The sequence below is a fragment of the Plecotus auritus genome (assembly GCF_963455305.1).
Source record: "Plecotus auritus genome assembly, chromosome: 6".
Taxonomy (NCBI): Eukaryota; Metazoa; Chordata; class Mammalia; order Chiroptera; family Vespertilionidae; genus Plecotus; species Plecotus auritus.
In genome coordinates, this window is record NC_137773.1 from 176,125,398 (window position 1) to 176,184,070 (window position 58,673).

Genomic DNA, 58,673 nt, shown 5'->3' on the forward strand with positions numbered 1-58,673 from the left:
CCGTGTGTGAGCGGAGCCCGTGTGTGAGCAGAGCCCGTGTGTGAGCAGAGCCCGTGTGTGAGCAGGGCCCATGTGTGTGCAGGGCCCGTGTGTGAGCAGAGCCCGTGTGTGAGCAGAGCCTTGTGTGTGTGCAGAGCCCGTGTGTGAGCGGAGCCCGTGTGTGAGCGGGGCCCGTGTGTGTGCAGGGCCCGTGTGTGTGCAGGGCCCGTGTGTGAGCAGAGCCTGTGTGTGAGCAGAGCCCGTGTATATGCAGAGCCCGTGTGTGAGTAGAGCCTTGTGTGTGTGCAGAGCCCGTGTGTGTGCAGAGCCTTGTGTGTGTGCAGGGCCCGTGTGTGAGTAGAGCCCGTGTATATGCAGAGCCCGTGTGTGTGCAGAGCCCGTGTGTGTGCAGGGCCCGTGTGTGAGTAGAGCCCGTGTATATGCAGAGCCCGTGTGTAAGCAGAGCCCGTGTGTGAGCAGAGCCCGTGTATATGCAGAGCCCGTGTGTGAGTAGAGCCTTGTGTGTGTGCAGAGCCCGTGTGTGTGCAGGGCCCGTGTGTGAGCAGAGCCCGTGTGTGAGTAGAGCCTTGTGTGTGTGCAGAGCCCGTGTGTGAGCAGGGCCCGTGTATATGCAGAGCCCGTGTGTGAGCAGAGCCCGTGTGTGTGCAGAGCCCGTGTGTGAGCAGGGCCCGTGTGTGAGCGGGGCCCGTGTGTGTGCAGGGCCCGTGTGTGAGCAGAGCCCGTGTGCGTGCAGGGCCCGTGTGTGAGCAGAGCCCGTGTGTGAGCAGAGCCCGTGTGTGTGCAGGGCCCGTGTGTGAGCAGAACCCATGTATATGCAGAGCCCGTGTGTGTGCAGAGCCCGTGTGTGAGCAGGGCCCGTGTGTGAGCAGAGCCCGTGTGTGAGCAGAGCCCGTGTGTGAGCAGAGCCCGTGTGTGAGCAGAACCCATGTATATGCAGAGCCCGTGTGTGTGCAGAGCCCGTGTGTGAGCAGAACCCATGTATATGCAGAGCCCGTGTGTGAGCAGAGCCCGTGTGTGAGCAGAGCCCGTGTGTGAGCAGGGCCCGTGTGTGAGCAGGACCCGTGTGTGAGCAGAGCCTTGTGTATGTGCAGATCCCGTGTGTGTGCAGAGCCCGTGTGTGTGCAGAGCCTTGTGTATGTGCAGATCCCGTGTGTGAGCAGAGCCCGTGTGTGAGCAGGGCCCGTGTGTGAGCAGGGCCCATGTGTGAGCAGGGTTCGTGTGTGAGCAGAGCCCGTGTATATGCAGAGCCCGTGTGTGAGCAGAGCCCGTGTGTGTGCAGAGTCCGTGTGTGAGCGGAGCCCGTGTGTGAGCAGAGCCCGTGTGTGAGCAGAGCCTTGTGTGTGTGCAGAGCCTTGTGTGTGTGCAGAGCCCATGTGTGTGCAGGGCCCGTGTGTGAGCAGAGCCTTGTGTGTGTGCAGAGCCCATGTGTGTGCAGGGCCCGTGTGTGAGCAGAGCCTTGTGTGTGTGCAGAGCCCATGTGTGTGCAGGGCCCGTGTGTGAGCAGAGCCTTGTGTGTGTGCAGAGCCCGTGTGTGAGCAGAGCCTTGTGTGTGTGCAGAGCCCATGTGTGTGCAGGGCCCGTGCGTGAGCAGAGCCCGTGTGTGAGCAGAGCCCGTGTGTGTGCAGAGCCCGTGTGTGAGCAGAGCCCGTGTGTGTGCAGAGCCCGTGTGTGAGCAGAGCCCGTGTGTGAGCAGAGCCCGTGTGTGTGCAGAGCCCGTGTGTGAGCAGAGCCTTGTGTGTGTGCAGAGCCCGTGTGTGTGCAGGGCCCGTGCGTGAGCAGAGCCCGTGTGTGAGCAGAGCCCGTGTATATGTAGAGCCCTTGTGTGAGCAGAGCCTTGTGTGTGTGCAGAGCCCATGTGTGTGCAGAGCCCGTGTGTGAGCAGAGCCCGTGTGTGTGCAGAGCCTGTGTGTGTGCGGAGCCCGTGTGTGTGCAGAGCCCGTGTGTGAGCGGAGCCCGTGTGTGTGCAGAGCCCGTGTGTGAGCAGAGCCCGCGTGTGTGCAGAGCCCGCGTGTGAGCAGAGCCCGCGTGTGTGCAGAGCCCGTGTGTGAGCAGAGCCCGCGTGTGTGCAGAGCCCGTGTGTGAGCAGAGCCCGTGTGTGTGCAGAGCCTGTGTGTGTGCGGAGCCCGTGTGTGTGCAGAGCCCGTGTGTGAGCGGAGCCCGTGTGTGTGCAGAGCCTGTGTGTGTGCAGAGCCCGTGTGTGAGCAGAGCCCGTGTGTGTGCAGAGCCCGTGTGTGAGCAGAGCCCGTGTGTGAGCAGAGCCCGTGTATATGCAGAGCCCGTGTGTGAGCAGAGCCCGCGTGTGTGCAGAGCCCGTGTGTGTGCAGAGCCCTAGAGCGGGTGGGGTGGTCGAGTTGTGCCTGAAGGTGCAGGGCAGCCGGGGTTGAGCCAGCTTGGCCACCTGCGGCTGTGTGACCTGGGGCACTGCTGACCCCACGAAGCCCCAGACTCCTCTTTGGGGACATGGGGAAGTCCCAGCAGGGCCTCAGAGGTGAGGAGGGCAGGACAGGGCCGACACAGTAAACCCTCCCGTTTGGTGTGGCTTTGCCTTCTGCAACCTGCACCAAACGATTTGTGTGCTTCGTCTCATCGCATCTGCACAGAAACCCCGTGAGGCATCACTCTGCCCATCCTACAGGCAAGACACTGCGGCTCCCCAAGGCTGAGACACACGGCTCTCTGGAGGAGTGACGGCAGTGGGAGTGGGAGGGGCTGCTGTCCTGCGGGGCAGGACCGAGGGGGGGCGGGGGCCTGCCCGGGCTGTGGGAACAGGAGAAAGGGAGCCCACACTGCTGGGAAGGGAGGAGGTGCAGACAGGAGCTGAGGCCCCAGGTCTGGTCTTAGCCGGCGCCTCTCCTAAGTCCCCCACGTGTCCGGAGGTCACGCTCAGAGCAGCCCAGGGTCCCCTGCCTTTGGCCTCTGTTCTCCTGTGCGTGACTGACGTCCGCTCTGGCCCCTCGGCCAGCCGCAGTCTGGAGCCCCACCAGGCCTGGTGCCAGGTCCCTGAGAGGCCGGCACGCCCAGGGCAGAACATGGTCCTGGGACAGTCCAGGCCTGTTAAGGAGTGAGGAGTCAGAGGCCAGCACGATTAGGGAAGGGAGGGGAAGCAGGAGGGATACTCGGCCTGGAGGGCTGAGGGGGTCACGCCTGGGGCTGAGGCTGGGGCTTTGGGGTTGCCACTAGGACAGTGAGGTAGCGGGACTCATCGCCAGTCCTCAGTGCACTCCCTGCACGCATCAGGCCAAGAGCAGGCTGTGGGGAGGGGTCCCCGGGAGGCATGAGAGTGGGGAGCGCATTCCGGGCCCCCAGTGACCCCATGAAGGACCTGCTGTCACAGGCGCCCTGGGCCAGCGCCTGCCCTCTGCGCGTGTGCATGTGGTGCGTTGGTAATACTGACGCTGGGCCGGGGTTCCACCCCTCTGGGCATTGGCTGCTGGTCTGTAAAAGGGATGAACAGTGTGGAAACCTCATAGGGTCATGAGAATCGAAGGGAAAGCAGCCGGAGGCTGCGCTCAGCCAGTCCGGGCATGAGAGCTCACTCGGGTTTCTTTCCTTGTGGATTTTCTGTCATATGTCCCCGAGGGGCTGGGCCAGCTTAGCGTGGGGTCCTGCCGCCAGCAACCTCCGGGGCCACTTCCTAAGGGTGGGGTTTTTCTGGAGGCAGCTGCCCAGGGCTGGCGCTGGTCCAGGAGGCAACCAGGCGCTCATCGCCTCAGGGTGAGAGGCCTGTGACCCCCTTGGGTCGACATGAGACCAGGTTATCGGCGTCAGGGGGTTAAAACCTCTCATACCCGAGGTTCCAATGAGTGCAGCCTGGGCAGGTGCCCGCAGCCAGATTCAAGGAAGGGCACCCCCCACCCCCGGGGTGGGGGAGTCCCGGGGGCCTGGATGTCCCGGGGGTGGGGACAGGAGCCCTCCTGTGCCCCGTGCCCTCCGAGTGACCCCGGGTTATCTCCTGCAGACAGCTCCTTCCGCCTGCTCTGCCTCCGGCCACTGCTTATCTCCTGATAAATGGCCGCTGTCCTGGCAGAGGAAGAGCTGTCTGTCCCTCTGTGTCCTTCAGAGCCCTCCCTGCTGGCAGGGCACAGCGCTGAGGACTTGGGCCTGGTCACGTCAGCCAGGCTGCTGACCCAAGAGCCTCGCCGGGTGGGGATGGGGCGCTGGGCCCAGGGAGGCCGCTGCCTCCAGCCAGTCATCCTCCCGGTTGAGGTCCTGGGGGCTGTCTGAAGCGGGAGATGAGGTCGTGTCTCGGGGTCCTGGGGGGAAGGCGGGGACTTGTTCTCCCAGAGCCCCAACCAGCTTACCCCCAACCCGGACACGCATGCACGCCAGGACACTGAACCTTGGCCTGCACATGACCCGAGGTGACCCTGGACAGACGCTGGCTGGGGGCTGGATGTCTCATACAGGCTTTGGAGTGGCGCCCCAGGAGAGGGTGGGCGCGAGTAGAGCAGGTGGCGAGCCTGTCCCCACCTCCAACAGCGGCTTGGACACTGGCCGCAGAGCCAGAGCACCTGGCCCAGCCCCAGCAGGAGCCTCCGGGGCCCAGGCTGGCCCGGGTCTGCAGGGCCTCGAAGGACAGGGCTCTGGGCTCTGCGGAGCACAGCTGTGCCCAGGGCCACCCCACAGCGGAGTGTCTGCCCTTCCCTTTCGTCCAAGGCCATGGTCAGTCTGATGACCCTGCCTTCCTTCTGGTCTCAGCCTGACGCCCATCCGGGCACAGACGGTCCATCTGTCCTGACACCCATCCGGGCACAGGTGGTCCGTCTGTCCTGACGCCCATCCAGGCACAGGCGGTCTGTCTGTCCTCACACCCATCCGGGCACAGGCGATCCGTCTGTCCTCACACCCATCCGGGCACAGGCGGTCCGTCTGTCCTGACACCCATCCAGGCACAGGCAGTCCGTCTGTCCTGACATCCATCCGGGCACAGGCGGTCCGTCTGTCCTCACACCCATCCGGGCACAGGCGGTCCGTCTGTCCTCACACCCATACGGGCACAGGCGGTCTGTCTGTCCTCACACCCATATGGGCACAGGCGGTCTGTCTGTCCTTACACCCATACGGACACAGGCAGTCCAGTCTGTCTGTCCTCACACCCATCCAGGCACAGGCGGTCCGTCTGTCCTCACACCCATACAGACACAGGCAGCCCGTCTGTCTGCCCACAGCCAGTTCCTTGGTGCTCAGCCGCCCGGGCACGCAGTGGGCACTAGAGAAGCCTCTTGATGAGTGAATTTGGCTCCCGGGCATCTTTGATCCAAACATGTGTCCCTGCAAACGTTCCTGCTCTTACTTGGTGCCGAGGGGGCTCCCAACACCGTGTCACTGCTGTTGCTGTCGCCTGAGGCACCGCGTTGGGGCTCCAGGGACGGAGCGGAGGCCGTCAAGGTCTCAGGCCGGGAACGCTGAGGAGGAGTCAGCGAGTGAGAAGAGTGAGGCCATTTCGAGGCAGAGGCTCGGGCTGGAGAGACCATGACCCCTGCGTATGTGGGCAGAGGAAGGGGCCAGGCCCCAGGGAGAGGCCGGAGGGGCGGCGGGACCCGCGATGGGGAGCCGTGGGGTCAAGTCCCAGGAGCGGGGACCACGGTGACCTCGAGAGGCCCCTCCGCGGCTGCGGGGGGGAAGGCGGGTGACCAGGACACAGGATTTTGCTCCCAAGTCTGGAGCTGAGCCCCCTGGGATGGCCCAGGGTGCAGGGCCATTGGTCTCTGTTGCCTTCCCCGCGCCTGTCCAGGCCACGGGCTCCCGGGTCCGGGGGCAGGTCTGTGTCTAACGCATTCCAAGGGCCCAGCGGCCAGCATGGGGCCAGACACGTGGCAGGGGCCACACGGAAACCTGCTGAGCGAAGGCGCACCCTGATCTGGAGCCCCCATCTGTCCATCGGCGCCCCCAGTCTGTCGGGCCCTGCCTACTGGCTCCTGTCCTCAGCCAGGCCGGGCCCCTCGGGACAAGCTGGACAGCAGGCCTGGCATCCAGGAAGCGGACGTGGGCCTTTCCTCACTTGCACCAGCTGCGGAGTCTGCCCCTCCAGCCATCGGGACGGAGTTGCAGGTACCACCCGCCTGGGAGACCAGATCCAGGGCCCTGCAGTCCGCAGAAGCCCAGGGCCCTGCTGGGGAGCCCGCCCGGCCCCAGCCTCACCTCAGGCGGAGCAGGCGAGACACCAGGTCAAGGGTCAAGGACAGGGTAGAGATTATGTTGCAGAGAGCCCTGCATGGAGCTGGGAGGGTGGGGGCAGCCCCTCCTCCTACTCAGGAAGGGCTGCCCAACTGCTGCCACAGAGCAAGTTCACCACCGACAGGCGGGAAGCCGTGAGCTCTCCATCCCCGGAGGCGTGCAAGCAGACCAGAGCTAGCTGGAGGCATCCCAGCTCCTCCCCTCCACCCAGCTGCAAACACGCTGCACCCAGCACCCCCTGTGCCCCGAAAGCCCCCCTCTTGCTCCTGGGCGCTGCTCCCTCTGCCCGGAGCCCCTGCTGCCTCTGTGAGGGGGTGGGCGAGCTCAGGGAGGCGCTTTCCTTCCACTCTGCGCTCAGCACCACACAATAATTGCGTTTATTCTCAACACCTATAATCATTTTCTTCTAAAACAAAACGACAGAAAGTCCCAAACCCATTAGCAAACACCGAGGAAGTCACCTTGATTTCAGGACACGAAGGGACGCAGTCACGTTCCCCTGTTTTCCTTGCGGTGAACGGGGTGATTTCTCCAAAGGCCCGAGGCTGCCGGGAGGGGCCCTCCTCTGCCCCACACCCCATACTCCTCACTTCTCCAGAGCCCTGGGTGGGGCTCGGTGGGGCTCCGGGCCCAGCTCTGCCTCTGCACACGCAGCCCATCCTCCTCCCTGCCCTGCTCACAGACCTCCCCTCCCCTGCACTCCTGATGAAACCCAGTCCCCTCCCCTCGCTCTCTGCTCCTGGCCTTCGCACTTGACCTTCTTTCCTCCGGGAACTGCCTTCTCCTCTTCCCCGGCTGAGGGCACAGTCAACCTCTGGGACTCAGCGTCGAGGCCCCTTCCTCCAGGAAGCTCACCCTGACCTCACCGCCCCTTATGCACAAGCCTGCCACAAGCCTGTTCACTCTGTCCTGCACTGTCCCTGCCTGGTCTCGTGTCTGTCAACTCCATTGCTCCTCAGGGCCTCGGGGCCCCGCACAATGCCTGGCACAGGTAATGTGCCCAGAAAGTGTTTGCTGAATGAGTGACCCCCATGATGCCCTTGGCCCCTGAGCTGGCCTGGACTAGACATCCTGGTTCCAAGCTCATTGTCAGACCCCAGGAGGGCACAGCTGGAGCCTTGAGCCTGGATGCTGGTCTGGGGCCTGGGACCAGGGGATCCCCGCACCCCAAAGCGGAAGGGTGTTTGTGCCCAGAGTTCTTTCCTAACGTGGTCCTGTTGCTTGGCGATGCTCCCTTCCTCTGACCTCCGACCCCCAGGGTGGAGGCCGGGCAGCCATAGTCCGGAGGTTCCCTGGGTCTGGGGTGCCGGGGAGCTCTCTGTGCTGAGTGATGCCAGACTCTCTCCAGGGAGGACATGTCCCCTCCCTGGGGACCTGAGGACTTGGCTGCTGTCGGTCTCGGCCACATTGCCCCAGGGTAGCCCGGGGCCTGGGCTGAGCCCCCTGGAGACCTGGGCGGCCAGCCCCCTGCCAGGGGAGAGGGAGGGAGGGATAAGCCTGGGGCACAGCCTCCCTGCTCTGACTGCCCAGTCAGGGGTTACCTTGGGGCAGTGGGCCCCAGACATCAAAAAGAACCAGTGGAGGGTCCCCAAGGGCCAGGGCACATGGTGAACAGTTCCCCAGGGTGCCCGGGCCGGCCAGCCCCACCCTCTCAGCTGCTCAGGAGAAACCCCGGGGAATGAGCACTGCCGTGACCCCCCCCCCCGCCCTGAGAAGCTTCACTCCCAGCAGCCCCACCCCAACGCCTGCTGCTCCCCGCGCCCCCCCAGAGTCCCTTACTACCCCTCCCAGCATGACAGCCACGTGCCCTTTGCCGCCTTTAGCACCTCCCACCTCCTCCCCCGTGAAGCCCTCCGTGACCACCAGGCTGGGTCAGAGCTACTTCTGGGTCCCTGGTCTCTGTGCCTCCTGCTTTGTGGCACCAGGCGTTCTCCCTACAGGGCTGGTGGCCACCCCATCAGGATACGGGCTCAGCAGGCATGGGGCTGGGCATGGTCACCTCGGCGGCCCAGTGCCCTGCCCGGGGCTGGCTCAGCATGGCCGCTGTGATCCGATGGGCAGAGAGGCTGCGCTCCCTGCTGGCAGCCTTGGGCCCCGGGCTGCTGGGCTGCAGTCCCCCGACAGAGCTTTGGTGTTTGAGCAGGTGGCTGACGATGCGAGAGGTTGGACCAGATGGTCGCCAACGCCCTGGCCACCCCAGCCCTCTGCCGGGTCTCCCTCAGCCGAGCTGCAAGGCTGGCTGCCCAGGGACGAGGCAGGGGGGACTGGCACGGGCCCTGGGGTGACGGGACAGGCCCGGGGGACAGTTGGAGCAGGCAGGAGATGCAGGGAGGCGAGGCGCTGAGACCTTGACAAGCGGACGGGTGGCAGAACCTTGGGGGAGGGCATGAAGACTTCAGCGTGACAGAACCCCACCCCGAACTCACCCCCACTCCCAGCAGCTTCTCCCCAAACTTCTGCTCGGCTCGAACCGTCTGTCGCTGCGGCTGGTGATTCACACGCTCGCTCCTTTCCTCTTCCCGACTAATTATAGCTCCTGCGTGTTCCCCCCCGGAAAACTGTCCTTTAAAAAAAAAATACATCCCTAAGCCAGCCATGATTCGCAGCGTGCAGCTCAGCCGACTCGGAGACAGGAAGGTCCCAGGTGTGGGGCACCTTCCCGCCTACAGAGGAAGGGACAGCTGGACGCAGGGGGGACGCGGGACACCCAGCAGCAGGGGCTCAGGCCAGTCATGGGGCCTCTATGGAGCGCTACTATATGCTGGGCACGGTGCCAAGGGCCAGCAAGTTGGAGGCTCTGGCATTGCAGCCTCGACCCCCGCCGAAGCAGACCCCGCTGGCCCACTGACCGCCAGGACACTGGAGTTCAGAGCTTGTGGGACTCAGGCCACACAGCCACCAGCCACAGGGATGGGTGGGGCATGAAGCCGCAGTGCTGGGACTCGGGAGTCTGGCTGGGGACCCAGGGCCAGGGGCCTGGGCAGAGGGAGGGCCCAGGGCCATTAGATCGTCCAGGAGACGGGCAAGCACGCGGCCTGGGCCTGTCTGTCCACCCGCTGCCTTCGGGAGTCACAGCAGCTCCCCTGGAACTGGGCCAGAGTGGAGACCACAGGTGCTGTCTGAGTGCTTGGCAGGGCCCATGAGTGGACGTCGGGGCAGGTGTCTGAGCAGGAGGCGGACCGCGGGGAGAGAAGACTGTGCCAGGCCAGGGCCCCAGAGTGACAGCGCCAGAGAGGCTGGACAGAGAGCGGGGGGGCAGAGAGGAGGACTGGACAGGAGAGAGCCAGACCAGGGAGGGAGGTGGCAGAGAGGGAGAGAGAAAGGGAGAGAGAAAGGGAGAGGGAGAGGGAGAGGGAGAGGGAGAGGGAGAGGGAGAGGGAGAAAGAGAGGGAGAGGGAGAGGGAGAGGGAGAGGGAGAGGGAGAGGGAGAAAGAGAGGGAGAGGGAGAGGGAGAGGGAGAGGGAGAGGGAGAGGGAGAGGGAGAGGGAGAGGGAGAGGGAGAGGGAGAGGGAGAAGGAGAGGGAGAGGGAGATGGGGGGCAGAGAAAGAGGGGGCAGAGAGGGAGAGAGAAAGGGAGAGAGAAAGGGAGAGGGAGAGGGAGAGGGAGAGGGAGAGGGAGAGGGAGAGGGAGAGGGAGAGGGAGAGGGAGAGGGAGAGGGAGAGGGAGATGGGGGGCAGAGAAAGAGGGGGCAGAGAGGGAGAGAGAAAGGGAGAGAGAAAGGGAGAGGGAGAGGGAGAGGGAGAGGGAGAGGGAGAGGGAGAGGGAGAGGGAGAGGGAGAGGGAGAGGGAGAGGGAGAGGGAGAAGGAGAGGGAGAGGGAGAAGGAGAGGGAGAGGGAGATGGGGGGCAGAGAAAGAGGGGGCAGAGAGAGAGGGGCGCAGACAGAGAGGGGGGCAGAGAGCAAGACTAAAACAGGGAGAGTCAGGTCCCAGTCAGAGAGCAAAGGACGAAGACAAACCCAGAGAGGAGAGACAGGGACACAGGTAGGGGACTGAGCAATGAGGCCTCAGCAGCCGGAGCCCCAGAGTGAGCAGCAGAAAGTGGGAGCAGAGCCCTGACCGGTGTGGCTCAGTGGATAGAGCGTCGGCCTGCGGACTGAAGGGTCCCGGGTTCGATTCCAGTCAAGGGCATGTACCTTGGCTGCGGGCACATCCCTGGTAGGGGGTGTGCAGGAGGCAGCTGATCGATGTTTCTCTCTCACCGATGTTTCTAACTCTCTATCCTTCTCCCTTCCGCTCTGTAAAAAATCAATAAAATATATTAAAAAAAAAAAAAGAAAGAAAGAAAGTGGGAGCAGAGATGGAGGCGAAAGCCGTCCTGGGTCGCGCTCTGCTGGCCGGTGGGCAGGGCCTGGTGTGGGCGCTGGGAAGGGGGTGCCACCTCTTCTCTATCAATCCAGGAAGGCAGCCCTGAGGAGGTGGGCATGTGGGCGTTAGGAGACGTGCGGGTGCAGGGGTGAGAGGGCAGGTGGAGAGGCTGTGGGGACCAGCTCTCTGAAGCGGAGACCCTCCCAGGGCTGAGGAGAAGCCAGGCAGGGCAGGGCCAGCACCTTTCCTGAGGGGAGTGTAGCCTGGTCAGCCGAGGCCCGAGGGCTCCTGCCTGGTCCTGCAGGGCCCCTGCCTCCCGGCGGAGTGGGGCCCTGGCGAGGGGAGGCAGGTACAGAGCTCCCGAGCCTAGGATATGGAGCAGCCTTCTGCTGGGGGACACCCCCATCCCCCACCAGCCACCAGGCAAGGCCCCCTCTAGCAGCTCCCACGGGGACGGGTCTGCTCCCTGCTCACATCTCTGGGCAGGTCTCAGCCTAGGGAGGGCTTCCTTCCCCTATCTCAGGCAGGGGGTGTCTCCCTCAGAACCCCCGGCCTCGCAGTGCCTGGCCCCGCTGGCTTGGCAGCCGGGAGGTGCTGACAGACTTGCTAACCACAGGCAGGCGGACTGTCCTGGCTCCGCTGCCACCTCCCCCAACTCCGCAGGACACCTGACTCGCGCCTGCCCTGGGTCAGGGCCCCGTGCCCAGCCCTGGGGACCAGGCAGCTGTCGGGATTTCCGGGCCTCGGGCTGACATCTCGGGCATCTTCTCGTCGGGACGCTCCCGGCCAAGTGTGCACTCTTCTGGGGTCTGCGTCTGGGCCCGGAGCACCTGCTGTGGGGAAGGCCAGGTGCAGCGGGAAGCAGGTGGCCTCGGGTGGCCATGGCCATGGCCGGAGCCCAGGAGACCGTGCAGGCCCCCAGGGTGTGTGCCCTTGAGCCCGGGAAGCGGGAGGAAGTGGCCGCTGACCCGGGGAGGGGGTGTTGCCGGTTCAGGAGGAGGGTGTGTGTAGGCTCCCCAGCTTGGTCCAGCCGGCCCAGGGGGCCCGGGGCCCGGCTCATGGATTCCCGAAACAAACCAAGGAACCTCCTTTCGTAATGACGTCACGGGAGGCAGCGCAGGTAGGGTTTGGGGTCTGACAAACCAGCTCAGCCTTGGCGGATGACTGAGCCTCAGTTTCCCCATCTGTACAATGGACTGCCGGGAATTCCCACCTCAGAGAATGCTGGAACCCGCGCGGCAGGGCTTTAGGCGCCCCAGCTCCCACCAGAGTCTCCAAACTTAGCCCTGGGGCCCCCTTCCCCCATCTAGGACCCTCCTCGTAAGAGGAGACAGCAGCCCCCGCCCCAGCCCCACTGCGGCCGAAGCGGACCAAGCTGAGGTCTGCGGGGAAGGGGAGGGTCCTGGTGGAGGCCAGCAGGCAGGAGAGCTGGCAGTGGGACCTCCTGGGTGGGACCACCGGCTAGCCCCCCTCCTGGGTCTCTGAGCATTGGCGATCAGACTGGCCAAGTGCCTTCCTACTCCGACCTGAAATCCCCAGGGCCGACACCCCGTGCACCCACCCTGGCTCTGGCCCCCTTCCTGGCCAGCCTGGCCTTTGGCCACAGTTCCTGCAACAAGGAGAGAAGAGTGTGCCTGGCCCGCCCCCACCTCAGACCGCTTTTAGCCCCGGAGGAACTCGGCGTCCTCCCAGCAAGGGTGCGTGGGCCCGGCTGGTATTAATAGCTCAGCCGGAGGAGGTGCCCGGGACTTCACAGCCAAGCCCTGGAGGCTCCGTGTCCCGGTGGGAGGGCAGCCCTCTGGTCCACATGTCCTCTGCCGGCTCTCCACGCCCCCTCCCGGGCTTCTCGCACTCCCTGCAGCCTCCGCCCCTTCACAGGCGCCTGGTTCCTGCCTCCAGGGAATCTCCTAGTGGCCCCTGTGGAGGGGGCGACCTCTGGGGTCAGGGCCCCAGTGGCGGGTGAATGGCCTGAGGCCGGTCCATGACTGGCCCTGTGGGAGAGGAGAACAGAGAGGCCTGTGATAAGGCTGCCTCCTTGGCACCCTCTCCTCTGCCCGATGGCGTCTCGTTCCTGCTGTCCTGCTCCCTCCTGCCCCCTCCCCGGCTGCTCTGAGGGCTTGTCCCCAAATATCTGTCCACGCTGGGCCCAGGAAGGAGAAGAGGCGGCAACCCCGGACAGGATGGTGAGAAGCTGGGACGATGCCTTGCAAGTGGAATGGGGAAACTGAGACAGACAGCCGGACAAACTGGCGGAGCACTTTACAGCAGGTGCAGAAGGTCACCTCCCTGGGGATCACATCGAGGCCTCGGCTGCATTTCAGCTCCAGGCCCAGAAAAGCAGCCAAACCCGGTGGGCGAAGCCAAGACCAGCTGCAATGACGAAGAACCCCCTGCCCTGGCACGGACCAATCAGTGAAGGCCTCAACCCCGAAAGGGCACAGCCAGGAAACAGATGACTATTCTGCTGGGACCTCCCCTAAGATCCGCCTTCAGGAGAGAGATAAAAACCCTTAAGACAAAGGGCCCCCCCGCCCCCCGTGCACGCTCTCCCTCATACCCTCCTCAGCCATCATCCTCACTGTGTTTGCTCATCGCCCCCACCCCCAGCCCTCAGTCTCAAGGGTAGGAACAGGCAGCGCTGATGGAGAAGGATGGAGATGGAGGCGGGTGCCATGATCACCCATGGTTTAAAGACGAGCAACTGAGGCTCTCATCCGGAGAGCGGCCAGGCCCCCCGGCCCTGCTCTAGTCCTTTTCTTTTCTTTTCTTTTTTTAATATATTTTATTGATTTTTTACAGAGAGGAAGAGAGAGAGATAGAGAGTTAGAAACATCGATGAGAGAGAAACATCGATCAGCTGCCTTTTGAACACCCCCTACTGGGGATGTGCCTGCAACCAAGGTACATGCCCTTGACCGGAATCGAACCCGGGACCCTTCAGTCCGCAGGCCGACGCTCTATCCACTGAGCCACACCGGTCAGAGCTGCTCTAGTCCTTTTCATAGTCATGTTCACTCCCTGAAGGCTTGTCAGGGGCACCCCTCTGTCACTGGTTTTGTCCCAACTCATTTCCAGGAAATAGGAAGGCCCATCCTGACCTTTGACCTCTGACCCTACCTCAGCCTGAGTCCTGACCCTGACCTCAGACTGAGCTTGGCTCTCCATCCTTATCAGGTTCTCAGCAATGGGCCGTACCCTCGGACCCCTGACTGCAAGCCAAGTCTGGACGCCTGACCACTGGACAAGACTCAAACCCGAGCCTCTGACCTGTGGCCTCAGCTCCATGTTAAGGCTCAAGCCTTAGGTCCATGTTGAATCTGGGCCACCAACCCCTCACTTCCTCCCCAGGCTGAGTCTCCAAGGCAGCCCCAGGTCCAGCGAGGACTGGTCCCCACTTCCCTATCGGAGCTCTGTCCTGGGCTCACCCCGGCTCAGCCTCACTCAGCCAGCCCCACCCGGAGTTTTGGAGCAAGCTGACACAGGAGCGCGTCACACCAGGCGCCTGAGGACTTGGATGCGCGGAGGCTGAAAACATACGCTGTTTCTGGGCTGGATCTCGTTGGCTTGGACCTCGGGGCCAGCAGAACCCACGGCAGAAGGAAGGGAAACAGACAGGCAGATGGACCCTCGTGCACGCAGACGCCATGTGATGGGGTGCAGGCGCCCTGGCCACCTGGGCTGGGACCACGCTCCTCAGGGGCCACGAGGCAGGCGTGCCCGCACACCCCACCCTGGAGGACACAGATCATGAAACATGTGACGCTCCCTCAACGCCTGCACCTTGTTTCCCTTCCAGCTGCGGAACCCATTTCCTGGTGGGGCCGGGGGCCGCGTCCCAGCTGGCCTTCCCGCGGGCCGTGCGACCCAGCCTCCTCGTGGGAAAGCCCAGGGTGATGCCACCTCCTCGTGAAGTTTCATGAGGACAACATGCCATTGTGGCAGCCCCGCTCAGGCCTGGCATCCGGCCAGACTCGCCCGGAGAGGCCACTAATATTTTCTCGGAGATCAAAGTCCGGCTGCTCCGCGGGAGGGTCAGGGGCTCCCCCTTCTGCTCCCACACGAGGGCTCCGGGACATGGTTTGGAAACCCTTGACCTAGATTGCAGGCCGCCAGGAGGAGGGAAAGTAGCAGTAGCTGACGATTACAGGAGCCGGGGCGGCATGCGGTTCGTCAGCGTGGAATTAGGTCACAGAATTCTTAAAACAGAGGAGCCGCAGGAGCCAGAAAACCTCAACATCTCAGGGCCCCCTGCTCCCCCGTTTCCTGGGCCAGCAGTGGCGGGACTGACCACGGAAGGATGGGTTCCCGCCTCGGACAGCGGGCTGGGCTGGGCGCGGCCGTGGGCTCTGCCCTGCGTGTCCGGGAGCAGCCAGCTCCACCACGATCTCCAAAGCCGGTCCCCCCCAACCCCGTTTCCTGGGGGCTCCCTGCTTCCCCTCTTCCACTGGGCTCAGGTCCCAAAGGTCTGGCCAGTCCCAGACACTCCTCCACCCCACCACCTCCGCTGCCCTCCCAGGACCCTGACCAGCCCCTGGCGGCCTGGGGTGGATCCAGAAGACTGTCCCTGCGGCCCTCAGCCACCAGGCAGCTGGCAGAGGGGGCTCTGGGCACACCGGTGACCTCAGGCCCCAGCTCTCCTCCCGAAGGAGGTACAGGAGGTGGAAGCAGGTGAGCCCCGTGTGCTGGGCACCTACGCGCCTCCTCCCCGATGGACAGAGGGCCAGATGGGGCAGTGGCTCTCCCAAGGCCATCCAGCTGGGAGCGCAGCGGGAGGCCTGGACCGCACACTGCTCCTGAGAGGAGGGGCTGGAAGGGGGGGGGTCCCCCAGGCAGCACCTCCACACCCCTGTCTCGGGGCGGGTGCTGGCTGAGCCCCAGCCTGTGCCATTCCCACGCGGCCTTCCCAGGTGGCTAACGCAGCCAGGGCACCACTCAGTAACTGGCCTCATTAGACGGCTGCCTGCCCAGGGGATGGGGGGGGGGCAGACGCTGGGCCCCTGGGGACAGGCCAGACAGCTTCCCGTTAATTACCTGAAAAATCAGACAATTAGGCCTCCTGCCACCAGCCTGCCCACGCCCTGCTGGCCCCTAATTACCGACGGCTGTGAGCAGGCCGGGAGTGACCTGGATTTGGACGGAGGACCAGCACTGCCATCTCCATCCCCCGCCCGCATCCATCACTTCCCACCCACTCTCTCCTGCTGAGGGCAGCTCAGCTCGGGGGGGGGGGGGGGGGGGGGGGGGGGGAGAGGAGAGAGGAAATCTGAGCCCTGAGCCCCTCAGGGAGGGGCGGGCTGCTGAGGGGGCGGCAAAGACCCAGAAAGGCTTCAAGAGGCGTGGTGTGGGCTGGGAAGTGGCTGACCTCCCCTCGCCTGGCTGCTCCCGGGGAATAATCCGGGGCTGTATTCAGGAGTAGCAATGGCAAAGAAGAAGCTGAGAGCTCTCCATGCGCGCAGCCCAGCCCAGAGGATGCTGGGGGCCTGGGCCTACCCCTGGGGAGCCCCCCACCCCCAGGGGAGACAGACCTGGACAGAGCACACCCAGGGAGGTGCAAAGAGAGGGGCCTGGTCTGACTGGGGTGACCCTGACAGGCCAGGGTGCGCTGGGCCAGGCAGAGGGGACAGCATGCTCTCAGCACAGAGAGCAGCCCCCTCGGCGAGCACCGGCCATCGGGTGGGGCAGCTAGACCGGCCCGGCCCCAGGAGGGATGAGCAGGGCTGGGTGCACACAGTGGGGTCTAGAGTGAGGTCAGAGGGGTCGGGTGAGGCAGAGGCGCTGGCCCTCAGTCGCCCCCGCAGACAGGGCCTAAAGGAGAAAGTCCGTCTGGGGTGCGGGCCCCTCCTGGGCTCAGGATGCCACTTGCAGAGAGTATGGGGCCGCTCCCTCCACGGCCCATTTCCTTCTCTGGTTTCTGGGCTGAAATGGAGTCTCTTCTCTCCTACCTCTGGGAGACTTGGGGAAGGTGCCACTGCTCAGAGGGACACCCCCAGTCCAGAGAGGTCAAGAGGCTGGGCTGAGGTCACCTCGCCAGCTGTGGGGGTGGAGATGGTGGCTCCACCAGCAAGAGATCCCGGCGGCCAGGTGCTCCCCTGAAGGCGCTGTGCTATGCGCTGGGCCCGCGGGTGGATGGACGGGGATCCAAGGTGAGGCTCTGCCTGGACTGGCCGCCTTTGCCGCAGCCTCGAACCCAGGTCTCCAGACTTCCTAAGCAGCGCTCCTCTCCTGCACCCCATCTGAGTCGTGGGGGAAGCCGGGGAAACAGGGAGGCACTCATGCGCCTAGACAGCCCTCCCCAAGGTGGAGCCATGGAGAAGACTTTGTTAGCTGCCTGTCCTGTGTGTGCTGGACCTTGAGACGCCGTGTGGCCCGAGGCCAGGAGCTGGAGCACGGACTGGGGGCACGCAGCTGAACCCCTCCTGTCTGTCCCTTTCCCTGGACCGGGCTGCTGACAGTCGCTGTGGACCTGCCCTGGGGCCACAGCCATCATCGCCCTGGCCACCCAGGTGTCTCCTGCGAAACACACTGATTTGCTGTGTGGTGATGCCCAGAGGGATGTGGGCTCCTGCCAACTACTCCCCACAGAGTCAGGGCCCCGTGACACACACGTGGGCACACATGTGCACCCGGCCCCGTAGCCCCGACTGCCCGCCACCTCTGGGCCCAACTTGGCTGCACGTCATTCCTCAGGAGACAGGCCTCGCCCTGCGCAGCCCCCGGGGCGCCGTTCCCACAGACACAGGGAGAGCCCTGCTCACCGTCTTCCTGTTCTTATTCCCTTTTCACGTGCTTACACCTTTCTGACCTTGGAGGGCAGGCCTGGTCATCCCGTCACGGAGGCAGGCCCAGCGTCTGACACACCCAGGGGCCCTGCCAATGGAGGCAGGATGGTTGGCTGGACGGAGAGCTGAGTACCTCGTCCAAGTCCTCAGCCAGCTGGTAGCCAGTGTAGGACTTGAACCTGGGTCCTGGGCTCTGTGTGCTGCGTCTCACACTCGCCCAGCCTGACCCCGCAGCCAGGGTCCCCTTCGGGACATAGGGTCTCTGAACGCCCCCATCTGAGCCCAACCTCGGCCGGCCCCCGGGCAGCCTGGACCACCAGGTCACAGGCAGCCTGCCTGCCCCTGCCCCTGCAGCCTGGCCGGCCCAGGCGAAGACCTAGCGGAAGGTCACACTGCCTGAGCCAGGAGAATTCTGCCCTTTGACCTCATGTCCAGGGGCCAGAGCTGGACAGAGAACACAGCTGGGAGAAGAGTGGAAGGAAGATGAAAAGGGGGTCCCTTACACCTCACCTCTCCCAAGACCCAATGAGGGAAATGTGAGGACCTGAACCTTTGGGTGGGGGTCCTTAGAGGCCTGGGGTGGGGGGGTGGGGAGGGGAGACAGGCCCAAGTCAGCCTGCAGGTGGCCTGTCCCCAGCCAGCTCCCCACCACCTCCCTGCACAGTGTGAGCCAACCAGACCAGGTACCATCTCTCTGAGGGCCAGGGCTGCTCTCTCTGCAGCCTCCCACCCAGAACCAGGCGGACAGTGAGATTCGGTGAACAGTCCCCAGACATTGTGGGTGATCCGCACCCGGTGGCGACTGTGTATTGCCCGTGTGGCTGTAGGGGAAACTGAGGTCTGGAGAGGTAAGGTGATATCCCAAAGGCAGCCATAGCACCATGACCCGCCCCCAGACCCCTGGTTTGTGGCAGACCCGGTCCAGCAGTGCCCAGGCAGCGGAAATCTGTGGTCTCCACGGCGCGTGGGGAGCCATTCTCATCTAGTTGGTTCATTTGACAGTGCGGGGCAGGAAGGGGTGGAGGCCCCGCCCTGAGTGTCTGTGGGGGTCTCCTCCACACACACTTCCTGCTGGAGGGAGCCCGCCGCCACCACCGCAGCCAGGCTGGCCCCCCTCCACGATGCCACCGGGGTCAAGGCCAGCCTTCCCCCCAGCTCTGCTCCAGAAACACTGCCCTGGGAGGCAGGCCTGGAGAGGAGCGGTGAGGAAGGGCCACGTGCCCTTCCGCATCCTGCACCCCTTGCCCCTGCCAACCCTCCTCTCCACCTCCTCCCAGGGCGTCCCTACCGGAGGCAGCAAACTCCAGAGGGCCCCGCCCCCGCAGCCCCGGCCCCGCCCCCGCCGGCCCGAGCGCTGCCATTCCAGTTATTTTTAGCGAAGCCGCAGCCTCCGGGAACCGGGAGTCAAGGGGAAGCCGCCCCCGCGCCTCCAGGAGCTGCTTGCGGAAAACGATCGATTAAACCTGCGCTGCCAGGGCCCGTGCCAGACGGGCAGCCGGCGCTAAGAGGCTGAGCCAGCGCTGGGGCCTCTCACCCGCTGCCCTCCCCCCCACACTGGTACCAGCTGTTCCTCAGCGCCCTCTCCTGTCCCTGCCCCCGCCATCCCTGCCCACAGGGAGGAGAGAGCATCCCTCCGGCCAGGCAACTTAGGGGTGGGTAGCCTCGGGAGGTTTGGGGAGTGGGGAAGGACCCCAGTTGCCTGCCTGGCTTTCTGGCTGGTTCAAGTCTTGTCCCAGGAGGGCTGCAGGTGGGCCAGGCCCTGGTGAGTGCTTGGCGTGAAGGGGGCCCTCGAGCCGCGCCACAAGCTGCCAAGTGGGTAGTGCCCTCGGCCGCTCACAGGTGAGGACTGAGCACCGCCGCCCGCGTCAAGGCAGCGTCTGGGCCGCGCCCTCCAGCCTTCGCCAGTGATGGACGGGCAGTGCTGGACAACGAACGTGAGGACTGACGAATGGACACGTGTGGGGCGGACACAGAAAGGCAGGCTGGCCAATGTCCTGTTGGGGGGCTGAGGTAGGCCCCCCCCCCCGCACCTGCCACCTGCCGTGCGTGCCTGAGCGCACTCCACCAGAGGACCTCTCCAGGGAGGCGTCGCCCCCTCTTCCTGACATCGGTGGGTGTGAGTCTCGGGCAGAGCTCAAGCCCGGAAGAACTCCTGGGAGTGGGCTTGGCCAAGGAGACGCTGGGTGACCCCGGGCAAGTCACCTCCCGTTTCTGAGCCTCAGCGTCCCCATCTGCAACGCCGGACGAACCACTCTGAGGCGTGGCGAGGACCAGCCATAACGGATGCAGAGGTTCCGGCTCCAGGCCCTCGCAGGATGCTCCTTCCCCCTCCCAGGCCCCAGGCGTGGGGCTGTGTGCTGGGATGGAGGACACCCACTGCGGGCCAGGCCTCTGAGCTGTGGGGGGTACAGGACAGCGCAGGGAGGCCCCGGTCAGCTGTAGTCCGGTGCCAGAGAGCCATGGGGAGCAAATGCCAGCCTGTGCCCCTGCAGCCCACTGGGTGGCCCCCTCATTCCCCGCTCCTGCCTCATCTTACATGACCTGCCTTCAAGCCCCAGCCACAGGCCTCCTCTCCCAGCAAGGCTCCCAGGTCCCTCTTCCGACCCTCAGAGGCTCCTGGCCTCAAGAGGCCCCGCTCTGTTTGGCATCTTGGGGTGCTTCCTCCCCTCTGGTAAGCGGTGGGCCACAGGCTCCTCTGTCCTGAACCTTCTCTAGGGGAAGACACCCCCTTTCCCAGACCACCACCAAGAGCTTGGAGCCAGGGAACCTGCTGAGAATAGGCAGGCAAGGCCTGGATCCAAGGTCGGGGTGTGGGGATGGGTGTGAGAAGCGGGAAGTGAGAGGTCTGGGTGGCCTCCTGCCCGGCCCTGCTCCATCCTCCATCCTAGGTCCAATGCTGCCCCCGCGTGGACTATGGGCTCACGTTCTGGCTAGGGACACGGCCTCACTCCTGGGCCAGGCGCTCTCCAGAGGGAAAACCAGAGGCCTGAGCTGTGAGGCATACTCAAGGCTGTGCCTCCAAGCTTCTGCCGGAAATGTCCTCTCTCTTCCCGACAGGCCCCGACCCCAGCCTGGCGCCCCACGCTGCCCGCCACCTTCCCTTCTCCCAGAAGCTCCGAATCCATCTCTTGAAGGGACGTGAACTTCAGAGTTTATTTTCCAACTCTCCACCCCTCCCTTCTCAGCCTTCCCTTCTCTCCTCTTCCCTTCGACAGTCCACTCTCCACGCAGTAGCCAGGGGTACTTTTAAAAATATAGATGTTTGTATTGATTTTTAGAGAGAGGAAGGGAGAGGGTAGAGAGATAGAAACATCAGTGAGAGAGGAACATCATTGATTGGCTGTGTCCTGCACATCCCCACTCAGGATGGAGCCCCCAACCCGTGCCTTGACCAGGAATTGAACCTTGACCTGTTGGTTCCTGGGTGGATGCTCAACCACTGAGCCATGCCAGCTGGCACCAGGGGTATTTTTTAAGAACAAAAGTCTGTCACTTCCTGCCTAACACACCCCTCAAGGATTCCCATAGCCTGCAGGTCAGGTTCTGATGAGACTTGGGCCAAGAACCTGGTGCTGGAGGACTAGGAGAAGGCGGGGCCAGGCTCGTAGCTCCGCCTTCCATCTGACGATACCCTCCCGGCCTTAGGAACCTTTCTTCCCGGCGCTTGGGAAGCTTTTTCAGTAGTACCTTCCGGCCTCGACGACCGTATTTCCCGTGCTGCACCGCGGCCTCCTCTTTCTCTTCCGGTCCCTGGCGCTTCGGCAGCCGCGGGCTTCTGTGAGTATTGGCCGCGCGGCATCCGAAACCATCCGCGACTCCCGGGTGGCGGCGGGGCGCAAACCCCGGGGAGGACCGGGAGGCCCGCTGCCTGCTGTGCGGAGCGGAGGCCGCGAGGCGGGGTGGCGCTCGTGGGTTGTCGAGGGGTGGATGGGAAGGGGAGAACTCGGATTTGGGAGAGAGCTCAACCTTGCGGCGGCGTTTCGGGGCGCCATTCACCGAGTTGGCGGGGACTGGAGCCGGGTGGTGCAGAGTGAGTCGAGGCGGGTGGAGGCCGCAGGTGCAAGGCATCTGTCTGCAGCCTCGTTCTGGCTTCTGGCCTCACGTTCTTCCAGGTCAGGGCAGGCCCAGCCCGGCGGGTCCGCAGCCCTGACCTCCGCTCTCGTCTTCCAGGTGCAGAGATGGCCAAGTCCAAGAACCACACCACGCACAACCAGTGTAAGTCCCTCCGGCCCGGCCTCCATCTCACGCCCCACACCCTGGCAAGGATTACAGATACTGGGGCAGGGCAGGGCAGGGGGGCACGTGCCCGCTGCGGCCCTAGGGCCGGTTTTGATCTTAGCCAGCATGGCCTTTGGGATTTAGAAGGCAGGGGTCCGCGGGGATACCCACAGTGCTTTGTGCTCGGTGATAAAGGGTTTCCCGGCTCTCAAGTAGGCCCACTCTGGGAAGTAATGGGTTCCCAGGCTTGGCAGCTGTGGTGTTGCGTGGTCTTACTAGAGGAAACCTCCTTTTGATGTAATTCCTTTCTCGCTCCACAGCCCGAAAATGGCACAGAAATGGCATCAAGAAACCCCGGTCACAAAGATACGAATCTCTTAAGGGGGTAAGTGTGTGCTCCGAGTCACGCAGGAGTGTGCCTGCCTGCGCACCGCTGAGAGCTGACCCTCGGTTTGCTTTGGCCTGCAGTTTCCTTCCTTACCCAGCCAGCTCTTGCCTGGACTTCCGGCTCTGCCAGACCCATCCTAAAGCTGTACTTGGCCTTTTCTAGCCCTTGGCCTTTGCTAACTCCCGGTCAGGTGGAACGTGCCTTTCGGGGCCAATCTGACCATCTCCCTTGCCCACCCTGAGACTTGGAGTGGCTTTGTCTGTGTGGACCGCATCCCTTGTGAGCCTCCCTTCCGTGCCAGCGAGTTCTGAGGATTAGCTGAGAACTGAGCCCCGGTTTTCACGTCTTGTTCTGTATTACTTGCTTGAATCGGTTGTACCCAGGCTTGGTATTTAACTGATACCTTTCTTTAAGGGGACGGGGTGTCCCTTAGGACAAACATGTCAAACTCAGAGGCTGACATGGGCCAAATAAGGTGTAAGTGTATGTGGACCTCAAAAAAACAAGTGTCGATTTCCATAGAAATGTAGGTTTAAGCCCTAACCGGTTTGGCTCAGTGGATAGAGCGTTGGCCTGCAGACTGAAAGGTCCCAGGTTCGATTCGGTCAAGGGCATGTACCTTGGTTGCGGGTACATCCCCAGTAGGAGGTGTGTAGGAGGCAGCTGATTGATGTTTCTCTCTCATCGATGTTTCTAACTCTCTATCCCTCTCCTTTCCTCTCTGTAAAAAAATCAATAAAATATATTTTTTAAAAAAAGGAATGTAGGTTTAATATCAAACGTGGGCTTGATGCTGTCTGATAGAGACATGCTGAATACACAAAGGGCTGAAATAAATGAGTCATCGTTAACTTAAAATAATAGGACATTTTAACAAATATTAATGTTTTTTCTTGAACATTAACTACCAGACACTGAATAACTGCACAAATTAATAAGGGTAACACAAATAAACCTATTTTTCTTGTTCTCTGAAAGCGAAGTATTTCCTGTTGCGCACACCAAACGAGTCAGTCCAAGACTAATGACGTGGCCATCGGCTGCTAAAATGTTCGCTGTTGGTATTAGTGGAGAGAAATGGTGCGCCTGCGCATAAGGGAAATGAATGCAACACGATTATAGAAGTCATTAGCTTTTGCTGAAACCGGTTTGGCTCAGTGGATAGAGCGTCGGCCTGCGGACTGGGAGGTCCCGGGTTCGATTCCAGTCAAGGGCATGTACCTTGGTTGCGGGCACATCCCCAGTGGGAGGTGTGCAGGAGGCAGCTGATCGATGTTTCTAACTCTCTATCCCTCTCCCTTCCTCTCTGTAAAATATCAATAAAATATATTTAAAAAAAAAAAAAAGTCATTAGCTTTTGTTAATTGAAGCTTTTGGTTTTTTTGAGGCCCACATAAACTTAAATCTTAGTCATTAGTTGTAGTTCATTATTAATAATTATGTATAACAGGATATTGTAAAAATTAAGTTACAACACTTTTATTAAAACATTTCTTATATACCATGTTGGCTGGGCCGGAAAAATATGCGGGCCTCGAGTTTGACATGCTTGCCTTAGGGGGTTTTTGAAGTCCTACAATGGGCAGCCTTCATTTCTTTTCTTCTGCGCTTGCGTTTGCACTCGGCCCGGCTCTGGGCGCGGAGGCCTGGACGTGCGGTCTGTCTGTGGCACCAGCAGGTGGGTGGGTGGCTTCGGGTGGTGCTGCATCTGGAGTTTCTCTGCAGATAAGCTTCCAGGGTTGGGTGTTTCTGCATTTAAGGTTGGGTTTGATGCTGTCCAAGCTCCCAATAGGCCTTGGCTGAGCCCGATAGTCCCTTGGTGCTGCTATGGAGAGCACCAGGGGGTCCCCCCACATGCTGCACTCATAGGTGCTTGTACCTTTCCTGCCTTCCAGGTAGACCCCAAGTTCCTAAGGAACATGCGCTTTGCCAAGAAGCACAACAAGAAGGGCCTGAAGAAGATGCAGGCCAACAACGCCAAGGCCATGAGCGCACGCGCTGAGGCCATCAAGGCCCTGGTCAAGCCCAAGGAGCCCAGGCCCAATATCCCGAAGGGCTGCAGCCGCAAACTCAGTCGACTTGCCTACATCGCTCACCCCAAGCTTGGGAAACGTGCTCGTGCCCGCATTGCCAAGGGGCTCAGGCTCTGCCGGCCAAAGGCCAAGGCCAAGGCAGAAACCAAGCCCCAGGCTGCGGGTACAGCTGCGGCTCAGGCTCCCGCTCCCAAAGCGGCTCAGGCTCCCGCTCCCAAAGCGGCTCAGGCCCCCGCTCCCAAAGGGGCCCAGGCCCCCGCTCCCAAAGGGGCCCAGGCCCCTGCTCCCAAGGGTGCCCAGGCCCCCGCTCCCAAAGGGGCCCAGGCCTCCGCTCCCAAAGGTGCCCAGGCCCCCGCTTCCAAAGGGGCCCAGGCCCCCGCTCCCAAAGGTGCCCAGGCCCCCACAAAGGCTCCACAGTAGAGACCTCTGTCTGCCGACGTGAGGACGGAAGGACTGGTGGGGCCCCTGGGCTGCTGTCTGCGTGGCGCTGGTGCCGTCCTGTGCTGTTTGTACAAATAAACCTGCGGCAGGATCTATCTTGTCAGCCTGTGTCTGATCCCAGGGCTCGGCCTAGCGTTCGCGTGGGCTCGGTGCCTCCATTTTCTGTGGGAGAAGAGTCCGCCTTCTCTGGCTGGTTGGGTATCAGGAAGTCGTTCCCTGGAATACGGAAGGGACCCAGACCGTGAGGACTGGTTGGGCAAGCTGGTGAGGCCTTGTTAGGCCTTGATGTTTGCACAGGGAAGACGGGAGGGAGCAGAAGGATCCCGCACTCTGGCCTGGTGTTCCAGACTCCGGCTGCTGCTCGAGTACCAGCATCCACTGCTCTGGGTGGTGCTGCTCCCCGGGTGGTGCTGCTCCCCCGGTGCTTGGGGCCGAGTGTGGAGTAGAGACTTGTGTGATATGGCTGCTGCCTGGTCAATGCAGATAGGGTCTTTTCTGTCCTGCAGGGAGGCCTGGCAAGTGTGGCCCTGGAAGTCGAGAAGTACAGCCCATTCTTGGAGAGCTGGGCATGCACGGGGCAGTCTGTGCCCAGTGTTGGAGGGGCCTGACCAGGCCACTTTGACAGCAGGAGTGAAAGCAGAGTGTGAATAGAGCCCCTAGTCCAGTGTCCACGCGGAGCCCCGTAGTGGGACAAGACATGCAGATCTGGGGAACAGGCGGGTCTCCATGTCTGAGCTGCCGGAAGACGAACTTGGGAGACGGAAGGCAGTAGGAAGGGAGGCTAACTCGGTTGTCTGTCCGCTGCCCTCCCCTCCCCAGAGAAGAGGCCGATCTTCAGCCCGAAGCAGTGTTAAAGTCATGGGAGGCTTGAAGGCCCGAACAGCAGTTTCATCCCGCACCCTCAGCTACCCCAGCAACACTCGGTCCTTAAGTGAAGGTTGTCGGGGGCGATCAGAGGCCTCTTGTGGGACCCCCATTAGTTGGTCCCCAGAAATAAGAGTCGCTGCTTGGTTGGCACTGGTGCTGTGAAAAGCGGGCTCTGCTACAGAGAACCTTGCAGGCTTGACTGGCCACCGACAGGAGGGACGGCCCGCAGAAAAGGTCCGCGCAATGCTGGAAAAGCTTGAGAGGCACATGTCTGACTGTTGTCCCTGAGCTGTTAGAGAAAAAGTACAAACCTGCCCTATACCCAAAAAAAGTGGAGGCACAGGCTTTCTGTGGGGATTCCGGGGTGTCTGCGAGCTTTGAAACCATTGGGCACAGTGCCTTCACTCCTCACAGGGCTTAGCTGAGAGGGGACGGGAGCGGGACCACAGGCTGCCTTTGAGAGCAGGTGCCTGTCAATCGCCAGTGCCCCTGGGATTTTGGTTCCAACTGTGAAGGGCAGAGATCAGATCCACCCAGACAGAGCAGCCAGAGCAAGGACTGGCCATCAAGGGGTGTCGACCACATTCCACTGGCCGGCCCTGCCATGGCTCGGTCACCTGTGCTCACTGAATGGCCTCCCCACCCACAGCACCTACGAGGCCCAACCTCAGAACGTCCCCACCCCTGCCTCTGGCTCTGCAGTCTGCAAAGAAGGAGCAGGAAGGAGCGGGCCTGGTGCACGGAGGGCTCTAGCTGGGCAGTCGCCCACCTGAGGGCAGTTGGCATTCCACCGTCTGGTACACACTGGGTGGGAACGCACGCATCGCAGCAGCCCCCAGGCCGCGTTACAGCCGTCTGGTTGGTCACCCTGTGTACTGACAGCTGGGCCGTTCTGAGGATGGATTCGGGCTTGGCCATGATCATGAGGCACCAAGCCTATTGTCCCCGGAACTGGCACCATTTACTGGCATCTGCAATGGGATGTTCTACCAGTTGGGGCAGTTACTTCCTGCCCCTGGGTGGGGAGGAGGGCTGTCCCCAGTGGGACCCTGTCACCCTAATGCAGTTGGGACCCATGGAGACACTAGGATATGTGGACTGGTACATGCACCATAGAAGGGAGGAGGAAGGGTCCCGGGTTGGCATGTCCCCTTGCTAGTGACCTCATGACAGAAAGCATCACCTCTCCCAGCCAACACACGGTTTACACAGCCGGGCCAGGTTCCCGGCTGCAGCTGCGTTCACACGCAAAGATCAGGCTGTGATCTCCCAATCCAGGTCCCTGTAAACATTTGTCTTTCTGACCTCAGACCTCCACTGTTGCTGTGGTGTCATTACAGGAGACACCTCTGCCATCCCAACCCACAGCCGTGTTTTATACCCGTTACATCTGCTAGTCCCTTCTTTGTAAACACGTATGAAAACGCAAACGCCCTTGCCGAAACCGGTTTGGCTCAGTGGATAGAGCGTCGGCCTGCGGACTCAAGGGTCCCGGGTTCGATTCCAGTCAAGGGCATGTACCTTGGTTGCGGGCACATCCCCAGTGGGAGGTGTGCAGGAGGCAGCTTATCGATGTTTCTCTCTCATCGATGTTTCTAGCTCTCTATCCCTCTCCCTTCCTCTCTGTAACATATCAATAAAATATATTTAAAAAAAAAAAAAAAAAAAAAAAAGAAAACGCAAACGCCCCGAGTGGTCCAACCCAAGGCCAAGCGACCTATTAGCGCACTAGCTGGGGTCCTGGGGGACATGGCCGAGACAATGGTTGCTAACACTTGGGTTGCTTCTTTTAATCGGCCCTTTTCCTTGGTGTGTCTATGTTGCTGTGGGCTGTCTCCTGTGCGGTCAGTAGGTAACTAAACGAGCTACCCGCCTGCTGCTGCAGCCCCTGGCAGATGAAGGGCACCCGAGCGGGAGGGGGCACGTGAGACTAAGCCAGTCCTGGGGGAGGAGTGTGAGGACTGTTCATGGAGTGTGGGGACCACTGCCCCACCTGCAGGCTCGATCCAGGCCAGGTGGCTTCCTGTCGTCCCCCAGACTGACCCCGCCCCATGCCCCGCTGTGTTCTGGTTCTTGAGCAGGCCCTGGCCTGCCCTGGATGTAAGGCATGCGCCCTTTATCTGGAGCAGGTGCGGGTCAGCCTGGTCCCCGCCATGCACTACAGAACCCCTGCCTGCCTCGCTGCCCAGGAGCCCTCACGCTGTTGCCGCCCACGATGCACTCAGATGTAGTTACTGTTAGTCCTCGAACCAGCCTTGAGTAGTGGTCGTGCGGCGTATGGTCCAACCTGGGGCACTTGGGAGGCTCAAAAAAGGGTGCCATTATCTGGGCAACAGGTGCCAGCCATGGAATGTGGTCCCTTACCTCCGAAGTGGGCATCACTGCTGTCTGTTTCACGGGAAGGAGACTTGTTCACGGTCACGGAGCTAGAGGGATGGACTTAGCCTTGAAGCCCAGACAGGTCACACGGGGCCCCAGGAAGTGTGTTTGCCAGCCAGAGCTGGGCTGCTAGGTCTCGCCTGTCATCCTGGCAGGCACTGCCCCACGGCTGGTGTCAGCCGGCATCGTGGCAGGGCCAGGAGCCGTTTTTGTGTCCCGAAGGTGGTTTGGCCCAGCCTGAGGTCGGACAGCTGCCAAAGTGAGGCCTGTGCTCAAGGCCCTGGGACGGGGTGTGGACTCTCATCCTGTCCAGTCTGAAAGGGGGAGGCGGACCCCAATCTCAGGAGACCCCAGGTCAGGGCCTCAGCCAGGCTTCCTCAGGCCCCAGCCAGCTGCTGGCTCGGCCTCCAGAGTGTAGGAAGCACAAGTCCCCGGTTTCTAGTCTCAGACCTTGACTCCCTTCCCTCGGGCTGTGCGGCCGTGGGCAGCTGCCAGCAGACTCTAAAGTGGCTCAGGGACCTGTGTCAGGGCTGCTGTGGGGGCCCTGGGGAGGCGAGAAGCTGGCCAGTGTCCTGGCTCCTTGTCCGGACCGTGAGCAGGGGCTACTGTTACTATCAGGGCTGGGCCTGCAGGCCCTGGGCTTCCCTTCTGGCTACAACTAGAGCTTCAAAAGCCAGCCCTCCCTGCCACCCCTGCCCACGCTCAGGGCGGTCAGAACAGGGCGAGGCCAGGTCCGCAGGAGGGTGGCTTAGCTCACAGGCTCACAGCTGATCCCTGGCACTGCCAGGGGCCTGACCTGTGACCCCTGCCCAGGGTGCTGGGACCCTAAGATGAACAGACCTGTGCTCCCCAAACCAGAGCAGGGCCACACATGCTTCCTGCTCGCCTGAGGGCTGACCACGCTGGCAGCCTTGCCTTGCCAGCTGTGCCTGCCTGCCCACATCGGGCAGGGGCCCTGCCGGCCTCCAGCGCTGGGTCCTGCGTGTGCTCCCGGAGAGCCAGGAGTAACGCCCTGAGATCTGTCTGTTGTCCCCCTCAATGGGAATGGCATTCCCGGCCTCATAGGTGTAGATATGGTGGCCGCTGGGAACGGAATGCTGGCCCCTTGTGGCCGGCCACAGGGCTGGGCGTCAGGTGGCTGTGCTGTGTGAAGGACACAGCCTGGGGTGGTGGGCAGTGCCCAGAGCCAGGCTCAGTTTCCCCTGCTCCACGAACGTGCTGCTGCCAGTGTCAGCGGGCCCTGTCCACACAGACTTTATTGTGGGGCGGGGGAGGGGCCTGGGCACTGGCCAGGTGGAAGCTCCAGGGGCAGAGGCTGGGAGCGTGGGCTCAGCTGTCGCTGGGCAGGGCGGGCCCGCTGGCCAGCGCAGGCAGCAGCCGTGTGTATATGTCAATCCCACGGAGGAACACGGCCTCGTGCAGCCGCTCATCATGGTCGTGCAGCAGCACGGGTGTGCGGTTCATGGGGGAGAAGCCCAGAGCCGGGACCCCCACCTGCAGGGCGAGGAGGAGCCATGAGGGGGAGGCCAGCACCCAGGACCACCCACTGCCCACCCGCCCGCGAGCAGCTCACCGCGCGGAGGTAGCGGCTGTCGGTGGCAGCGGGGAAGATCTCCTGCTCCAGCGTCAAGCTCCTGCAGGGGCAGAGCCTGGTGAGTGGGGGGCGGGCAGGGAAGAGGGCGAGGCCAGGACCGAAGGGGCACAGAAAGTGGGAGGAGAGCGGGAAGGGGAGAGGAGGGCGGGCCAGTGCTCACATGTCCTTGCAGACCCCACTAAAGGCTGCCCACCAGGGGTCTGAGTCATCAGTAGATGTCACTCGGGGCTCCGTCCACTTCTGGGGGGAGGAGAAGGGTGGCAGCATCAGGACAAGGCCTGGGCATCTTGCCCTATTTTCATAGGGCAGGTATGTGCCCAGCGAAGGGTGCGTGCGCACACACACCACACATACACACACAGCCAGCTGGCCAGCCCACCCAGCAGCTCCTTCAGTTCCTCAAAGGACCCTCGGCTGCCCTCCACCAGCTTACTTCCTGTCCATCCTTCAGGTCCCAGCCCAAGCGTCCCTCCCTTGAGACGGCTCTCCCAGAGGACGAGTCCCCCCTCTCCTGGACCATGTTTATACTCAGATAAATGCTGTAAGAATAAGAACTAAGGACTAAACCGGGTCATGTGACTCCCAGGGCACCAAGCACACACTCCTACAGGGACGCCACCTGGCAGGCCCAGCCCCCAGCTCCCACAACTGCCCGTCATCGGGCCGGTACCTGGACAAACTCGAAGGTGACCCCCCGGCCAGCTGCCTGGCACCAGCCGCGCAGCTGTTCCTCGAACGCCTAGGAGATGGGAGAGGAGCTGACCCCTCGGGCTCCCCGGAGCCTGCAGGACAGGGCTGAGGACCCGGCTCCCTCCTCCAAACCCGGGTGGAGGTGGCACCTGCAGGTCCACATCCGGTGCCACGCGGAAGTCAAAGCTGGCGCTCATGGTGGCCGGCACCACGTTATAGGCCATGCCGCCCTCCAGCTTCGTCAGGTTCACAGAGGTCACGGCGCCCAACTTCAGGTGGGGGTTTGCCTGCAGCCTGCGGTGGGGACACAGATGAGAAGATGAGAACCAGGCTCAGCCTCCCTTCCAGCACAGGCTCCCTGCCCCGGCCTCCCAGCCGCCTCACCTCTGCCTCTCCTGCTCCCGGAAAGCCAGCACGGAGCCCACGACCTTGTGCTGGGAGCGGAGGAGGTTAGATGTGAGAGGCCCAGGACAGAGCCCCGGGACCGCCCCAGTTCCACCCCGGGGTGCCACCCACCAGCTTCTCTGCGGCTGTGTCCTCGATGAACCTCGAACCGTGGCCAGGCTTTCCAGTGCTCGTGACCCGCACCCCTGGGAGATGCAGGGGAAGGGGCGCCTTCAGCATGGGAGAGGCTGGGTGGACCAGGCCTGCCCCTCCCTCCAAGCTCCTCCGGCAGGACTGTCTCCCAGAACGCACAGTGCAGGGCTGCTTTCTGCCTCAGATCGAGAAGAAGCCCAGGCCAGAGGGGCCGGGAGGCACAGGCCCTGGGCTCCAGGCCCCACCCCTTCGGGCCTAGTCTCCCATCTGCACAGTGACCCCCCACTCGAAGCCACACTCACACCAGGGGCTCCGCTCGCTGTAGAAGACGGTGAAGGCGTCAGTGGGATTGGCCAGGCCTAAGGAGGGAGGAAAGGGGGTTCAGAGGGCAGGGTGGCCCAGCCCCCACCAGCAGCCTCCCTGTCCCCTCTGGCCACTCAGAGGCCTGCCACCTGCTCACCCTCATCCAGGGCGAAGCCAGCCCTCAGGGCCTTGAACTCAGGCCGCTGCACAAACAGCTCCATGCCTTGGTGACCCCCGATCTCCTCATCTGTAAAAGCGGCAGGGATGGGAGATGAGGGAGCCATTCCCCAACACACCCTCCCCCTCCCTGAAGGAGCCCTCCCCGGCCACGCCCACCTGGCACAAAGGTCATGTGGATGGTTCTGGGGAAATGGTGGCCCTCAGCCTTCAGCCTCCTCACAGCCTCCAGGTACCTGAGGGGCGGGAAGAGGGTGTGAGCCAGGTGCCGAGGGAGCCACCGGATGCTCGGGGGAGGGGAGGGGCGCAGGCTGGAGCCCCAGGCCCTTGGCCCTGCTTGCCAAAGCCTGTCCCTGCCCCGTCTCCCCGTCCATGCAATGGTTCCAGCAACAATTCCTGCCCAACGCCAGGGCCAAGCTGTTCCTCAGCCTTGAGGTTCTCCATTCCCACCCCAGGTTCTGGGTCACTCCAGGGAACAGTGGGGACAGTGGGGAAGCGGGAATGCGGACACTCACTGGATGCCGACACACTTCATGTCCTGAGCACCCCTGGCATAGATGTAGCCTTCAGCATCCTTGAAGGCCTCAAAGGGGTCATGACTCCAGTATTCCTGGGGCAGGGATGGAAGAGACCCCAAGCCCCAAGTTCAGTCATTAATCCACTCTGCCCACTGTGGGCCTGCCCTAGGAGCCCACCGGAGGGGTGACAGGTAGGGTGGCGAAGGCGACAGAAGAGGGCTGATGAGGGCAGCAGACTGCGCCCCCCTCAGCTCTGCGACCCACCTCCACCCCACCCTGCGTATGGAACAGCTGCTGGACTGAGGCTGCTCAAGTGGCATGATGCCCAATGAGGTCAGAGTCGGTGCCAGGACCAGCACTGGGGCCTCCTGAGGTGGAAGGGGGTCTGCCTCATCTTACTTCCCATCCTCCCCCATGCACACCTTGGAGACAGGTACCACATCGGTGTGGGAGTTGAGCAAGAGGGAGGAAAGTTTGGGGTTGGTGCCTGGCCAGGTCAGCACCGTCACCACACGGCCGGGTGCCACCTGGGGAGGACAGGAGGGAAGTTCAGTGCAGAGCGGAGGTGCCCCGGCCCACTTCCGCCCCCCACACAGGGCCCAGGCTCACCTCCACTTTCTGACAGCCCAGGCCCAGCTGGCGGGCTCGCTCCTCAAGGAAGGCCACAGCAGCCCCTGCGGACCCAGAGTCTTACGGCTGCTCTGCTTCCCAGGCTCTCCCCTGACCCCTGGCCCAGGCAGGGCTTGGAGGCACATCCAGAGAGGGGAGCAGACCCCAAATGCGCTGCTGCCTCCTCACCACAATTCCACGTATGAGACCCCTGCACCTAGAGACCCCTGCACCTGGAGACCCCTGCATTCCTGCTCCCAGGAGGAAGTTGTCTTTGGTCAATCAGTGACCCTTTGTGGACGGTCAGGTGGGAAGTTAGGTCCTTCCTAAAAGGTGGGAAGCTATGTGCAGGGTCACCCAACATCTCCCAGGTGGAAAACCACAGCAGGAATTTGGACCCATGCACAGTTCCCACCCACCAAGCTTGACCCCTAAGGGCTGTGGCCTTTGTCCAGCCCCAGTGGACTTCGAGAGACTTCTTCCAAGTGGCTGCCCAGCCTCCCCTCCCCCACCCCGGCCCGGGAGGGCGCTGAAGTTGTTCCCTGACCAGCCGCAGGGAGTAACTTCGGAGGAGAAAGGCCTCTGCAGGGAAGGTTCCTGCACCGCCCGCAGGTGGGTGGACCCAGGGAATGGCTGGAGGGATGAGGCGCCCTTTGGGGCAGCAGAGGGGGGCTCAGCTGGGTGACAGGAGCTGGGGCCTGGTTGAAAGCACAGTCCCCGCCCTTGATGTCGACCTCCCCCGTCCCCTCCTCCGCCCCCCCCCACCCCGACCCGGGAACCGCCGCGTTCTCACCGTAGTCGGGCTCGGGCTGGACCGTGCGGATGCGCAGGTACTGACGGAAGAGCGTCACGGATGGGTGCTCACCCTCGCGACCCGGGCTGGCCATGGCGCTGCGCGTGGAGAGCTGCGGGCAAAGAGAGCGGCTACTACCCTCCGGGCCGCTGGGGCCCAGTGAACTCCGTCTGCACCCAGCCTCCCCCACCCCCGCCCCCAGGACGGTTCCCCGCAGGTCCCCCTGGGAGAGGACACCCTGTTTCGGAGCCCCAACTGTTTCAGGTGCTGTGCTGGCCACTTGCAACACATGTCCTCATTTCATCCCCCAAAGCCCATGAAGTTCGTGCCTCTGGACGCCCACTTGACAGAGGAGAAAGCTGAGGCTCAGAAAGGTTCAGGGGCAGCGGGAGAGCAGCAGTCACGTGTGAACCCGGACCTTGACTGCCCCCCCCCCCGCCCTCCTCAAACATTTCTCCCCAGTTGCTCAGATTTCCTGCCAGGGAGCCCACATCCCACTACCTCGCTCCAGGGCCCCCCACCTCGCTCTCTGCTGGTCTGGGGCCCGTGCTCGCCTCTCAGCACCCGCCTGGGACTGTGGCCAGGACTCAGGGTCCGGCGAGGTCGCAGGCTCAGAACCGCCCCCCGTCCACCACGTGGCTGGACCGGGATCGCGGGGCGGGACCGAAGACTGGGAGTACTGGCGTCTCCGCCCGCCCCTGCTTCCAGCCTCCGCCCAATGATCCGTTTCGGATCTCGGATCGCCTCCCAGAACCGAGGCCTCCGCCGCCAGCTCCGTGCGGGGTCGGACTGGGAGCTTCCGGATGGCCCCGCCCCGCCCTCAGGACACGCCCCTCCGGGCCCCGCCTCTGGGCCTGGGCCGCGAGTTCCGGATGGTCCCGCCCCCAGAGGGCTCCACCTCCTGCAGCCTCGGGATTGGGCCGGGGGAGAGGGGGCGGGTACTGACGCGAAAGTCGGGCGCCCCCTAGCTCTCAGGGTGCAGCGCTGCAGAGTCCGGGCCGAGCGACCCCTACTGCCCCCTCACGCCCTCCCGCGAGAGTCATGCTTCTCCCCTTTGGGTGTCTCAGCTCCTAGGGAGGGGCCCCCTGACTGCCTCTGTCCCCCAGGCTCCCGGGGCCTGGTCCACGCACCCGCAGGATCACATCCCTGTCGGACAGAGGCCCGGACAGCGTGCCGGAATGCAGGGTAAATGGACCGGCAGGTGCGTGGCGGCTGTGGTTGGGTGTGGCAAGTCTGAGCGACCGAGGATGTCCCGTGCGAGGATGTAACCATGATGCTGTGTGACAGTGTGAGAGGCGGGGAACTCACCCTGCAGGTGGCACACTTGACTGGCCCCGGGCCAGGCTCCCTGGTCTTCTACAGGCACCAGAGAGGGAGGATAAAGACACAGGTGCCCCCTGGCCACCCACAGGCTGCACACTAACTGCTGCCTGGTGTGCCCCGCTGCCCTTTGTACTCCCAGCTTCTGCCCTGCTCCAGGGGCTGTCAGCGTGGGGAGGGGCAGGGTGAAAGACTTTACCCTCAGGGCCCAGAAGAAGCAGGCTGGGAGGGGAGGGGTGGGGAGGGTCTGTCCCAGCCCTCCTGGGGCAGGTCTGGGCTGCTGACCCACATACCCAGGGGCAAGCAGGCTTGGTGGCTCACCAGCGCTGCCATGTTAATTGTTAAACCACACTGTCCGCCCCACCTCGGCGCATGCTGCTCCCTTTGGCCACAGCTCCCGCATTTCTGACTCTGGGTCGCCCACCAACCCCAGTGGCCCTGCAGCAGGAGGGATCCCGTCCCCACCCCAGCACTGTGTGGCCCACAGCTCCCCGACCCACACCCATCCAGTCCGAAAGCCGCCTTCGGAGCCAGGTGTTACTGTCAGGCCCATCTCACAGGGGAGGAAGCTGAGCCAGAGTGGTGAGGGCAGCCAGCTAGGAAGCAGCCCATGTTCTTAGCCTTCCCAACCCGGAAGCAGTCCCAGGCTTGCCTCCCGCCCCCGCCCCCGCCCGCACAGCAACACCAGGACCTGTCACTCCCCGGGCAGGACAGACGTGCTTTTATTTATTGTGCCTGTGAGATAAGAGGAGAGGCCCTGACTGGGCCTGGCTCTCTGCCCTCCAATCCCAGGGGCTGCCTCCCTGGCGGGGGGCTGGTCCAGACCCTCCAAGCTGGCGGGTGAGCTCAAGGCAGCTGGTCAAGGAAGGCGAGGAGGACCCGGTGGAAGTCTCTGGGCTGGTGGAGGTAGCAGGCGTGCCCCGCGTCGCGCAGCTTCACCACGGAGTGCTTGGGCAGGTGGCGGAGCTGCCGCAGGGACTCCCGCGCCAGGATGCGGTCCAGCTCCCCGTACAGGATGAGCGTAGGGGTCTGCAGGGCAAGGCCAGGGCTGTGATCCTAGGCCTCCCGGGGCCTGGCCCTCCAGCCATCTCCTTAGGAAATCCTCCCCAAACACCCATCTTTTTCATCCAGATTTGGGGGGGCGGGTAAGGTCGTGAGTCCTCCAAGTGAGACCTGAGCCCTTTGCCCCCAGGACGGGGAGCCAGGACCGGGGTGGCCCTCCTCCCAGTACCTTCACGGCCCAGAATTGCTCCCGGGTGTAGTTCTGGGTGGAGGCGGGTGCGATGGGCACGAAGCCGTGCAGCTGAGGGTGGTCCCGCATCAGGAAGGGCAGGGCGTAGCGGCCGCTCAGCGAGGGGCTCACCAGCACGGCGTTCCGCACCTCCAGGTCCCGCAGCGCGCGCGCCAGCAGCTCCGCCCGCCCTGCCTCGGTGCTCGCCTCCTTGGACGGTGCTGAGTTCCCAAAACCTGGGGTGGCAGAGGCACCAGCTGAGGGAGGCCGGGAGGGAGCCGGGACTTCCGCCCACCCGGCGGGGGGAGGGGCCGGAGCAGTGGCACGTGGCACATGCGGCCCCACATACCCTCCTAGGAGCTATTTTTTTTTGGTGATGTGGTGGGCCTGCTGGAAAAACCTTTCATCCATCATATTGGCGAAACTGAAAGACTGGTAACACGCAGTGTTGGGGAAGATGTGGGGAAATGGGCACTTTCATCCGGGACTGATGGAGGAAAAAGCCCTGTAGCAGTTGTGGAGGGTCAGGAAATAATTGTCAACATTTAAAAGATGTGTGTCCCGCCCAAACCGGTTTGGCTCAGTGGATAGAGCGTCAGCCTGCGGACTGAAGGGTCCCAGGTTCGATTCCGGTCAAGGGCACGTACCTTGGTTGCGGGTACATCCCTAGTAGGAGGTGTGCAAGAGGCAGCTGATCGATGTTTCTAGCTCTCTATCCCTCTCCCTTCCTCTCTGTAAAAAATCAATAAATTATATTTTTAAAAAAAATTAAAAATAAAAAAATAAAAGATGTGTGTCCTGCCCTAACTGGTTTTGCTCAGTGGATAGAGCATCTGCCTGCAGACTGAGGGGTCCCAGGTTTGATTCCGGTCAAGGGCATGTACCTTGGGTGCTGGCACATGCCCAGTAGGGGGCGTGCAGGAGGCAGCTAATAGATGTTTCTCATCTATGTTTCTAACTATCCCTCTCCCTTCTTCTCTGTAAAAAATCAATAAAATATAAAAAAATAAAAATAAAAAAGATGTGTGTCCTTTAACCCATCAACTGTCCTTGGTAGCTTTCCTACAGAAATGATGGCCCTCACACTCAAGGCAGCAGGGCCAAAGGTGCTTTGGCATCCAAGCATTTCAACTGAAACCTCAAGCTCCAAATCCATCACAGCCTGTCCATCCCCGCCATGGCACAGACGACAGAGAGGAGGTCACAGTGACTGGTAGGATCCGAGAGACATGGTGTGGGGGAAAAGACCACGCTGCCGAGGGGTTCACGAAGCCGAAGGACACCGGTCACGTTCACAACCCCCAGCCCTGCACACTTTTCTTTATGTACGGACATGTTCGGCGGGGCCTGGCTCCCCCAGACTGCTGAATTGAGAGGGCCCGGGTCTCTGAGGGTGCCACTCTTATTTGATTTGTTTGTTAATCCTCACCCGAGGATATTTTTCCATTGATTTTTAGGGAGAGTGGAAGAGAGAGGGTAAGGCAGAGAAAATACTGATGTGAGAGAAACACATCGATTGGTTGCCTCCTGCATGCGCCAGGACCAGGGCTCGGGCCGGGGAGGAGCCTGCTACCCAGGTACGTGCCCTTGACCGGAATCGAACCCGGGACCCTTCGGTGCACAGGCCGACGTTCTATCCACCAAGCCAAACCGGCTAGGGCTTGTTTGATTTTTTTAATGCCGAGAGTGATGGCATAAATCCTTTGATAGCTAAAAAAAAAAGCTCTCTAGTTTGTCATAAAAAATAGGGTGAGGTCTCCCCCTGAATCCAGTGAACCTGAATCCAGTGAAGTGAGGCACGTTCCATTTGCTTGGTGACGTGCAACAATGCGCACGAGGTTACAGGGAGGAAATGCAGACCTTTTCCTGTGCCATCTGTGACCTGTCACTGCTCGTCCAGGTACAGGGGTCCAGATGCAACCGGCCACATCTCAGGGCTTTCCTACCCCCCACGTCCCCCTCTGGGAAGCCACCCCTTGGACCAGGGCGGGGCTCTCACCTGGGAGGTCAAGGGCCACGGCCCGGTAGCCCCTGTGCGCCAGCAGCTGCAGCGTGCCCAGCTGCTCCCACGTGCGCGAGGTGAAGGCTTTTCCGTGGAGCAGCACCACCTCCACCCTGCGGGCACATGCGGGCTGGGTCTGAGGCTTTGCAGGGCCCCACTTTCTTCCCAGGCTCCTCCCACCGCCCTCCCAGCCCTCAGCACCCCGCGTGGAGCTGGGATCCCACATAGGGGCTCCCCTCAGGCCTCATCCTTCTACTAGACCCTGGGGTCAGCACCCACCTTCGTGCCCGGTGGAGTGGGAGCACCTCGCGGTAAAAGATGGGGGAGTTGCCAGGGGTGAGACCGGCCAGGATTGTGACATTGGGGTCTCCCCAGAGCCAGGAAGTGTGCTCAGGGGGGCCTGGCAGCCCCACGTACAGTAGCAGCATGAGCAGCAGGCCCAGGCCCAGCAGGGCTGTGTGGGACCGGCTCATGGAGGTTTGTACCACAGTCTGGAGGAGGAGGAGAGGAGAGGAGGCTGAGGCCCCACTTGGCCCCGGGACGCCATCCCGAAACCCCACCTGGAAGCACCCAGCTGAGGGAAAGCTCAGCCTTGTGGGTGGCACAGTGGTGAGGCCTCAAAGGGGAAAGGCTGGGAGAGATGTCCCGCTGTTTGGAAACGGTTCTTTTTATCCCACTGTGCAGACCAGTGGTCGGCAAACTCATTGGTCAGCAGAGCCAAATATCAACAATACAACGATTGAAATTTCTTTTGAGAGCCACATTTTTTAAACTTAAACTATATAGGTAGGTACATTGTTATTAACTTAATTAGGGTACTCCTAAGCTGGCTTTTGCTCAAAACTCAAGGGGCCAAAGAGCCGCACGTGGCTCTCGAGCCGCAGTTTGCCGACCACTGTGTAGACTAATGCTAGACTTGGAATGTGCTTGACAATGGGTGGGAATATAACTCCAGCCCAGCTGGGCAGGGAGAATCCCGGGAGGAGGAGAAGCTGAGGCAATGCGGGGGAGGGGCGGGGGGGCAGGCAGGAGAATGGCACCGAAATGCAAAGGGCAGCATGGAGGCTGGAGAGATGAATGCCACCCCCACCCCCAGCTTCGTGCCAAGCGACTTGCTTCATGGACTCCGCGGCCAGGGTCCTTTGCCAGCAGAGGACAGGCCTCAGGGCCAGGGCCCAGCCAGAGCAGTCAGCGGGGCTCTGAGACTCTGCTCTGCCGCCTCCTGGCCGCGAGTCTTCCGTTTGTCGGTAAAACAGGGAGGGCAGTCCCCGCTGCCCCCGAGCCTCCTCCTGTGAGATTTCAGCGACACAGTGGACTTGACGGGGGCTGGCCTCTTGGGCCTAGGAGGAGCCCCTGCTTGTTCCCTGATTCCAGTAAACACATCTTTATGGAGAGTCTCCAGCCGCACCCACCTCTCCTGGGATGTGGCCTAAGCCCCACTCCCAGGCCCCCAGGTCAGGGGGTGACCCAGGAGCTGAGCGGAGGCCGTGGTTGGCTTAGGTTCCCACAGACAGGGCTTCCATGCGGCCCCTCCTTGTGGTGGACACTGGGCCACAGGGGCCTCTCCAGGTAGAATTCTGCCGTTGCCTTGGCAACCCAGGAGGCTGGAGCACTGGGCAACCTTCCCCACCAGGTAGCAGGCAACCTGATCTGGCTACTACAGATACAGGGCCTGGCCTAAGGGTGGAGAAGTGCCCACGGAGGCCTTGGCATACGCATAGACAATGACACACAGGTGTACATGCGTGTACACAGGAAAGACACCCTCAAAATCATGCCCAGCATCAGGCACCAGGAAGGCAGATGGACAGACGGGGACACACGGTTTCAAAACCACACGCAGTTCCTCAAATGTCAAGAACACCGTCATACACACAGCCCTAAAAGTACACATGCACAGCCAGACAGACACACACACAGACCCTCAGGAATACACAGACACAGCCAGTACACACCCTCAAAATCACACGCTGAAATATACACAGTAGACATACACAGACAACAAGCGGGCAGACTGACACCTTCCAACACAGGCAGACAGAGTCACTGACATGCACCCCAGACACCAGACCCTCAAGAACACACGCAGACAAACGCGCGCGCACCCGCTGCCCCAGCGCCTGCCCCTCCCTCCCCCTGGCCTCTGGCCTGGGCGCGGGGAGAGGAGGAGCCAGGATGGCCCGCCCCCGGGCACCCTGCTGGCCTCTGTCCCCGGGGACACTCACCGGGCTGATCGAGAGGACTCGGCCCGTAGCCGCCGAGCGGGCCCCGCCCACGCGGAACCAGCAGCCAAACCCACCGGCAACCATGGCGCTGCGTCCGCGGCTCCGCAAGTTCGGCCCTCACCCGGCGGCCCAGAGCGACGCCGTGGCGCGCGTGCGCAGTTCGCAGTCGCAGGCCCTGCGCCTAGTAGCCCCGATGGAGGGGGGACAGGGGGCGGCGCCCCACATTCCGCGGCCCCCTCGTCCAGATTTTCCGGATTGTTTTAGGCCTGAGAGCCGGGGTAGAGCCACGCAGCCTCTTCCCCCCGGGGGTCTCCACCCCTGTTCCGCCTACAGCGGGGTTCGAGGGTTGTCTTAAGGACTGGAAGGACCTGCCAAGCCTCAGAGCAGGGTCTGGCAGGGAGGCCTCGCAGTGCAAGCGCCATACAAATGCACGTCCGCACACACTGGGTCCCGCACATACTGGGTCCAGCCCAGGGCGGCCTCTGGGTCCTTCACTCTCTTAGGTTACCTTTCCTGTTTGGAGACATGTGATGGATGCCGGCTCTGCCCCCAGGCTCAGGCACAGAGAGGCCTGGCACAGAGAGGCTGCAGGACGATGCACCCTGCGGGGTGGGTGACCTCACGGCCATTCTACAGGCCAGGAAGGAGGCTCCGAGGCGCTGGGAAAACAATCAAGGCAACCTGGCTGGGCATTGGCAGAATCCCGCACCCAAACCTGTCGCGCTGGTTTGGCTCAGTGGATAGCGCGCCAGCCTGCGGGACCCTGTCCGGTTTGATTCTGGTCAAGGGCATGTACCTGGGTTGCAGGCTCCTCCCCCGCCCAGGCCCTGGTCAGGGCATGTGCAGGAGGCGACCAAACACATCGATATTTCTCTCTGTCTTTCCCTCTCTTCCACTCTCCCTAAAAAACAATGGAAAAATATCCTTGGGTGAGGATAAATAAAACAAAAACAAACCGTCGAGCCTCAACTGCATGCGTGGCGAACAACTCTGCACCTGGGCAGTGCAGGCTGGGGATGGGGAGGAGGGGAGGAGGGGAGGAGGGGACAACCAGGATGCGACTCCAAAGGAACCCTCCTCCTCCTCAAGCCGCGCCCTGGGCTTCTGGGGCAGGTCCCTGAGGGTCTCGGGAAGGCACCCAGTCCGATGCTTGGGGCACGTGGGCCCCTGCCGCCGATTGTGGCCACAAGAGGGCGCCCCGCAGCACGGCCGGGCCGCCTCCCAGCTTCCCAGCCCCAGCCCCAGCCCCTCCCCGTTTCCCTGCCCCGGGCCCCATTAGCCTCCAGTCCTCGGCTTCCTCCCGCTGTGCGAGCCCACGCAGCTCCCCAGGTACCTGCCTTGCGTCCCAACCCTCTCTCCCTCTCTCCAGTTAGACTACTCCCAGCTTCTCCCCTTCCCACTCGGCTCCCCAGCTCCCCTTCCTCGTGCGCCCGCCCTACCAGGCCCGCCGAGCCAGCACCAGGTCCTTGGAGGGCGCAGAGCGAGCCTTGGCGGCGCCGTGGTCGCCCCCTGACCACAGCGTCAGCGCGCCGGGCACCCTACGTCCCTCGCGGGCGGGAATTCCAAATGCCTTTTCTTTTGAGCGCTGCGGTTTCCGCTTCCAGAAAATGGGTGTTTTTCTCCAGCCCCGACCCTCTCCTGCCTGCGGTGCCAAACTACGACCCTTAACGGTGCCTTGAAGAGAAAGAGGTGGATGGGCAAAATAGTCAGCTACTAACTGTGAGCAACTACCACGCTCAGGAGTAAGCGCTAGGACGGCCCGCAGGGTGTCCCAATCGGGGCCTCGTTTAACCTCATCGACCACCTAGGAGCTAAGTGCTACTGGATCATCCCCACTTGCAGAAGAGGATGCCAGTGAGAACAAGAATCATCATGGAAGCGCCCTGTATTGAGTGCTTTCCAAGGGCAGACACCCTCACTTGCCAATTCTTCTTAACTGGTTAATTCTTGATGTAGGCTTTAATGTCCCATTTTTCAGACGAGGAAACGGAGGCCCAAGACCACACAATTAAGTGATCGGCAGAGAGAAAGAACACCTTCGTTTTCCTCGCTCCAAAGCTTGTTGCTAGAATTCTGGGAGCCTGGGGGAGGAGCGGGGGCTTGCTGCTCCCCTGGACCCTTGCCCTCTCTGGCGGCTTTCCCACGCTGCGGGGTACCCTCCCCCACTGCCCTGTGGCTCATCAGCCTGGTCTCGGACCGCAGGCGCTGCAGGCGGCAGCATGGCAGACGTGGAGCAGCGGGAGGGCACCATCCAGGTGCAGGGCCAGAGCCTCTTCTTCCGGGAGGCGCGGCCGGGCGCAGGGCAGGCCGCCCGGTTCTCCGTGCTGCTGCTGCACGGGATCCGCTTCTCCTCCGAGACCTGGCAGAACCTGGGCACCCTGCTCAGGCTGGCGCAGGCGGGCTATCGGGCGGTGGCCATCGACCTGCCAGGTACTTCTGGGCAGGCTTCTGTTCTGGAGCGGTGGTGGGGACCTCCTTGGGGACCCGGGTCTCGGGGTCTGGGGGGGACTTGGGCCAGGGCCCAGCGCGCACTGCAAGAACTCGAGCCTCCCTAGTCTTGACCGGGATTTGACTGGACACTGCCCAGTGGCTCTGGGTGTTGCCGAGGGCAGAGTCTCAGAGCCTTTGTGTCCTTGTCTGTAACGCGAGATAACCGCGCTCCTGTGGGGGTTGGCGCTAGTGAGAATGGAATGATGTCCGCGTGACTCTGGCCAGGACCTGACACATAATAATTGGTGCTCAGCCCATTGGAAGGAACGTGTTTTGACAGCCACAACCCTAGGCCCCGCTGGAGGCCCTGAGAGTGAGGCTGAGTGTCCTGGTGGGTGGCTAAGCCACTCGTCACGATCCCAGGAGAAAGCCCTCGGCTGGGTTCAGGTGGAGGCAGGGGCAGCCAGACTGGCGACTGCACGGCTGACCTGCTCCCCTCACTGGCCTTGGCTGGTATGGCCTCAGTGCTCAAGGGCGGGCCACCAGGCCCAGGCGGGATTGGTTCTGACAGTGGGTTGGGCTGAGCTTCAAGGCTAAGGTCTTGAGCTCATCTTTCTGGGGGAATGGTGGGACTAACCCCGTTGGAAGGGAGGTAAGTGTGCAGAGCCAGCCCCTCAGCCCTGTCCTCGGGCACTCACCCTGCCATTCCTGGACAGGTGCCCCCTGAGCCGTTAGCTGCATTTCACAACAATCTTGAATGGCAGATCCCTTTCCCCTTTAACAGCTGGGGAAACAGCAGTGGAGAGGCCGGGGGACCTTCCCAAGAGCACACTGATAGTGAACGGAAAATTGGGACTTGGGTCCGGCTGTGTTGGATGGACTTCAGGGCCTGATTCTTTCCAGAGCACTGTGCTGACGGAGGGGCCTCATGCCAGCACGGATAGGACAGTCCCGGCTGCGGCAGAAATAAAGTCGGGCGTGCTGCACAGAGATTGACCTAGGAGGGCTTTCCGGAGGAAGGGACCCTCCCCACTCACCGGCTTGTCTTGTTTCTTCCACACTGAAATCCCTGCAGGCCTGGGGCATTCCAAGGACGCCACAGCCCCTGCCCCTATCGGGGAGCTGGTCCCCAGCAGCTTCCTGGCAGCTGTGGTGGATGCCTTGGACCTGGGCCCCCCGGTTGTGATCAGCCCGTCTCTGAGTGGCATGTACTCGCTGCCCTTCCTCACGGCCCCTGGCTCCCAGCTCCGGGGCTATGTGCCAGTGGCCCCCATCTGCACTGATAAAATCAATGCTGCCGACTACGCCAGCGTGAAGGTACCCCTGTGGGAGGCTGCGATGCCCCTGCCGGGAGCCAGGGCAAATCCCTCCGGGGCCTTTCCTCACCTGGGAGTGGGGTAGCCCGGGGGGGTAGCTCCTGAGCTTGACTTCGATCCCTGTGCCAAGCCTTGTGCTAAACTGCACTGGGACAGACACGAACCCACACCCCGTCCCATGGGCGCTGGCTCCCCCCATCCCACTGGGCCAGCTTGTCTCTCCCCTCATTTGGGGTGACCCCAGGGAGAGACTGAAGGGATGGGGAGGCCGGGGCCGGTATGGTAGGTCTCCATTGATTTTGCCTCTTTCCTCTCTCTAGACCCCAGCTCTGATTGTCTATGGAGACCAGGACCCCATGGGCCAGACCAGCTTTGAGCACCTGAAGCAGCTGCCCAACCACCGGGTGTTGGTCATGGAGGGGGCGGGGCACCCTTGTTACCTGGACAAACCCGAGGAGTGGCACGCCGGGCTGCTGGGTTTCCTGCAGGGACTGGCATGAGGCCCAGCTCTACTGTCCCATGGGCTGTTCGCCTTTCTGGGGGCTCTCTCTCTCCCTGCACACGCAACAGGTGTGTGTGTCTGTGTGTCTGTCTGGGTGCTGGTCTTTCGGGTCTGTCTGTCTGTCTGTCTTTTCCTCTTTCTCTTGCAGTGACACACTGAGGAGGTGAAATCAAGAGGGAAAAAAATCAGGAATCAATGGACGTGATCTGGTGGAGGGTAACCCAATAGATGAGCTTCTGCTGTGGGCTCTCCTGCTCGCTCTCGCTCCTTCCTCTCTCGGCCCAGCCCACCCCTCCTGCCTCCCACATCCGCCTTGGCTGCCCCAAGGGGCACTCACAGCCCTACCCACCTCTTAGGCCACAGAACACACATGCCCATATGCATGCTCACACGTTCCCAACCCCATAGGTACAGGCTCCCGATGGGATGCACACTCAGGTGCACACCTGCCTGCTTGTACACCTACAGAAGCATTCACATAGGCACGTGCCCTCCCATCCATACTGCACCCCCATGTCTGGGAAGGTGGGGACCCAGAGACCAGTCCTTGCAGGACATCCTCTGCCAGGCTTAGGGTGTGGCCTGCCCAGAACTCCACTCTCGATCAGAACTGCCCCCCAAAGGAGAGGACCACCCTTTTGACCCTCAGATCTCCCCCTCCCCCCTCCTCGAGGCGCCACACCCTCCCAGGTTGTTAGGCCTGGGTCTTCTGAGCCAAACCTAGCTGCTTTCCGGCTCCCAGGTCGGTGGGTGGGGCGGAGAGTGGAGGTCCGTGAAATAAAAGTGAAGCAATTAGACCCCTCAGGCTCTCGCTGCCTCCAGAGCGTCGCCCCTCCCCCCGCCCCTTGGGACCGCCACCACCATGGGCCCCTCCCCCACCGGCGGGACCAGATGGTCCCCTGCCCTTTGTCCACCAGGCCAGATGGAGGGGAAGGGAGATTGGATTCCCCTCCCCACCCCCACACACCCAGGTGCCAAGAGACTCAGCTGTGGGGGGAGGTGGAGGTCAGTGGGACTCGGCTGAGCCGATTACGGGGGAGAGGGAGGTAGATTTGCTCTTGGGGGCGGGGGGAGGGGGGGCAGGAGGGCCTGGGAACAGCCCAGCCTCTGCCGACTCCAGCCCATTCCCCACCAGAGTCTTAACTTCGCCGGCCTCCCTAGCGACCCCAGCCCCCAAAGGAACTCGGGGGTGGCTTTGGGGGAATCGCGGGCGGGGTGCGGGGGTCACTTCGTTCTCAGGCTCCTCCTCCGGCTGCTCGGTAACCTGTCCTGGGCGGGCGGGGGCCGGGCCTCGCGGGAGCCGAGGGCGGCAGGGGGTGCGGGTCTCGGGGGTCGGGGGGCCGAGAGCCCCGCGCAGGGATGGATGGCGCCGAGCGGGCGATAAGGGACGCGGCCCGCGGAGGGTGGAAGCCACGTTCCCAGGGACCGAGCCGAAGCGGGGCAGTGCGGGGGCCGGCGGCGGGGTGCAGGGGGCTCGGCAGCGGCGCCGGGCGGGCGGGCGGCCGGAGGAAGGGACTCGGTCCGGGCGCAGCGCGGGCGGCGCGGGGAGGACCGAGGCTGGAGCCGCGCTTCAGGCCCGCTCAGCCCGGGCCGGGGGCTCCACGCGGGGAGGGTCGCCCGCTCTCCCGGAAGCGGCGCCGCGCGGGGCGCACCAGGGCGCGCGGGGCGGGGCGGCGGCTGCGGCACTGGGGCGACTGGGGCGGGCCCGCGCTGTAATCGGATCCGGGCAGGGGGCGGGGAGGGGCCGCCGGGCGGGCCGGGGGGTGGGGGTGGGGGGGCGCGGAGCCGGGCTCCGGGCCGGCCGGGCTCCGCGCCTGTCAAACCCCTCATTGTTCGCAGCTGATGTCACTCGCAGTTGTGCGCGGCCGCCTCTCCCGGGGACAATGTGGGACTGAGCGGCCCAGCCGCCGCGCCGCCGCCGCCGCAGGACAGCCCCAGCGAGGTAGGGCGCGGGCCGGGCGGGGCACCGCGGGCCGCGGAGTGTGGGGGTTCGTCCGGGGTTGGGAGCCGGCTCCCGAACCCACAAGCCGGGGGCCTGGGTTTGGGGGCCTGGGAGACTGCAAGGAACACGTTCCCTGTAGCACGCGGACCCAGGCCTGCACAGTTGGGGGGCGCTGGTCTGCTGGAGGCGCCCCCAACACCAGGGAGGAGCTTCCTGGACCCGAGACCCCAGATTGGAGGCCTTATCCCACCTGCTGTTTCTGTCCTTTGGACCTGCCCTGGGTTCTGGTTCTGCCCATCCTTGTCCCCACCTGCCGTTCCCCTGCGGTTCCCGGCCCAGTGCACACCCCTTCCTATTCCGCAGTCTTCATGGGGCCACACTAGGAGGGTGTGGAGGTGACTGTGGGGGCTCCCAGGGGGTCCCTGGTGCCTGTGACTCTTCAGCCCCTCAGCTCAGACCTGGCTTCTTGGCTGGAGTCCTCGGGGGTGGGGGGCTCTGGCTGCTCACTCCAGCCTGGCCCTGGTGCCTGCCTGGTCAGAGGAGGGAGGTGACCACCTCCTCGCTCCCCTGTCCCAGGCCCGCCATCTTGAGACCTGTGGCACCCAGTGCCCCACCCGGCCCTGCACCCTGGCGAGTGGAACTGGAGGGATGCGCCCAGGGCCAGTTGCCTTCCCTGCTCCCAGAATGTGGGCAGCGGGTCCCCACCCAGCCCAGGATGCTCACCTTCATGCTGGACCAACAGGGCGTGTGTCCCCAGGGGCCCTCCTTCCCCACAAAGAGCTCTTCCAAGCCCCAGGACTCCCTAGGAGCGTAAACCTCAACTCCAGCCCTCACTGTTTCTTGGGGTGACCCTCTTTGTCTCAGAGCCAGCACCTGGGACCCTATACGTTTCCCATCTGAAGGTCCTGGAACCCTCTCAATCTCCAAGGCACCCCCATCCCAGCCCCCACCCCCAGCCTTCATCAGCATGCAGGCCCAGGCTGCCCAAACACAAGGGGATTGTTCTTCTCGCATGCTAAGGGCGGGGGGCTGGGAGCAGGCGGCCCACACACCCTGGCAGGCCCAGGCCACGGGGAGGCTTGCTTTGCCCCACCCTGTGTCCCCAGACAAGTTCTGTCCACCCTTCCTCCTCCCATCACTGCCCCCCTCCCGCCTCCATCACCATTGCATGGCGCACAGACTTCCTGGGGGAAGAGATGTGAGCTACACAAGGGGACCCTGAGCTCCTCCCAGCTCTGCCAGTTGCCTCTCCTACAGCCTCACAAACCAGCCCCTTCCTCTCCGGGCCTCAGGTTCCTCTCTGGTGAGGCCCTTCCAGCTGTGATGGGCCCAACCTGGCTTGGTGAAACCTTCGCCACACCCAGCTGTTCTTCCAGCCCCCACTGCCCCTGGGGAAACCCACTTTGGGTCCCCAGAAGTCTCAAAGCCCAGGCAAATCCCCTAACCCAGTGACATGCCCGGGGAGCCCCCAGACCCAGAGAAACAGCAAGGGACAGGGTCTGGGGTGCTGAGGAATGAGGCCTGGGCATCCCGTCAGGTAGATCCTGCCTCTCATGTGACTGGTCCCCATGTCTTCTCTCCCCATCCTCACTGCTCCTCTGGGACCCCTGACCCCCATCTCTGGTCCCTGATGCCCAGGCCCTGTGAGCCCTGTCTTTCCCCCCCGCACACTCAGCCCGGTCCCGGCTCCCGCGCTCCGGAGCTCTCCGTGTTGTGGGAAGACAGGTTCGGGAATGCCCAATTGGGGCTCCCTTGAGTTGTAGACATACCTGTGGGGGCCCAGAGACCAGAGTGATTTTATCTGAGGTGGACGGGGAAAGCTTCGCAGGCGAGGTGGCTTTGGACAGAGTGGGGAGGACGGGCATTGCAAGCCGGGATCAACCCGGGCAGAGGCCCAGAGGCCTGGAGGTGCTGGGTGTGTTTTGCAGCCTGGTGTGTGGGGGATGGGATGGAGATGAGACAGGAGAAGTTGGCAGGGGCCCCATCGAGCAGGCCCTTGAGTGCCAGTCTATGGAGATCAACCTCAGGCACTGGGGAGCCAAAGATGGCTATTGAGCATCAGCATGACCCAGGCCCCAGAACGGAGAATGGAAGCTAGAGATCTTTCTCAATGTGGGTGAGACCGTGAGGGGATGGGTGCCCGTGGGCGGGGCCGTGCCAGGAAACTGCCCTTTCTGCTGGAGCCCAGTGCGGACCTGGGCCTGCCTTGTTTTCCCTTGGCTGTGTGGACTCTTGGGGAAGGGGGCGGGGGGTGCCTAAGGATGCTCCGAGGAGGCTGTCGCATTCCTGGCCCAGCCAGGTTGCCTGAGCTTCCCTTCTCCGCCTAGCACGGAGCGTCCAAGACAACCCTGGTAGACCCAGGCCACTCCCCTGCAGGCCCCTCCTCCCCGGCTCTCCGGCTCTCCAGCTCTCCGGAGAAGTGGGTATGAATGGCCACCCTGGGAGGCTGAAGGGCTGGGCACAGGGATGCTGGGGCAGTTCTGTGGAGGCCTGGCTAATCAGGAATGGTGAGCGCGAGAAGGCCAAGGGCAGGGGAGTCAGAATCCCTCTGTGCCCCAGGTCCAGTGTCCAGCCCCCGGCCGCGCCCTGCTCCGCCTGCTCCCCACGCATTCCCCAGCACCCTGGGCGTGGCCACCATGGCTGCTTCGGGAGTAGGTGGAGGAGGTTGCTAGGTTAGGCGCTGAAGGTGCTGCGGGGATGTTGGGGGATGTGAGGTGGGGGATGAACTTATAGACTGGACCCCTCTCTCCCCAGCCCAGGTGGGCCGACAAGCCCTAGTTGGTCCAGATGCTCGGGCCAGCAGAGCCCAGGGAATCCCCCAAGGGGTGGGCCAGCCCGTGGAGTCGCCTGGCCCAGGAGCCCTCCCCTCCCCCGGATTGTTCTTGCTCCAGAACAAAGCCAGGGTGGACACTTGATCCCTGCCTGTGGGGGGAGCTGGCTAAGCCCCCAGCCCTTTGATTGGGCAGCTGTCATGAGAGAGAGACAGCTGGGGGGGAGGGGCAGGAAGGGGCAGCCACCATCGCTTACACAGCTGTCACCTCCCCCCTCGGCCCCCTCCAGCCTGAGTGGCAGGAAGCCAGGGACAGGAGTGGGCGCTGGGACTGGGGAGGGGGCCGGGGAGCAGGAGGCAACCGGAGGTCGGAGCTGGCCTAAGCGGGCTGGGCTCTGCCAGGGAGCCTGCTGACGGGAGGGGCCTGGCGCCCCCAGAGGTGAGCTGGAGGTCAGTGTGGCATGAGGTGTGGCTACCATGTGGGTGGCCCAGCAGGGACCCAGGCCCACCAGGCTGGGGCAGCAGTGACTCCCTAGAGCCCCAGGAGGCAGAGGGGAGCCGTGTGCCTAGTGGGGCCGATTGTTCTTAGGGCTCCTGGGAGAGTAACTTGGGTGGCCTGTGCCGGGACCCCTTGTTCTCTCCTAAGACAGGACAGAGCTTGGGGGTCCCTCATAACAGGAAGGACACAGAGACCAGCATCACACACATACACACACACACACACACACACACACACACACACAACCAGGTGGGTAAGCAGGGCCAGGCCAAAGGTCACCCACCGGATTTGGGGCGGTGGGGCTCCATGCAGACCTTGTCATTTCAGGGCAGGAGCCCAGTTCTGGCTACATTGCAGCCCTCTGACCCCTGTGTTCCTGGGTCCGAGGCCCCCAAGAGATGAGGTGGAGATGGTCTGAGGACCTGACAGGTCTCCATGGTTACCACCCCACAGGGGTTCCTGACCCTCAGGAAATTCTGAAGCCTAAGACCATGGCTCTAGACAAGTTGTCAGTCCTTTCTAAACACGACCCTCATCTGCGAGCCAGGCAGGGGTCTCAGAGACCACTCCCCGCCTTGGAAAGGCCCCCCTCTAGGACAAGGACTCACACTCCGCCAGGACCCGTGACAGCCCTGCTGGCAGGCAGGACCCACCCAGTCCCACTGGGCTAGTCCCACCGTGCCCGCTCTGTGACCTTGGGCGGGTTACCGACCCTCTGCAGGCATCAGGCTCCCTTTCTGCTCCGGGAACTCATCTCTCCAGCTGACCAGCATGTTCTGAACACCTTCTCCGGCCTGTGGCCTGTCCCTGGCCTGAGCTCTGGGGACACAAGAAGGCGGCAGCCGTGGCGCCTGCTCTAAGGGACTCTCGGGCTTGGCTGTCCGGGGAGGCAGAGACCAGCGCCACCCCAAGCGCTTTGCGGGGGAAGTGCAGGCGGCCGGGGGAATGTCAGCAAGGGCAGCCAGCGCGAGGCTGGCCAGGATGTCCACGGGGCACTGTCCCTGCGTCCACAGTTGACCTCTCACCTCTGGAGAATCTGTGGGCAAAATTGGAATGGAGGGAAGAGCCGGTCCTGGGGAGGCAACAGTTACAGGGTGCTTGGGGGCACAGGGTCACCCCCATTGTACAGGTGAAACAGGCTTCTCGAGAAAGCCAGGGAGCCCCGCTTCCTACTCCATGCCCTTGACCCCTACATCAGGACAGGGTGGGGGCTGGAGGAAGGTGCCCCGGGGTCGTCTGGAGGGCTCCAGCCTGGGCCCCTCCTTCGCCCCGCGCCCTCCTGGGCAGGAGGGGTTTGCAGGGGTAGGGCTCCGTCTTGGCTCAGACTTGACACCAGTTGGTCCCGCTCCCTCTGATCCTCCTCGGGGCTGGTCCCCCGTGAGCTCCCATAGGCTGAGCTTTGGCAGGAGACAGCCGCTGGAGGAGAGGGATTTCCAGGCAGATTAAGGTTCAGGATTAAATCAGGGCTTGCAAAGGGGTCCAGTGGGGAGGGCTGGCGACCGGCTAATCCCAGCAGCTAATCCCAGCTCCCCTTTCTCCATCAGTTTCCAAACTTGACATTCCCCAGCCCCCCAAGTCCCTCTCCTACGCATCACCCAGCCCCGGGGCGGGGGGGGGGGCGGGGAGATTCCCTCCATTCTACGGGTGAGGAAATTGAGGCTCGGAGCCCACGTGACTACTTTCTGGTACAGTAAAAAGCGCTCCAGGCTGGGAATGTGGCCAGCCCGCACACTTACCTCCTTAGCACGTGGGAGAGGGCGTGGGAAACCACTGCTTAGCCCCGACACCCCCGCTCCCCGGTACTGAGTGGACCCTGCTCAGCTGCCTGGAGGGTGCCTCTGCTTCAGTGAGCTAAGTGGATAGGACCAGCCTCTGGGGCTCCATCCCCTTCCCCAAGCCGTTGCCAGGCAGGGGAAGGCGGGGCACGAGGGCCCTCAGAGGCTTGCTATCTTCCCGTCCACTCTCCTTCCGAGACCTCCCATGGCTCCCCATGGCTGTTCCAGGCAATCCACAGGGTCCCCTCTTCCAGGAGGCCGGGGAGGGGGCTCCCTTTCTCAGGATCCTAGAGGCCCCCCAGTTCCTGTTCGAGGGGGAGGGCAGGCTGCTCATGGAGACGGAGCTTCGCTCATTTTAATTCTCACAACTCTTTGGGGGTAGGACTTGGCTTCCCCTTCTCCCAGTGGGGACTCCGAGGCTCAGATGGGGTGAGCAAGCTGTCCAGGGCTGCCCAGCTCGTGAGTTGCCCACGAGCACCCCAGTCCGTGGGACATAGGAAACTCAGGGTCCCCGTCATCTCTCTTCTCTGGGAGTTTGGCGAGCCCAGCTCTGGGGTCCCCATGCAAGGGCAGGAGACCCGAGAGAGCTGAGCTCCTGTCTCACCCTCTGCCGCTGCCCCTGCCAGAGCCGGCCAGGCCGCAGCGTGGACGCACCCCCAGGCCGCTGTGGCCCCAGCCCCGCCTGACAGGATGAGCAGCTCAGATGCGGGGCTGGAGGAGGAGCCGGAGCTCAGCATCACCCTCACGCTGCGGATGCTGATGCACGGGAAGGTGAGGGGTCTCTGCTGCGACTTGGCAGGGGGGGGGGGGCGGGGGCAAGGCTAGGTAAGGCCTGGCTGGCCGACTTGGAGCTCAGGTGTCCTATCTTCCATGGGGGGGGGGGGGGCAGGTCGGAAGGAGGGAGGGGCAGGGCTGGGCATTGGCAGCCCTGACGCCTCTCTGGTCTGTTCGCAGGAGGTGGGCAGCATCATCGGGAAGGTAGGTGCTGGGTTCTGCTCTGTCCCCTCTGGCCTGCCCTGCGGCCTCCGTGCGGGAGAGGAGGCAGCGCAGTCAGGCTAAGAGCCTCCCTCCGTCTTTTTCTGCAGAAAGGGGAGACCGTCAAGCGGATCCGGGAGCAGGTGAGGGTGGGGTGTGGGGAGGAGCCGGGGCACCTGGTTTGGAGGGGAAGGGGGACCGAGGTCCTGCCCTCGGGTGGCGTTTCCAGCTTTGCTGGGGCCTGGGAGTGGGGCAGGCGGCCAGGCTGCCGCGAGGAGGTGGGGAAGGAGCCCGCTGCCCGGCGCCTGTCCTGTACCTGCAGAGCAGCGCCCGGATCACCATCTCTGAGGGCTCCTGCCCCGAGCGCATCACCACCATCACCGGGTCCACGGCGGCCGTCTTCCACGCGGTCTCCATGATCGCCTTCAAGCTGGACGAGGTGTGTGACCGGCTGGGTGGCGGCCCAGCTGGTTCCCTAGGAGGACCAGGACTTGCTGGGGCGGGAGGGGAGGCCGAGCCCAGCAGGGTTCCCGCATTCGAGTGGAACTGGGGCAGGCTGCCCTGCGGGGGGGGGGGGGGAGCAGGGGCCTGCAGGGGGGGAAGCCCAGGGGCCTGCAGGGGGGGAGCAGCAGGGGCCTGCAGGGGGGGGGAGCAGCAGGGAGGGAGCCCAGGGGCCTGCAGGGAGGGGGGGAGCAGCAGGGGCCTGCATGGGGGGGAGCTGCAGGGCCCACCCTCCGTCTTCTCGCCCAGGATCTCTGCTCTGCTCCCGCAAACGGTGGGACTGTCTCCAGGCCTCCAGTGACCCTTCGCCTTGTCATCCCCGCCAGCCAGTGTGGCTCCCTGATCGGGAAGGCTGGCACCAAGATCAAGGAGATCCGAGAGGTGGGGCGGGGGAGACCACCCCAGAAGTCCCACCCTCGGGCAGCTCAGCCTGGGCGGCCCTTCTCTGGCTGTGGGAGCTGACAGAAGTGGCCCCTGTTCTCTGCTTGCAGACCACGGGGGCCCAGGTGCAGGTGGCAGGGGACCTGCTCCCCAACTCCACGGAGCGTGCCGTCACTGTGTCTGGGGTGCCTGACGCCATCATCCTGTGTGTGCGCCAGATCTGCGCCGTTATCCTGGAGGTTCTGCTCGGGGGCAGGAGTGGGGGCAGGCGAGGCAGCGGCCATGGGTCAGGACCCCCCAGGACGTCCGATGCGTGTTCCTGGGGGTCATGGGGAGGGCCTTGACACATAGGACCCCTGTGAGGTCAGGGTAGCCTGGCGGGGTCCTGACAGCTACCCCTTTGTCCTTCCAGTCCCCACCCAAAGGGGCCACCATCCCGTATCACCCCAGCCTCTCCTTAGGCACCGTCCTTCTCTCCGCCAACCAGGTGAGGGGACAGTAGCAGGGGGCTTGTTGGAGAAGGGGGGATGGAAGGAGGAATTGGGGGTCCAGGGAGGAGTCACTGACCTGTCCCAGTAACCCTTTCACCCGGGGGCTTCTCCATCCCCACAGGGCTTCTCCGTTCAGAGTCAGTATGGGGCTGTGACCCCAGCGGAGGTGAGTGACCCCAGCCTGAGGCACCCCTTCCCGAAGCAAGCCTCCTCTGACCTCTGCCCCCTCTGACCTCTGCCCCTGTCCTCCGGCACAGGTCACCAAGCTCCAGCAGCTCTCGGGCCACGCGGTCCCCTTTGCCTCCCCAAGCATGGTGCCAGGTGAGCAGCCTCAGCAGTAGGGCAGGTCCCGAGGGGCCAGCAGCCCCTGCCATGGACATGGGGGGCAGGAAAGGCCCGGAGCCACGCACACCCTTCTTCTCCCTAGGACTGGATCCTGGCGCGCAGACCAGCTCCCAGGAGTTCTTGGTTCCCAACGACGTGAGCAGGGCCCCAGGGCCCGGGTGGGTGAGGGTGGGGCGGGCCGGGTCTGGGCCTTGGGCAGGGCTGAACTCCCGCCTCCCTGCAGCTCATTGGCTGCGTGATCGGGCGCCAGGGCAGCAAGATCAGCGAGATCCGGCAGATGTCGGGGGCGCACATCAAGATCGGGAACCAGGCGGAGGGCGCCGGGGAGCGGCACGTGACCATCACTGGGTCACCCGTCTCCATCGCTCTGGCTCAGTACCTCATCACTGCCTGGTGAGTGTGGGGTGGGTAAGGGGGTCATAGGTCACAGGTCAGGGGGGCTACCTGCCTGAGAAAGGCACAGGTGGGGTGGGGAGAGATGACCTCTCTGTCTGGGTCCCTCCTCTCCATCACTCCCTCCATGTTGCCCCATCTTCCCCTCTCCATCCATCCCTGGGTCCCCGCTTCTCCCCCCACCCCGTACAATACCTGCTGTCCCATCTTCTCCTCCATTCCCTTCTCCTGATCTTGCCCTCCTTGTCCCCTCGCACCCCACCTTGTCCTCATCTCCCCCCATATCCCTCTCTCCAGTCTAGAAACGGCCAAGTCTACCTCTGGGGGGACGCCCAGCTCGGCCCCCGCAGACCTGTCTACCCCCTTCTCGCCGCCCCTGACGGCCCTGCCCACGGCTCCCCCTGGCCTGCTGGGCACGCCCTACGCCATCTCCCTGTCCAACTTCATCGGCCTCAAGCCTGTGCCCTTCTTGGCTCTACCACCTGCCTCCCCAGGGCCGCCGCCCGGCTTGGCGGCCTACACTGCCAAGATGGCAGCGGCCAACGGGAGCAAGAAAGCTGAGCGGCAGAAATTCTCGCCCTACTGAGGCGGCTGAGGCGCAGATGCGGGAGCAGGCAGGACCGCCTGCCTGAGGAGACCCCAGCCCGGGGTCCCAAACACCACTAATGCTCAGAAGCATGGATGCACCCTGCCTGGCCCCGCTCTGTGGGAGCCCCTGTGCGCAGAGTGGGTGCAGTTTCTGGCCCAGGGTTCTGGGGGCTGCGCAGTCCCAGCTAGGGGCTCCACCCCCTCTAGCTCTGTGCTTGGGTGCAGGGAGCATCCTTAGTGCCCCCACTTTGGGGGTCACTCATGCACTCCCCATTCCTTAGGGCTTCCCAGCCTACCGCCCCCTTGTGGGGATCAGGGAGGAGGGCTGGGGGGGGGGGGCTGGGGGCCATGCTTCTCTCCCCGCCTCCCCGCAGATTCCTGCTGCTTCCACGGATAACCCTTTTGACTGGAATGGACTGGCTGGGCTTGGCAGAGGGCAACCCAAAGAGGGGGCACGGCCAGGCCGCTCGGGGGTCCCACGGGGCAGGGCTGAGTTCTCAGCAGCAGACACTCTGTACAGTTTTTTCAATCCCTGTTTTTGAATAAATATTCTGAAACCAGGAAGCTGTGAAACACTGTGGGTGTTGGCAAAACTTCCGGAAAACGGGTGTGGCTAGCCCCAGAGGACCCCATCTGTGACCCACCAGCCCAGCCTCCTGCCTCGAGCACCAAGCGGACCTGGTTGTTTTCCGGGCATTTTAGAGGCGGAGAGAGGAGCTCCAGGGGCTTGTCCAGCCTCTCAGGGCGGATGTCGGGGGGGGGGCGTCTCTGAGTCTCTGGTTCCTCCTGTTGTGGCCCATCCCTTCGGCTGTGAGCCCTTCGGACCCTGCCCACCTCGCTCCTTCCTTGGCCTGAGGAGCAGCCACGGAAGCTGAGAAGCCCTTAGAGAGGGTCCGGGGTGCAGATGGGAGAAATGAAGACTGTGCACAAGGCCATGCAGAGTTAAGCCAGAACCCAGGGTTCCTAGGTCCCAGAAGCCTCTGGGCCTCCCAGGTCGCAGGCCCCCTTTTCCCGACACAGAAACAAAGGAACCTGCCTGCGCCAGTGCAGGAGGCTGGATGGCTCCCTTTCGATACCACCGCCCTTTCTCCGGCCCGTTCGGTGTATGAGTCAGATCCCCTCTCACGTGGCCTTGGGCATGCGGAGGGTCTCCCCTCCTGCCAAGTCCGGTTCTTGATCTGGTGCCTCAGAAGGTCCCAGGGCAGGGCCCTCTGGAGGTCCCCGCAGGCGCTGCAGGAGGGCCCGCGGGTGCCAGGTGCGCGGAGTGCAGTCCCGCCTGGACCGGGCTCGGCGCACCAGGCGGCCCAGCGCCCGGCGCAGGGGGCGCTGCAGCAGGCCGTACAGGAAGGGGTGCGCCGCGAAGGCCGAGTAGGCGACCCAGGTGACGGCCACCTCCGCCTTGGCGGCCTGCGCGGCGGGCGCCAGGCACGCACAGCCGTAGGGCAGCCAGCAGGCTGCGAACTGGCCCAGGGCCAGCGCGGGCCCCAGGGCGGCTTTGCGCCCGGGCAGACGGGGCCGGAGGGCGGGCAGGATGGAGAGGCGGCTGTCCAGGGAGTCGGAGCGCAGCCGGGCCCCGCGCGCGGGCAGCGGGGGCCGCAGGGCCGCGCGGCGCGCCACCAGGAAGATGCTGCCGTGGGCGCCGAGCAGCAAGAGGGCGGGCACCGCGAAGGCCAGCAGCGCCCAGAGCGGCCGGAAGGGCCCGAGGCCGCCGGCCAGGACGGAGCAGCGGGCCGGGGCCGGGGGCGGCGCGGGCGGCGGCCCGAGCAGGGAGAGAGCGCCCAGCAGCGCGGCGGCGGCCCACACGGCCACGAGCACCAGGCCGGGCGGTGGCCGCGCGCCGGGCCGCAGCGGGTGCACGATGAAGCGGCAGCGCGCCAGCCCCAGCGCCGCCACCCCGAGCGTGCAGGCGGGCAGCAGCGCCGCCGAGAGGAAGCGCGCGGCGCGGCAGGACGCGGGGTCCAGGCGCACGCGGCCCAGCCCTGGCGGTGGCGCGGCCAGCAGGCCCAGCGGCATGATGGAGGCGGCCGCCAGCAGGTCCACGATGCACAGGTGCATCAGGTAGAGCGCCTCCTGCAGGCCCGGCGTGCGCAGCACCACCACCAGCAGCACGCCGTTGCCCAGCAGGGCTGCTGCCTCCACGATGGCCGCCAGGATCAACCCCATGGAGCCTGCGACTTCGGTGGCCTGGAGGTGCCCGGTGGTGTTGGCCATCCAGCGCTCCGGCTTCACCCTGGGTTGGGATGCAGAGAGCGGAATGGGAGGGCCCCCCTCCCCCCATTCCCATCACCCGCCTCTTACTCCGCTCGCCCCTCACCTCATAGGCTGCCCGGGCTCTGGCTCTGCTGCCCAGGCCCCCATCCTCTTGGGGGTTTGGCCAGCCCCATGGAGGGGTGCAAGGCTGGGACTGTGGCTCTCTCCGCTGCCCCAGCAGCTCAGTCCCTGCTGGAGATGGTACTGGCTGTCACTCTGATGTTGCCCTTTACAGACGCGGAGTTGGCAAGGGAGGGGCAGGGCCTGGCACCAGCCCCCTGGTCCTCGCAGCTGCCAGCTGCAGGCTGGAGGCTGTGATGTGAGGGGCCCAGAGCAGGAACGAGCTGGAGTCCAGAGCAGGACAGTGGAGGGTGGGAGGCGGGAGGAGCCAGCGTTTTTCTCACGCTCTGCGGAGGCTCTCCAGCCCTGTCCGTGGTTCTGGTGCCTGCGGGTGGCACTGGGCCCTGGACAGAGGGACACCATTTCCTCCCACGATGGATCCAACCTGAGAGCGGTAGCAACTTCCACTGTCACGCATCTTTGGGTGGCCTCACGGTCCCCTGTGGATTCCGTTCCTCTCCCCGATCTCATTCCTCTTGCCTGGAATTCCTAGAATGGTTTCTGCTTTGCTGACTGGATCTTGACTGACGCCCGCCCTGCAGTCCACTCTCCGCGCAGTGGCTGAAGCGGGTCCCTCTAACAAGTCACATCAGGCCGTGGCCCTGCTCCCAGCCCTCCAGGAGCTTCCTGTCATCAGAATAACGTCCCCTCTCTCTGACCTCACCCCTCCTTGCCTACCCTACTCCCGGCCCTGGCAGTCATCTTGTGGGTCCTCTTATGGGTCAAACTGGTTTCCACCTCAGGACCTTGGCACCTGCTCCTTCCTCCAGCAGCACAGCCTTTCCTCCGGCCTGTCCACGGCTTGCCCCTCACCTAGCCCAGGTCTCTGCTTGAGAGAGGCCCTCAGCGACTGTCCGTCTCTCCTGAGGTTGTTCCCCCTTCCCATCACCTGTCCCTTTGCCCTGCTTTTCCTTCCTGCCACTTTGCCTACCTGAGACTGAATTTCTTATCTATGCATATGCTCGTTTAGGGCCTGTTTTACTAGAATGTTAGTCCCGTGAGAGCAGGGACCTTGTCTGCGTCTTGCTCACGCTTGCGCCCCTGGGACCCATCACGGGCACATGGTCAGCATCGGTACAGAAGTAGGTGGTAGAGACTAGGGCATGGACCCCCAGGTTTGACTCCCTCTCTGCTGGGATTTAAAGGGCCCAGCCCAGCCCTGACCGATTTGGCTCAGTGGATAGAGCGTCGGCCTGCGGACTCAAGGGTCCCAGGTTCGATTCTGGTCAAGGGCATGTGCCTTGGTTGCGGGCACATCCCCAGTGGGAGGTGTGCAGGAGGCAGCTAGTCGATGTTTCTCTCTCATCGATGTTTCTGACTCTCTATCCCTCTCCCTTCCTCTCTGTGAAAAATCAATAAAATATATTTTAAAAAATAAATAAATAAAGGGCCCAGCCCAGTTCTCCATCATTGAGACGAGTAAGCTGATGCCTGGTCAGGGAAGCAATGTGTCCCCGATCACCCAGCCAGGTTATCCGCTTCCGGACCTCAGAGGGAAGAGAAGGCATTGGTCTCCCTGCCCAGTGCGGCCCGCAGGCCTGGGGAGCGCTGAGCCACCGGGCCTGGGCAGGGCCCAGCAGGCCTGGCAGGAACAGCGCAAAGAAAACGCGCTGGCGACGGCACTAGGAGGGATGGGGACCATGCCTGCTCCTCCAAAGTCATTCAACTAAACTTGCAACTGTCGGGTAACTGTGGCTTTTTCATTTGCCAAAACGAGTACATGAAGGCCAAGCCAGAAACTGGCTTCCCGCAGCGTGCAGGGTCAGGGGGTGATTCTCCTGAGCACCTGTTATTGTATAGACTAGTG

General features: G+C 63.2%; 6 protein-coding genes across 20 annotated transcripts; 3 read left to right on the plus strand and 3 right to left on the minus strand.

Moving 5' to 3' along the window:
- Positions 1 to 20,966: 20,966 nt before the first annotated feature.
- On the plus strand, positions 20,967 to 24,438 carry RPL29 (ribosomal protein L29). 3 transcript variants are annotated; one of them, XM_080674023.1, is made up of 4 exons: positions 20,967 to 21,040; positions 21,434 to 21,478; positions 21,802 to 21,866; positions 23,765 to 24,438. In XM_080674023.1, the coding sequence occupies exons 2-4, from the start codon at positions 21,442 to 21,444 to the stop codon at positions 24,320 to 24,322; spliced, it is 660 nt and encodes a 219-aa protein (XP_080530149.1). In that variant the 5' UTR covers positions 20,967 to 21,040; positions 21,434 to 21,441; the 3' UTR covers positions 24,323 to 24,438. The 3 variants fall into 3 exon arrangements, with proteins under 3 accessions (XP_080530149.1, XP_080530150.1, XP_080530148.1); XM_080674024.1 differs by having other exon boundaries at positions 21,031 to 21,162; XM_080674022.1 differs by having other exon boundaries at positions 21,039 to 21,293.
- Positions 24,439 to 28,812: 4,374 nt separating this feature from the next.
- Positions 28,813 to 34,936, minus strand: ACY1 (aminoacylase 1). 7 transcript variants are annotated; one of them, XM_080672277.1, is made up of 15 exons: positions 34,822 to 34,936; positions 32,811 to 32,922; positions 32,018 to 32,082; positions 31,831 to 31,935; positions 31,406 to 31,500; positions 31,050 to 31,126; positions 30,871 to 30,960; positions 30,713 to 30,769; positions 30,390 to 30,463; positions 30,258 to 30,307; positions 30,023 to 30,167; positions 29,854 to 29,922; positions 29,344 to 29,423; positions 29,163 to 29,223; positions 28,813 to 29,083 (listed from the first exon to the last, which is right to left on the minus strand). In XM_080672277.1, the coding sequence occupies exons 2-15, from the start codon at positions 32,902 to 32,904 to the stop codon at positions 28,919 to 28,921; spliced, it is 1,227 nt and encodes a 408-aa protein (XP_080528403.1). In that variant the 5' UTR covers positions 32,905 to 32,922; positions 34,822 to 34,936; the 3' UTR covers positions 28,813 to 28,918. The 7 variants fall into 7 exon arrangements, with proteins under 7 accessions (XP_080528403.1, XP_080528399.1, XP_080528402.1 ...); XM_080672273.1 differs by lacking the exon at positions 34,822 to 34,936 and adding an exon at positions 34,119 to 34,266; XM_080672276.1 differs by lacking the exon at positions 34,822 to 34,936 and adding an exon at positions 33,941 to 34,066.
- Positions 34,830 to 41,146, minus strand: ABHD14A (abhydrolase domain containing 14A). Of its 6 annotated transcripts, XM_080672280.1 has the most exons (7): positions 41,028 to 41,113; positions 40,385 to 40,489; positions 40,097 to 40,247; positions 37,643 to 37,854; positions 37,361 to 37,476; positions 35,362 to 35,597; positions 34,830 to 35,159 (listed from the first exon to the last, which is right to left on the minus strand). In XM_080672280.1, exons 4-7 carry the CDS (start codon positions 37,834 to 37,836, stop codon positions 34,977 to 34,979), a joined length of 729 nt encoding a protein of 242 aa, XP_080528406.1. In that variant the 5' UTR covers positions 37,837 to 37,854; positions 40,097 to 40,247; positions 40,385 to 40,489; positions 41,028 to 41,113; the 3' UTR covers positions 34,830 to 34,976. The 6 variants fall into 6 exon arrangements, with proteins under 6 accessions (XP_080528406.1, XP_080528405.1, XP_080528407.1 ...); XM_080672279.1 differs by lacking the exons at positions 40,097 to 40,247; positions 40,385 to 40,489; positions 41,028 to 41,113 and adding exons at positions 38,480 to 38,652; positions 39,589 to 39,917; XM_080672281.1 differs by lacking the exons at positions 40,097 to 40,247; positions 40,385 to 40,489; positions 41,028 to 41,113 and adding exons at positions 38,480 to 38,652; positions 38,776 to 39,233.
- Positions 40,855 to 44,632, plus strand: ABHD14B (abhydrolase domain containing 14B). Of its 2 annotated transcripts, XR_013960817.1 has the most exons (5): positions 40,855 to 40,917; positions 41,791 to 42,018; positions 43,094 to 43,335; positions 43,655 to 43,904; positions 44,011 to 44,129. XR_013960817.1 is itself a non-coding variant. In XM_080672284.1 (4 exons), exons 2-4 carry the CDS (start codon positions 41,808 to 41,810, stop codon positions 43,832 to 43,834), a joined length of 633 nt encoding a protein of 210 aa, XP_080528410.1. In that variant the 5' UTR covers positions 40,855 to 40,917; positions 41,791 to 41,807; the 3' UTR covers positions 43,835 to 44,632. The 2 variants fall into 2 exon arrangements, 1 of the variants encoding a protein (XP_080528410.1); XM_080672284.1 differs by having other exon boundaries at positions 43,655 to 44,632.
- Positions 44,633 to 45,601: 969 nt separating this feature from the next.
- On the plus strand, positions 45,602 to 55,066 carry PCBP4 (poly(rC) binding protein 4). The gene is made up of 13 exons (XM_080677057.1): positions 45,602 to 45,778; positions 51,449 to 51,593; positions 51,777 to 51,800; positions 51,908 to 51,940; positions 52,120 to 52,236; positions 52,548 to 52,679; positions 52,790 to 52,918; positions 53,092 to 53,166; positions 53,292 to 53,336; positions 53,428 to 53,491; positions 53,598 to 53,650; positions 53,739 to 53,908; positions 54,206 to 55,066. The coding sequence occupies exons 2-13, from the start codon at positions 51,513 to 51,515 to the stop codon at positions 54,492 to 54,494; spliced, it is 1,212 nt and encodes a 403-aa protein (XP_080533183.1). The 5' UTR covers positions 45,602 to 45,778; positions 51,449 to 51,512; the 3' UTR covers positions 54,495 to 55,066.
- GPR62 (G protein-coupled receptor 62) lies at positions 55,019 to 56,961 on the minus strand. The gene is made up of 2 exons (XM_080677058.1): positions 56,811 to 56,961; positions 55,019 to 56,726 (listed from the first exon to the last, which is right to left on the minus strand). Exons 1-2 carry the CDS (start codon positions 56,852 to 56,854, stop codon positions 55,619 to 55,621), a joined length of 1,152 nt encoding a protein of 383 aa, XP_080533184.1. The 5' UTR covers positions 56,855 to 56,961; the 3' UTR covers positions 55,019 to 55,618.
- Positions 56,962 to 58,673: the final 1,712 nt, after the last annotated feature.

Excerpts from the sequence above, each read along its gene's own strand:
- RPL29 (XM_080674022.1), top strand. The coding sequence starts at position 21,191 with ATGGGAAGGGGAGAACTCGGATTTGGGAGAGAGCTCAACCTTGCGGCG. Across the intron at positions 21,294-21,433 it reads CTGGAGCCGGGTGGTGCAGA|GTGCAGAGATGGCCAAGTCC; the intron begins GTGAGTCGAGGC and ends CTCGTCTTCCAG. Across the intron at positions 21,479-21,801 it reads CCACACCACGCACAACCAGT|CCCGAAAATGGCACAGAAAT; the intron begins GTAAGTCCCTCC and ends CTCGCTCCACAG.
- ACY1 (XM_080672277.1), bottom strand. The coding sequence starts at position 32,904 with ATGGCCAGCCCGGGTCGCGAGGGTGAGCACCCATCCGTGACGCTCTTC. Across the intron at positions 30,770-30,870 it reads TGGCTTCGCCCTGGATGAGG|GCCTGGCCAATCCCACTGAC; the intron begins GTGAGCAGGTGG and ends CTCCCTCCTTAG. Across the intron at positions 29,923-30,022 it reads CACCGGATGTGGACCTGCAG|GCGTTCGAGGAACAGCTGCG; the intron begins GTGCCACCTCCA and ends CCCATCTCCTAG.
- ABHD14A (XM_080672278.1), bottom strand. The coding sequence starts at position 39,672 with ATGGTTGCCGGTGGGTTTGGCTGCTGGTTCCGCGTGGGCGGGGCCCGC. Across the intron at positions 37,477-37,642 it reads CCACTCCACCGGGCACGAAG|GGTGGAGGTGGTGCTGCTCC; the intron begins GTGGGTGCTGAC and ends ATGTGCCCGCAG. Across the intron at positions 35,160-35,361 it reads AGCAATTCTGGGCCGTGAAG|ACCCCTACGCTCATCCTGTA; the intron begins GTACTGGGAGGA and ends CTTGCCCTGCAG.
- ABHD14B (XM_080672284.1), top strand. The coding sequence starts at position 41,808 with ATGGCAGACGTGGAGCAGCGGGAGGGCACCATCCAGGTGCAGGGCCAG. Across the intron at positions 42,019-43,093 it reads GGTGGCCATCGACCTGCCAG|GCCTGGGGCATTCCAAGGAC; the intron begins GTACTTCTGGGC and ends AAATCCCTGCAG. Across the intron at positions 43,336-43,654 it reads CCGACTACGCCAGCGTGAAG|ACCCCAGCTCTGATTGTCTA; the intron begins GTACCCCTGTGG and ends TCCTCTCTCTAG.
- PCBP4 (XM_080677057.1), top strand. The coding sequence starts at position 51,513 with ATGAGCAGCTCAGATGCGGGGCTGGAGGAGGAGCCGGAGCTCAGCATC. Across the intron at positions 52,237-52,547 it reads TCGCCTTCAAGCTGGACGAG|GATCTCTGCTCTGCTCCCGC; the intron begins GTGTGTGACCGG and ends CTTCTCGCCCAG. Across the intron at positions 52,919-53,091 it reads TCTGCGCCGTTATCCTGGAG|TCCCCACCCAAAGGGGCCAC; the intron begins GTTCTGCTCGGG and ends TTGTCCTTCCAG.
- GPR62 (XM_080677058.1), bottom strand. The coding sequence starts at position 56,854 with ATGGGGGCCTGGGCAGCAGAGCCAGAGCCCGGGCAGCCTATGAG. Across the intron at positions 56,727-56,810 it reads GAGCCCGGGCAGCCTATGAG|GGTGAAGCCGGAGCGCTGGA; the intron begins GTGAGGGGCGAG and ends ATCCCAACCCAG.